At 43.8% G+C, this 72,089-nt stretch overlaps 3 protein-coding genes across 3 annotated transcripts; all 3 read right to left on the bottom strand.

Annotated features, from left to right (window-relative positions):
• Positions 1-19,542: 19,542 nt before the first annotated feature.
• Positions 19,543-25,013, bottom strand: LOC124676783 (serine carboxypeptidase-like 19). Its single transcript, XM_047212813.1, has 13 exons — positions 24,856-25,013; positions 24,612-24,757; positions 24,314-24,519; positions 24,075-24,177; positions 23,923-23,960; positions 23,719-23,820; positions 23,516-23,599; positions 23,163-23,315; positions 20,535-20,606; positions 20,317-20,438; positions 19,999-20,112; positions 19,837-19,882; positions 19,543-19,626 (listed from the first exon to the last, which is right to left on the bottom strand). Exons 1-13 carry the CDS (start codon positions 25,011-25,013, stop codon positions 19,543-19,545), a joined length of 1,428 nt encoding a protein of 475 aa, XP_047068769.1.
• A 3,963-nt stretch (positions 25,014-28,976) lies between these two features.
• Positions 28,977-33,095, bottom strand: LOC124674341 (serine carboxypeptidase-like 19). The gene is made up of 13 exons (XM_047210378.1): positions 32,919-33,095; positions 32,685-32,830; positions 32,372-32,577; positions 32,125-32,227; positions 31,983-32,020; positions 31,791-31,892; positions 31,561-31,644; positions 31,207-31,359; positions 30,105-30,176; positions 29,887-30,008; positions 29,568-29,681; positions 29,406-29,451; positions 28,977-29,195 (listed from the first exon to the last, which is right to left on the bottom strand). Exons 1-13 carry the CDS (start codon positions 33,056-33,058, stop codon positions 29,112-29,114), a joined length of 1,410 nt encoding a protein of 469 aa, XP_047066334.1. The 5' UTR covers positions 33,059-33,095; the 3' UTR covers positions 28,977-29,111.
• A 23,061-nt stretch (positions 33,096-56,156) lies between these two features.
• On the bottom strand, positions 56,157-56,593 carry LOC124671771 (serine carboxypeptidase-like 3). The gene is made up of 2 exons (XM_047208102.1): positions 56,417-56,593; positions 56,157-56,328 (listed from the first exon to the last, which is right to left on the bottom strand). The coding sequence occupies exons 1-2, from the start codon at positions 56,554-56,556 to the stop codon at positions 56,157-56,159; spliced, it is 312 nt and encodes a 103-aa protein (XP_047064058.1). The 5' UTR covers positions 56,557-56,593.
• Between the last annotated feature and the right edge of the window lie 15,496 nt (positions 56,594-72,089).

Genomic DNA, 72,089 nt, shown 5'->3' on the forward strand with positions numbered 1-72,089 from the left:
GCTAATGGGAATGTTATTACTATGAATGCTTTGGACACCATTGTTGCTAATGCTATGGAAAATTCTAAGCTTGGGGAAGCTGGTTTTGATGAGCATGATATTTTTAATCCCCCAAGCATTGAGGAGAAAATTTACTTTGATGATACTTTGCCTCCCATTTATGATGATTATAATGATAGTAGTCTTTTGTTACCACCTGTTATGGAGGATAAATTTGATTATGATTACAATATACCTCCTGTATTTGATAGCTACTTTGTTGAATTTGCTCCCACTACAATTAATAAAATTGACTATGCTTATGTTGGAAGTAGTAATTATTTTATGCATGAGACTCATGATAAGAATGCTTTATGTGATAGTTATATTGTTGAGTTTGCTCATGATGCTACTGAAAGTTATTATGAGAGAGGAAAATATGGTTGTAAAAATTTTCATGTTACTAAAACACCTCTCTATGTGCTGAAATTTTTGAAGCTACACTTGTTTTATCTTCCTATGCTTGTTACTTTGCTCTTCATGAACTTGTTTATTTACAAGATTCCTATGCATAGGAAGCATGTTAGGCTTAAATGTGTTTTGAATTTGCCTCTTGATGCTCTCTTTTGCTTCAACTTCTATTTCTTGCGAGCGCATCATTAAAACTGCTGAGCCCATCTTAATGGCTATAAAGAAAGAACTTCTTGGGAGATAACCCATGTGTTTATTTTACTACAGCAATTTTTGTTTTGTTGAGTCTTGGAAGTTGTTTACTACTGTAGCAACCTCTCCTTATCTTAGTTTTGTGTTTTGTTGTGCCAAGTAAAGTTTCTATGTTAAAGTTGATGTTATATTTGGGATCGCTGCGCAGAAACAGCATTGCTGTCTGTCACGAATCTGGGCACAGGCCTCTGTAGAAAATTCGAAAAAATCTGCCAATTTACGAGCATGATCCTCAGATATGTACGCAACTTTCATTAGTTTTGAGTTTTTCCATTTGAGCAAGTCTGGTGCCATCCTAAAATTCGTCTTTACGGACTGTTCTGTTTTTGACAGATTCTGCCTTTTATTTCGCATTGCCTCTTTTGCTATGTTGGATTTATTTCTTTGATCCATTAATGTCCAGTAGCATTATGCAATGTCCAGAAGTGAAAATAATGATTGTGTCACCTCTGAACATGTGAATTTTTGATTATGCACTAACCCTCTAATGAGTTTGCTTGAAGTTTGGTGTGAAGGAAGTTTTCAAGGGTCAAGAGAGGAGAATGATATACTATGATCAAGAGGAGTGAAAGCTCTAAGCTTGGGGATGCCCCCGTGGTTCACCCCTGCATATTCTAAGAAGACTCAAGCGTTTAAGCTTGGGGATGCCCAAGGCATCCCCTTCTTCATCGACAACTTATCAGGTTCCTCCCCTGAAACTATATTTTTATTCAGTCACATCTTGTGTTCTTTACTTGGAGCGTCGGTTTGTTTTTGTTTTTGTTTTGTTTGAATAAAATGGATCCTAGCATTCACTTTGTGGGAGAGAGACACGCTCCGCTGGTTCGTATGAACACATGTGTTCTTAGCTCATAATATTCATGGCGAAGTTTCTTCTTCGTTAAATTGTTATATGGTTGGAATTGAAAAATGCTACATGTAGTAATTGGTAAAATCTCTTGGATAATGTGATACTTGGCAATTGTTGTGCTCATGTTTAAGCTCTTGCATCATATACTTTGCACTTATTAGTGAAGAAATACATAGAGCATGCTAAAATTTGGTTTGCATAATTGGTCTCTCTAAGGTCTAGATAATTTCTAGTATTGAGTTTGAACAACAAGGAAGACGGTGTAGAGTCTTATAATGTTTACAATATGTCTTTTATGTGAGTTTTGCTGCACCGGTTCATCCTTGTGTTTGTTTCAAATAAACCTTGCTAGCCTAAACCTTGTATCGAGAGGGAATACTTCTCATGCATCCAAAATCCTTGAGCCAACTACTATGCCATCAGTGTCCACCATACCTACCTACTACATGGTATTTCTCCGCCATTCCAAAGTAAATTGCTTGAGTGCTATCTTTAAACAATTCAAAAGTTATTACCTCTTATTTGTGTCGATGTTTTATAGCTCATGAGGAAGTATGTGGTGTTTTATCTTTCAATCTTGTCATTTACTTCTGACAGACTTTCACAATGGACTAGTGGCTTCATCCGCTTATCCAATAATTTTGCAAAAAGAGCTGGCAATGAGGTTCCCAGCCTCAATTAATTAACTTGCATTAATAATTCTCTTCACATGTTTTGCTCCGATTCATCAGTAAGCAACTTAATTTTGCAAATAGACACTCCTCCATGGTATGTGAATGATGGAAGGCACCCGAGGATTCGGTTAGCCATGGCTTGTGTAAGCAAAAGGTTGGGAGGAGTGTCATCCATAAATAAAGAAAAACTAAAACTAAAGTACATGTGTAAACAAAAGAGAAGAGGGATGATCTACCTTACTGGTAGAGATAACGTCCTTCATGGGAGCCGCTCTTGAAAGTCTGGTTGATGAGGTGGTTAGAGTACCCGCTACCATTCGTTGACAACAACAAACACCTCTCAAAACTTTACTTTTATGCTCTCTTTATGTTTTCAAAATAAAAGCTCTAGCACAAATATAGCAATCGATGCTTTCCTCTTTGAAGGACCTTTCTTTTACTTTTATTGTTGAGTCAGTTTACCTATCTCCCTCCACCTCGAGAAGCAAACACTTGTGTGAACTGTGCATTGATTCCTACATACTTGCTTATTGCATTTGTTATATTACTCTATGTTGACAATTATCCATGAGATATACATGTTACAAGTTGAAAGCAACCGCTGAAACTTAATCTCCCATTGTGTTGCTTCAATACCTCTACTTTGAATTATTGCTTTATGAGTTAACTTTTATGCAAGACTTATTGATGCTTGTCTTGAAGTACTATTCATGAAAAGTCTTTGCTTTATGATTCGAGTTGTTTACTCATGTCATTACCATTGTTTTGATCGCTGCATTCATTACATATGTTTACAAATAGTATGATCAAGTTTATGATGGCATGTCACTTAAGAAATTATCTTTGTTATCGTTTTACCTGCTCGGGACGAGCGAGAACTAAGCTTGGGGATGCTGATACGTCTCCGACGTATCGATAATTTCTTATGTTCCATGCTACTTTATTGATGATATCTACATGTTTTATGCACATTATATGTCATTATTATGCATTTTACCGGAACTAACCTACTAACAAGATGCCGAAGTGCCGGTTCTCGTTTTACTGCTGTTTTTGGTTTCAGAAATCCTAGTAACGAAATATTCTCGGAATTGGACGAAATCAACGCCCGGGTTCCTATTTTGCCCGGAAGCATCCGGAACACCCGAGAGCCGCCGGAGGGGGCCCTGTGGGCCCCAGATGACATGGTGGCGCGGCCAGGGCTGGGCCCGCGCCACCCTATGGTGTGGTCGCCCCTTCGACCCTCCTGCGCCGCCTCTTCGCCTATTTAAAGCCCCTGCATCGAAAACCCTTACGGAGAAAGCCACGATACGCAAAACCTTCCAGAGCCGCCGCCATCGCGAAGCCAAGATCTGGGGGACATGAGTCTCTGTTCCGGCACCCTGCCGGAGCGGGGAAGTGCCCCCGGAAGGCTTCTCCATCAACACCGCTGCCATCTCCTCCGCCATCTTCATCACCGCTGCTGCTCCCATGAGGAGGGAGTAGTTCTCCATCGAGGCTCGGGGCTGTACCGGTAGCTATGTGGTTCATCTCTCTCCTATGTAGTTCAATACAATAATCTCATGAGCTGCCTTACATGATTGAGATTCATATGATGATGCTTGTAATCTAGATGTCATTATGCTAGTCAAGTGGGTTTTACTTATGTGATCTCCGGAGACTCCTTGTCCCACGTGTGTAAAGGTGACGAGTGTGTGCACCGTGTGGGTCTCTTAGGCTATATTTCACGAAGTACTTATTCACTGTTGAAGAGCGTAGTGAAGTGCTTATTTATATCTCTTGATGATTGCAATGTGTTTGTATCACAATTTATCTATGTGCTACTCTAGTGATGTGTTATTAAAGTAGTTTTATTCCTCCTGCATGTGTGCAAAGGTGACGGTGCGTGCACCGTGTTAGTACTTGGTTTATGCTATGATCATGATCTCTTGTAGATTGCGAAGTTAACTATTGCTATGATAATATTGATGTGATCTATTCCTCCTACATATGCATGAAGGTGACGAGTGTGCATGCTATGCTAGTACTTGGTTTAGTCGTTTTGATCTATCTTACACTTAAGGTTACTTAAACATGAGCATTATTGTGGAGCTTGTTAACTCCGGCATTGAGGGTTCGTGTAATCCTACGCAATGTGTTCATCATCCAACAAAAGTGTAGAGTATGCATTTATCTATTCTGTTATGTGATCAATGTTGAGAGTGTCCACTAGTGAAAGTGTAATCCCTAGGCCTTGTTCCTAAATACTACTTGCGTTACTACTTGCTTGTTTACTTGTTTTCTTGTGTTACTACTCGCTGCAATACTACCACCATCAACTACACGCCAGCAAGCTATTTTACGGCACCGTTGCTACTTGCTCATATATATTCATACCACCTGTATTTCACTATCTCTTCGCCGAACTAGTGCACCTATTAGGTGTGTTGGGGACACAAGAGACTTCTTGCTTTGTGGTTGCGGGGTTGCATGAGAGGGATATCTTTGACCTCTTCCTCCCTGAGTTCGATAAACCTTGGGTGATCCACTTAAGGGAAAACTTGCTGCTGTTCTACAAACCTCTGCACTTGGAGGCCCAACACTGTCTACAGGAAAGGAGGGGGAACGTAGACATCAGAAACCAAGGTTATCGAACCAGTAGCAGGAGCCAAGAAGCACGTGAAGATTGTTGGTGGAGGAATGTAGTGCGGCGCAACACCAGTGAAACCGGCGCCAATGTGGAACCTGCACAACACAATCAAAGTACTTCGCCCCAACATAACAGTGAGGTTGTCAATCTCACCGGCTTGCTGAAAACAAAGGATTAAACGTATCGAGTGGAAGATGGTGTTTGTTTGCAAAGAATGGTAAAAATAGTAGAATATATTCAGATGTAAAAGAATGGACCGGGGTCCACAGTTCACTAGAGGTGTCTCTCCAATAAGATAACTAGCATGCTGGGTGAACAAATTACAGGCGAGCAATTGACAAATAAAGATTCAATATATATCAACGATGATTACTATGTGATTTAATCAGGGCATTACGACAAAGTACATAGACAGCTATCCAACATGCATCTATGCCTAAATAATCCACCTTCAGGTTATCATCCGAACCCCTTACGGTATTAAGTTGTAAACAACAGATAATTGCATTAAGTATGGTGCGTAATGTAATCAACACAAATATCCTTAGAAAAAGCATCAATGTTTTATCCCTAGTAGCAACAGCACATCCACAACCTTAGAACTTTCTGTCACTCTCCCAGATTAAATGGAGGCATGAACCCACTATCGAGCATAATTACTCCCTCTTGGAGTTACAAGTATCAACTTGGCCAGAGCCTCTACTAGCAACGGAGAACATGCAAGAACATAAACAACACATATATGATAGATTGATAATCAACTTAACATACTATTCTATATTCATCGGATCTCGCCAAACACAACATGTAGCATTACAAATAGATGATCTTGATCATGTTAGGCAGCTCACAAGATCTATAACAATGAAAGCACAAGCGGAGAAGACAACCATCTAGCTACTGCTATGGACCCATAGTCCAAGGATGAACTACTCACGCATCAATCCGGAGGCGGGCATGATGATGTAGAGCCCCTCCGGTGATGATTCCCCTCTACGGCAGGGTGCCGGAGGCGATCTCCTGAATCCCCCGAGATGGGATTCGCGACGGCGGCGTCTCTGGAAGGTTTTCCGTATCGTGGCTCTCGGTACAGGGGGTTTCGCGACGGAAGCTTTAAGTAGGCGGAAGGGTAGGTCGGGGGCGACGCGAGGGGCCCGGACAACGGGGCCGCGCGGCCGGGGCCCGGGCCGCGCCGCCCTGGTGTCCGGCCACCTCGTGGCCCCACTTCGTCTCCCTTTCGGTCTTCCGGAAGCTTCGTGTAAAAATAGGCCCACGGGCGTTGATTTCGTCCAATTCCGAGAATATTTCCTTACTAGGATTTCTGAAACCAAAAACAGCGAAAACAAGACAGCGGCACTTCGGCATCTTGTTAATAGGTTAGTGCCGGAAAATGTATAATAATGCTGTAAAGTATGTATAAAACATTTAAGTATTGTAATAAAAGTAGCATGGAACATAAGAAATTATAGATACGTTTGCGACGTATCAAGCATCCCCAAGCTTAGTTCCTACTCGTCCTCGAGTAGGTAAACGATAACACAAATAATTTCTGAAGTGACATGCTACCAACATAATCTTGATCAACATTATTGTAAAGCATATGAGATAAATGGAGTGATCTGAACAAAAGATTGCTAACAAAGATAATGATTAAACAAATGAATCATATAGCAAAACTTTTCATGAATAGTACTTTCAAGACAAGTATCAATAAGAGTTGCATAAGAGCTAACTCATAAGCAATAAATTCTAAGTAGAATGCATTGAAGCAACACAAAGGATGATTAAGTTTCAGCAAATGCTTTCAACTTGTAACATGTATATCTCATGGATATTTGTCAACATAGAGTAATATAACAAGTGCAATAAGTAAACATGTAAGAATCAATGCACACAGTTAACACAAGTGTTTGCTTCTAAGATACAAAGAAGTGGGTAAACTGACTCAATAATAAAGTAAAAGAATGACCCTTCGCAGAGGGAAGCATGGATTACTATTTTTGTGCTAGAGCTTTTTATTTTGAAAACATAGAAACAATTTTGTCAACGGTAGTAATAATTCATATGTGCTATGCATAATACTTCCTACAAGTTGCATGTCTCATGCATAGAGTACTAATAGTGCTTGCACCTTGTCCTACTTAGCTCGGAAACACGGATTCTCATCGCATAACATATGTTTCAACCAAGTGTCACAAAGGGGTACCTCTATGCCGCTCGTACAAGTGTCTAAGGAGAAAGCACGCATTGGATTTCTCGCTTTTGATTATTCTCAACTTAGACATCCATATCGGGACAACATAGACAATAGATAATGGACTCCTCTTTTTAATGCTTAAGCATTCAACAACAGTTAATATTCTCATAAGAGATTGAGGTTGTATGTCCAAACTGAAACTTCCACCATGATACATGGCTTTAGTTAGCGGCCCAATGTTCTTCTCTAACATATGCATACTCAAACCATTTGATCATGAAGTCCACTTACTTCAGACAAGAGGAACATGCATAGCATCTCACGTGATATCCAACAAAGGTAAAGTTGATGGCGTCCCCAGAAAACATGGTTACCGCTCAACAAGCAACTTATAAGAATTAAGACACATAACTACATATTCATCACCACAATAGTTTTTAAGCTATTTGTCCCATGAGCTATATATTGTAGAGGTAAAGGAATGAAATTTTAAAGGTAGCACTCAAGTAATTTACTTTGGAATGGCAGAAAAATACCACATAGTAGGTAGATATGGTGGACACAAATGGCATGGAGTTTGGCTCAAGGTGTTTGGATGTACGAGAAGCATTTCCTCTCAGTACAAGGTTTGGGCTAGCAAGGTTGTTTGAAGAAAACACAAGTATGAACAGGTACAGCAAAACTCACACAAGAACATATCACAAGCATTATAAGGCTCTACACTGTCTTCCTTGTTGTTCAAACACTTTACCCGAAAATATCTAGACTTAGAGAGAACAATCATGCAAACCAAATTAAACAAGCTCTACGGTAATTCTTGATTAATAGATCAAACTACATGATGCAAGAGCTTAAACATGATCTATGAGAGCTCAAACAATTGCCAAGTTACCAAACCATATGCAGCATTTTCCAATTCCTACCAAATAGCAATTTAACGAAGCAATAAGCTTTCGCCATGAGCATTAAAGCACAATTAAGAACACAAGTGTTCCATATAAAAAAGCGGAGCGTAATATCTCCAATATAAGAATGGCGGGATCCAACTTTATTCAAACAAAAACAAAAATAAAAACAAACCGATGCTCCAAGTAAAGAACATAAGAATGTGACGGAATAAAAATATAGTTTCACTAGAAGTGACCTGATAATGTTGTCGATGAAGAAGGGGATGCCTTGGGCATCCCCAAGCTTAGATGCTTGAGTCTTCTTAAAATATGCAGGGATGAACCACCGGGGCATCCCCAAGCTTAGACCTTTCACTCTTCTTGATCATAGTATATCATCCTCTTCTCTTGACCCTTGAAAACTTCCTTCACACAAACTCCAAGCAAACTCATTAGAGGGTTAGTGCATAACCAAAAATTCACATATTCAGAGGTGACACAATCATTCTTAACACTTCTGGACATTGCACAAAGCTTCTGAAAGTTAATGGAACAAAGAAACTCATTCAACATAGCAAAAGCGGCAATGCGAAATAAAAGACAGAATCTGTCAAAAACAGAACAGTCCGTAAAGATGCATCTGGCAGGGGCACTTAACTTGCTCAAATGGAAAAACTCAAAACTAATGAAAGTTGCGTACATATATGAGGATCATGCTCGTAAATTTGCAGATTTTTTCGATTTTTTTATAGAGACTTCTGCGAGAATTCGTGACAGACAGCAATGCTGTTTCTGCGCAGCGATCCCAAATATAACATCAACTTTAGCATAAAAACTTTACTTGGCACAAAAACATGATAAGGAGAGGTTGCTACAGTAGTAAACAACTTCCAAGAATCAACATTACAGTAAATAAAATAAAATAAAACTTGGGTTATCTCCCAAGAAGTGCTTTTCTTTAACGCCTTTCAGCTAGGCGCAGAAAGTGCAAATCAAGTATTTTCAAGAGATGGAGCATCAACATTATCTCCAGGGGCGTGGGAAGTTTCTTCCACAATGCATGTTATCTTATCTATGTAAGTTTCAGAGTCCCCCTTTTCATTACTCTTAGGTTTGCTATTCTCATCAAACAAATTTTCAGGAACAAGCCAAGCATAGTTATTTTCCAAAGCTTCATACATCCCTAGGAGCTTACTAGGTATTGGCGCTTTAATTTCTCTACCATCATTAACATTATTAGTATACTTAATTCTATCCATATCCATCTTTTTAAGGGTACTAGCAAAGTTGGTGTAAGAACCAAGCATTTTATATTTAGTAATGACTTTTCTAGCCTCTCTTGCTACACCACCAAATTCTTTTAGAAGAGTTTCTAAGACAAAATCTTTCTTTTCTCCTTCCTCCATATCAGAGAGTGTAAGAAACATATGCTGAATTATAGGATTAAGATTAACAAATTTAATTTCCAACATGTGTACTAGAGAAGCAACAGCAATTTCATAAGTAGGAGGAAGTTCTACCAAGTGTCTATCTTCAAAATCTTCAGCTATACTAACATGAGTGAAAAAATCTTCTATATTATCTCTTCCAATTATAGACCCTCGGCCTACCGGTATGTCTTTTAGAGCGTACTTAGGAGGAAACATGATGAATAAAACAAAAAGTAAACTAAACAAGTAAAGTAAAGACAAGTAACTAATTTTTTGTGTTATTGATATAGAGAACAAGACAGTAAATAAAGTAAAGCTAGCAACTAATTTTTTTGTGTTTTGTTTAAGTGCAGCAAACAAAGTAGTAAATAAAATAAAGCAAGACAAAAACAAAGTAAAGATATTGGAAGTGGAGACTCCCCTTGCAGCGTGTCTTGATCTCCCCGGCAACGGCGCCAGAAAAAATAGCTTGATGCGCGTAGATGTACACGTCCGTTGGGAACCCCAAGAGGAAGGTGTGATGCGCACAGCAGCAAGTTTTCCCTCAGAAAGAAACCAAGGTTATCGAACCAGTAGGAGCCAAGAAGCACGTGAAGGTTGTTGGTGGAGGAATGTAGTGCGGCGCAACACCAGTGAAACCGGCGCCAACGTGGAACCTGCACAACACAATCAAAGTACTTTGCCCCAACGTAACAGTGAGGTTGTCAATCTCACCGGCTTGCTGAAAACAAAGGATTAAACGTATCGAGTGGAAGATGGTGTTTGTTTGCAAAGAACAATAAAAACAGTAGAATGTATTCAGATGTAAAAGAATGGACCGGGGTCCACAGTTCACTAGAGGTGTCTCTCCAATAAGATAACTAGCATGCTGGGTGAACAAATTACAGGCGAGCAATTGACAAATAAAAATTCAATACATATCAACGATGATTACTATGTGATTTAATCAGGGCATTACGACAAAGTACATAGACCGCTATCCAGCATGCATCTATGCCTAAATAATCCACCTTCAGGTTATCATCCGAACCCCTTCCGGTATTAAGTTGTAAACAACAGATAATTGCATTAAGTATGGTGCATAATGTAATCAACACAAATATCCTTAGACAAAGCATCAATGTTTTATCCCTAGTAGCAACAGCACATCCACAACCTTAGAACTTTCTGTCACTGTCCCAGATTAAATGGAGGATGAACCCACTATCGAGCATAATTACTCCCTCTTGGAGTTACAAGTATCAACTTGGCCGAGCCTCTACTAGCAACGGAGAGCATGCAAGAACATAAACAACACATATATGATAGATTGATAATCAACTTAACATAGTATTCTATATTCATCGGATCTCGCCAAACACAACATGTAGCATTACAAATAGATGATCTTGATCATGTTAGGCAGCTCACAAGATCTATAACAATGAAAGCACAAGCGGAGAAGACAACCATCTAGCTACTGCTATGGACCCATAGTCCAAGGATGAACTACTCACGCATCAATCCGAAGGCGGGCATGATGATGTAGAGCCCCTCCGGTGATGATTCCCCTCTCCCGGCGAGGTGCCGGAGGCGATCTCCCTGAATCCCCCGAGATGGGATTCGCGACGGCGGCGTCTCTGGAAGGTTTTCCGTATCGTGGCTCTCAGTACAGGGGGTTTCGCGACGGAGGCTTTAAGTAGGCGGAAGGGTAGGTCAGGGGGCGACGCGAGGGGCCCAGACAACAGGGCCGCGCGGCCAGGGCCTGGGCCGCGCCGCCCTGGTGTCTGGTCACCTTGTGGCCCCACTTCGTCTCCCTTTCGGTCTTCTGGAAGCTTCGTGTAAAAATAGGCCCCTGGGCGGTTGATTTCGTCCAATTCCGAGAATATTTCCTTACTAGGATTTCTGAAACCAAAAACAGCAGAAAACAGCAACTGGCACTTCGGCATCTTGTTAATAGGTTAGTGCCGGAAAATGTATAATAATGTTGTAAAGTATGTATAAAACATTCAAGTATTGTAATAAAAGTAGCATGGAACATAAGAAATTATAGATACGTTTGCGATGTATCACTCTCTCATAATAATTTTCAATAGCATTATGAATAAACTCAACAATATAACTATCACATAAAGCATGCTTTTCATGATCTTCAAACATATAATTTTTATCAAGCTCAAAAATAGTAGGATTAATACAATCAAACCCACTTTTAGCAATTTTATAACAAGATGATTTATCATTCTCAAGAGGTATGGGACTACTAGTTGCAATCCTATTTTCAGTAGCATTATAATTTATAGCATCAAGTAACATAGGACCATCATCTAGAGTTTGATCATAAACACTCTCCAAGCAAAATTCTTTAGTTCCATGCATTTCGAAATTAGGCACAAATAAAGGATTATCATGAGATTTATCAAAATAGCATGGATTATTATAAGTAATAGTAGCATAATAATTCTCACAAGTTTTACTCACAAGGAATATTTCAAGAGAATCCTCATAAACATAACATTCGTCCTCCTTTGGTGAGTGACGTCTACGCACGCTTCTATTCCTGTAGACAGTGTAGGGCCTCCAAGAGCAGAGGTTTGTAGAACAGCAGCAAGTTTCCCTTAAGTGAATCACCCAAGGTTTATCGAACTCAGGGAGGTAGAGGTCAAAGATATCCCTCTCAAGCAACCCTGCAATTAAGATACAAGAAGTCTCTTGTGTCCCCAACACACCTAATACACTTGTCAGATGTATAGGTGCACAAGTTCGGCGAAGAGATAGTGAAATACAAGTAATATGGATGATTATAAGTAGCAATTGCAATCTGAAATAAAAATGGCAGCAAGCGAACATGTAGCATAACTTGTTGTAAACGGTGTTTCAATGCTTAGAAACAAGGCCTAGGGATCATACTTTCACTAGTGGACACCCTCAACAATGATCACATAATTGAATAAATAAATGCTACTCTCAAACACTCTCTTGTTGGATAACAAACACCATTCATTGTGTAGGGCTGCAAAAGCACACCTCAAGCCGGAATAAACAAGCTCCACAACGTCATAAAGGAATCACACACGATGCGCACTACTCGTCACCATCACACCGTGGAGAGTGACTTCGGAGTTCATATTAAAGTAACCTCTAGAGTGCATAATAGACAAGAGTAACATCTACATATTCAACTAGATTACAAAGCTCATGATCACCTAAAGATCACACCATGGGAGAGAGAGATGAACCACATAGCTACCGGTAGAGCCCTCAGCCTCGGGGGAGAACTACTCCCTCCTCATCATGGGAGACAACAACGGCGATGAAGATGGCGGTGGTGTCGATGGAGATGGATTCCGGGGGCACTTCCCCGTCCTAGCGGCGTGCCGGAACAGAGACTTCTGTCCGCCGAACTTGGCTTCGCGATGGCGGCGGCTACGTAACTTTTCGTGGAGGAAGACCGATATCTTTACGGTTTTCGCGACGGAAGGAATATATAGGCGAAAGGGCGGCGTCGGGGGAGCCAGGGGGCTCCCTCCCCATAGGTCGGCGCGGCCAGGGGGCACCCGCGCCGCCATATGGTGTGGGCCCCCTGCTGCCCTTCCTCCACTCCTCTTCGGTGTTCTGGAAGACTCCGTGGAAAATAGGGCCGTGGGCTTTTGTTTCGTCCAATTTCGAGAATATTTGTTAACTAACTTTTCTGAAATCAAAAACAGCAGAAAACAGGAACTGACACTGTGGCATCTTGTTAATAGGTTAGTCCCAGAAAATGCATAAAACATTGTAAAGTATGACTAAAACATGTAGGTATTGTCATAAAACTAGCATGGAACATAAGAAATTATAGATACGTTGGAGACGTATCAAGCATCCCCAAGCTTAGTTCCTGCTCGCCCTCGAGTAGGTAAACGATAAAAAAGAATAATTTCGGAAGTGACATTCTACCAACATAATCTTGATCATACTATTGCAAAGCATATGAGATGAATGAAGTGACTCAAAGCAATGATCTATAGTTTGCTAACAAAAAGATAATGACTAAACAACTGAATCATATAGCAAAAACTTTTCATTAATAGTACTTTCAAGACAAGCATCAAAAAGTCTTACATAAGAGTTAACTCATAAGGCAATAGATTCTTAATAAGAGGTTTTGAAGCAACACAAAGGAAGATTTAAGTTTCAGCAATTGCTTTCAACTTTCAACATGCATATCTCATGGATAATTGTCAACACAAAGTAGTATAATAAGTGCAATAAGTAAGCATGTAAGAATCAATGCACACAGTTGACACAAGTGTTTGCTTCTAAGACAGAAAGAAGTAGGTAAACTGACTCAACATAAAGTAAAAGAAAATCCCTTCGCAGAGGGAAGCAGGGATTACTCATGTTCTAGAGCTTTTTATTTTGAAAACATGGAAAGAATTGTGTCAACGGTAGTAATAATTCATATGTGTTATGTATAAAACTTCCTATAAGTTGCAAGCCTCATGCATCGAATACTAATAGTGCCCGCACCTTGTCCTAATTAGCTCGGATTTTCATGGATTTTCATTGCATTACATATGTTTCAACCAAGTGTCATAAAGGGGTACCTCTATGCCACCTGTACAAAGGTTCAAGGAGATAAATCGCATTTGATTTCTCGATTTTGATAGATCTCAACTTAAGGACATTCATACCGGGACAACATAGAAAACAGATAATGGACTCCTCTTTTATGCTTTAAGCATTCAACAACAGATAATATTCTCATAAGAGATTCGAGGATTAATGTCCAAACTGAAACTTCCACCATGATACATGGCTTTGGTTGGCGGCCCAATGTTCTTCTCTAACAACATGCATACTCAAACCATTTCGACTCATGGCAAATCTCCCTTACCTCAGACAAGACGAACATGCATAACAACTCTAATGATATTCAGCAAAAGTGTGACAGGTTGATGGCGTCCCCAGATAACATGGTTACCGCTTAACAAACAACTTATAAGAACTAAGATACATAAGCGCCATATTCCTTACCACAATAGTTTTTTAGACTACTTTCCCATGAGCTATATATTGCAAAAACAAGGAATGATTTTTTTTTAAAGGTAGCACGCAAGCAATTTATTTTGGAATGGCAGAAAAATACCACATAGTAGGTAATTATGGTGGACACAAATGGCATAGGTTTTGGCTCAAGGTTTTGGATGCACGAGAAGCATTCCCTCTCAGTACAAGGCTTTGGCTAGCAAGGTTGTTTGAAGCAAACACAAGTATAAACCGGTACAGAAAAACTTACATAAGAACATATTGCAAGCATTATAAGACTCTACACTATCTTCCTTGTTGCTCAAACACTTTTACCAGAAAATATCTAGACCTTAGGGAGACCAATCATGCAATCCAAATTTCAACAAGCTCTACGGTAGTTCTCCACTAATAGGTTTAAACTACATGATGCAAGAGCTTAAACATGATCTACTTGAGAGCTCAAAACAATTAGCAAGTATCAAATTATTCAAGATAATATACCAACTACCACATGAAGCATTTTCTGTTTCCAACCAAATAACAATCAATGCTGAGGCTTTTAGCTTTCGCCATGAATATTAAAATAAAACGAAGAACACAAGTGTTCAAATGAAAAAGCGGAGCGTGTATCTCTCCCACACAAGCATGCTAGGATCCGAATTTATTCAAACACAAACAAAAATAAAAGCACATGGATCCGAAGAAGATAAATCCACTGAGCTGAAGAAAATAACTGCGCCGGAGAAGATATATCCAGAGCCGAAGAAGATAAATCCACTAAGCCGAAGAAAATAAATTCACCGAGTAATCGAAAGTATTTGCGGTAACGATGTAATGGCGCATCCCCGAGCGTCGGCCGTGGTGGAAGTAAATAAATAATCAACTCTTGGAAGAAGAACACTTAGTTTTATTATTGGATGTAGCGGAGTCAACATGGAAGTAAGTCATCCGGCAAATAAAGTCAACGAAGCGGACGCAGCTGATGCAACGGAGCCGTGCGGGGTTTTAGCCGAAAATGTTCGACACGGTGGAAGTAGTCGACATGGAGGAGAAAATCGTCCAATTCACGGCACAACAAAGTAGTCAAATTTGTTCTGATCCGCAGTGGTATTACAACGCGAAAATTCTGCGAGCAACTAACAACACAAGCCGAACGAATATTTGGCCCAATAAATTTTGGAATATTAATTAACTAGAAATATAGCACCTGATTGTTGTGTCAGAGGCGAACGGAAGATCCTCCCGACGTAGCGAGTTTGTTGATGGCGTCTAACCAGGAGTAGTCTATGTGAGAATGCACTCGGACAATTCATTGCGTGACTGTGATCGCCGGCCGCCGCCAACATGCGAGACAAGCTGTTCCGATATTTCCAATTGTGCTCCCAGATTAATCCTCCAAATACCATGTACAAGCAACATGTACGCACAAGTTAGATTGCAACAAAATAACCTGAATCGAAGTCTCCAGCGGACACACTACACAACAGCTAACCGTGCGTCCAGCTGTCAAATAGGCTAGCTGATATCATGTGTCGTTTTTTAAAAAACTGTAAACTTTTAAATCGTGTGGCGAAATTACAGTCCGTTTTTTACTTCTAGAATCCTCACGACGAGAGTTTCGAAACTAGACCATATTTTCATATGTTTCGACGGAACTTTTTAACAAGCAATTTTGATGTGTGACAAAGCAACTTTATTGTACATCAAAACAACTTTGGTGTGCGGTAAATCAACTTTGGTGTGCAACGAAAACACTTGATCACAATGATGGTAGGCTTCGCAATGGCTGCAACAACAACTCCTAATTTACCAGAAAAAAGTGATACGAGCAACTCTAAGTCGTTGGCCGCACCCATGATGTACTTCACAAGGTTTGGCCCTAGTCGGTCCCAACAACAATGTTGCCGAGCAAGCCATACTAGCCCTCGCCACTAACGAGCATATTTGTAAGTATCATCGCCCCACATTTGGTGGCTATGGCATAGCTAGCGTTTCTTTCCGAAACACCCCCACGTCGGACAAGTCAGTCGTTCCCCCGCTTATGCCGACCGAGTCATCCTAGCAACTTTGTTGCAATAGTTACTTTTCGTCGTTGCTAAGTTGTCTATAATGCTTCGGACTGCTTTGAAGTTTCCTACCGTTGGTGTGAAGTTGCCTAACCCTATGCAAAGTCGCCTACCGTTGTACCAAAGTTGCCTACCGCTGCAAATGTTGACTACTATGGTTGCTTTGTCATGTACCGAAGTTGCTTTTTGTCATGTATTTTGGTCTCCGGCAACATAACTTTGGTGCCCAACGATACAACTTTGGTTCCTGAAGGCGTAACTTTTGGTGCTCAACGGAGCAAATTTGGTCCCTACAAACCAACTTCGGTGCCCGGTGGCAAAATATTGATGCCTGATAGAGCAATTTTGGTGCCCGATAACGCAATTTTGATGCTCCACAGAACAACTTTGGTGTGTTACAAAGCAATTTTGATGCCCCGCAGAGCAACTTTGGAGCCCGGCGGTGCAATTATGGTGCACAACTTTGTATCCAACTTCCCAACAACTGTAGACAACTTTGCATCATCAGTAGATAATTTTCGGCCCGATGGTAGAAAACTTCGCAACAATAGTAGGTCATGGTACTCTGGACGTGTGTCTCGTTGGTGACAAGAAATGGGTTGCCATTCCCTGCAAAAAAAAGGGTTGCCATGGTCGGTAACGCCTTTGCTGCATCCGGTTAAAACTAAGTTGATTTTTAGTTGTGATGACCTTCCTATTGCTCTTACAAGTTGCCCAATATCGATGTGAATCTACCTTTTTTTTTCATGCACCAAAGTTGCTTTGTTGCGAACGAAAGTTGCTCTGTCACATATCAAAGTTGCTTCTCAACAAATTTCATCGGAACATATGGAAATGGGAACTAGTTTTGAAGATCTCGTCGTCAGGATCCCGAAAGTGAAAGCAGATCATAATTTCGAGATTCGACACAAAAGTTATAGCTTTTTAAATTTATTTTGGAAAGTAATCATTATGCATCCACGTGAGATCATGTGGGCATGGAGGTTCTCGTGAGCTGACCACGTGCATGCGTTTGAATTTTCCTCTTTTGACTTTAGTGAAATCCAATCATGCAAAATATTACATAAGAGCAAGTATAATAAGTCCTAGTTAGCTGGCTATAATGATTAAAATAACATATTTGTGTAAGAGAGAAGAGGAGAAAGAATATAAGTGGGCTCTTATGCAAGAGCTAGCTCTAACACGTGCTCCTAGGCAAGTTGTGTGAATGAAAGGTGGGTCATCCATTGAGAAAGTAGTCCATTCTTATAGCCAACTGTTGTACTTGTTGGGTACATGTTGACTATAGATGACATGACATCTTGCTTATAGCCAACAACTGGCTATACTATTGGAATTGCTCTAAATAGGTGTCTCCGAGATTGACCAATGGGCATGCGACCGCCCGCTAGACGCGTCCATAAAATAATTGATTGAGAGATATATGAAGATGTCAAATTAAAGGCACGCTGTGCTGCTTGGCGTGAAGGGCTTGTCGGGAATCTATTTGCAGCAATCAATTTGCAACTTGACCACGCCCGATTATCCTCGTGAGCGCGCGGCTCGGTGATTGGATCCCGCCCGGATAACGAAATCCAGTCGTCGTATTCCCCACGGTCGGCGCCAATTGATGAGGGATCACCTCACCAATGCCTACAGATTGTAGATTTGGGTTTTGGAAAGAGCTACGATGGAGATTCCGGGAGTGGGCACACGATATACCTAGCTTCGGATCCCCTCGATGGAGGATCCCTATGTGCTGCTAGCAATCTACTATATGATCACAAGTATGTTTACATGGAGACGCCGTTGGCGGAGCTATGTTGTCTCTCTGTTGTCCCCCTCTGCCGGGTGCTCTGGCTGGCTTTAATATGTAACCTGCCTAGGGTTTTACAAGAGTTCTAATCGACTACTTCATCGGGTTGCTTTCTTGGGACTTCTCCATATTGGGCCGAGCCAGGTATACTAATAATGGGTACCCGAAGGATATGCCCATGACAGGAGGGAAAAGGCGAATATAACTCAGAAAGTGAGAAAGAAAAAGAGGCCGCCGGCGCTGGTTTTTCATATATGCATAGGTTTCCACCGGCGTACTAGATATGGTGGTGCACCGGGGGTAATTTTTCATTTTTTTAACCAAAATATAAAACCTGAAAAGACTCTGTTTTCCTTTTGAAATCTGAGGAATCTAAAAATTCTCTAAATTCCCCGGAGCGTGGAAATCGGATGTAAAAATTTGCGTAGATACATTTTGATCTGAATTTTTTTTTCATCGGAAGTCGTATGGAACCAGAAATCCCGGTTTACCAAAACATGACGCCATTTTGCATAATATATCGAAATTCACGTTTTAAAATTTTCGTTAAAACTAGATGACATAAAACATGGACATCTCGAAGGATTTTATTTTTTGAAACTTCGATCATTTTCTTTTATTTTTATAAAAATCAGAGTCTAGTTTACCGCCGGCGCGCCACCATGTTGGTGCGTTGGCGGTAAGGGGGACTCTGATTTTTGGGTTGGCCCGGACCTGGCCGACCTCTATCCTGGCGCATAGTTTCTTCGTTGCGCCGGCGCTATTTTGGCACCACCAGCGCCTGTAAAAATAGGTGCGCCGGCGGCAAATACTACCGACGTGCACCTTTTTTGGTGCGCTGGTGGTAACCCAGTGCCCTTCTCGTCAAGTAAATTTGCAAATGTAACAGTACATTTGAATTGCTCAATGATGGAGCTAATAGAGAGGAGATTGACCGGAAAAGGCCTATAGCTTGTATCCTTGTAGTATCGATTAGGTTTCGCCACTAGTATGTGGGTGCACCTTGGCCACCCATGTCCCTACGATATCTGTGTCGCACAGAGTTAACTGGTACATCACGGGTAAGTCCATACTAGCGTCCCAGCCGTCTTTGGTGTGCCACGGGTAACAGCAGTAGCACACCAAAGGCATGCCACAGGCATACCTGCCAGCTATAGTTGTATTCCTAGTAGTATAATAGCATGGAAAATAAGCATAAAAAATAGTCAATACAAATCAAGTAGAGAAAACACTAAAAGAAGTTCACCATGAAATAGAACCCGCATCCTTACATTATATTTCTTTCCATCCAAACATTATGTATGTCAAGATCACACACATCAATCAAAGGGGTTCACCATAAATCCAACGGCTGAACATAGAGAAGCATCTCTCTGGTTGGTACTCCGGCGCAGTATGTCCACCACCCTATATTTCAATTTAGAAATATATGTTAGGATTAATATAGAATCTACTTAGAATTATGAAGTCCATTAGATATACAACTCTCATGTTTTCAATTGTTTAATGTGAAGTGCCGAATTGAATGGTCCACTGCTTCTGAATGTAATCACGATAGATTTTTTGTATTGCAAATCTCAGCGGTGTCATAGAGGGCGGAGATAGATATCATATTACCTTTATGGTAGCAAACGTCAGGTTATTTGTGTATGTTACCGTGAATCTGCAAATAGATTATATTTCAAAAGATAAGAGAAATTGTACAACGCAACTTATAAGTAATATAGAAACCAGTAATGACGCTAGTTAATCAACATGTTTTGTGAATTTTTTTATTACCCCGCGGACTGTCCATCAAGATGCCAGGCTCGCCATTCATCCACGATGGGGAAGTTGAGTGATCTCACCCAAGACTGTGTACCCAGAAATGGTATAACAGCATCATGGTCTCCACTACGTACAAGGAATATAGTTGAGAGGTTGGCAAAATAAAAATATGACAACTTTATATTTGAATATGGACATTGAAGCAGCCTCTATTGTATTGTTGCATGTAGGATAACCAATTGAATAATTGTTTCTTGAACAGTTGACCTAGCATCCTTCCAACCGTAAATTTAAAATTAGTCATATTGTTTTAATATTACTAGTATTTACCTATATACCAAGGCACGATAACCTCTTGTCGTCAAATTACGGTGGTACTTTATGCTGCTCATGATGTCTGAAGAATACGGTAGATCTCCATCGTGGCACCTCACCCATTCATCCTTGCTCCCCTAAGTGATTGGAGTATAGACAGATATAAGGGTTAACATAGGTTATATACTTAGGATGATAATTTTTCTCCTTTGTGCAGAAAACTACCATTGTACCTTCCTTATCCCGAGAGTTTCCCTAGTGATGTTGTTGTTTGCCCAGAAATACGACAGGTAGTTACCATAGTTCTGTAGATAAAGAAAAGTTTGAACATGATTCAAAAACACTTTTAAAAGTGAAGAAACGTATTAATGAGATTCCTTTTGTATTTGGATTTCTCAAAGCAAAAATAATTAGATATTTTGAATAACAATAAACTTGGTATAAGAAAGATAAATGTTAGCATAGCACACTGTCTTTGTGTTAGTGAACAACAACTGATAGACCTTCAAAACTAAACCTAAACATAATGAACAATTAAATATCATGTTTTGGTCACTGATTGTCTGTCCTAAGTTCACATCTTATAATCTATTTTGCGTAAAATATCTATTGTTCATCTCAATCTTGACAAGGATTTACGTAGCGTACTCATCAATCTATAGTGAGGAGAGGGAATTTTTGGGAAGTCAAAAGTGCTCGTCTCTAGAAGCTTTCCTAATATATGCTCCTTAAATTTTATTTGTGGTCTACAACTATATATACACAATATAAAATTACTTCATGCCACTGAATAATCGTAATATTTCGGTTCCAACCACGACCAGGATAGCAATATCAATGAATGCATATTGTAGGCATATTTCCTTCTGAAGAGCATTTTCTTTACCTTTATCATCTTCAACATCTATGCGTGGGCCTTTATATTGTGTTCATGGAGCACACTAGAAACATTTTTTTCACTATTCATTATACTCATAGTCCTATCGTGTAGCTCAGAATTCAAAGTACTTCAAATTTAGAATCTACAACTTCTAGCATACATATCTAGATATTCATTTTAAAAAACATGGGAACATCATTTTGACTTATTAAAAATAAATGTATCACTGCAACCCAGGAGCGAGAAATCCCTACTCCTTTTTTCTCTTTGTTTTGCTTGACCGGTTTCATTATCATAAGATGATATTAGGGCATCTTCAACGGGGCGACGCATTTCAGACGTCTAAATTGTCCGCGCGTGTCCCTTTATGTCGGCCCGCAGACGCAAAAATGTATGTTTTTGTCCGCGCGTCCGTTTGCATCTAGGGGTGCCTCCAGCTGCCCGACGCATTTTTTCTAGTTGTTTTTTCCTCTTCTCCATTTATAAACATAGTTCCAAACATTACACAAACTAATGCATATTGGGAACATGGTTTTACACAAACTAATACATAATTGGGAACATGGTTTTACACAAACTAATACATAATTTGGAACATGGTTTACACAAACTAATACAAAGTTTGAAACATGGTTTACACAAACTAGAACGTTGGAAAATAAGGAAAATTAACTAGTGTTGGTTTCGTATGTTCACTGTCAAGAAAGAACAGTCTCGGCTACACTCAATCACCCAAACTGGAAAATTCAGCTGGTAATGATAACCCTGTTGTTCCCACTAAGGGAGGACGTACGAAAACCGCCACTAGTGGCTTCAATTGGCTCCTGGCCATATTGGCTGCAAAGAAAGAACACTATAACAGTTCTAACTGTCGGTGTCCGAGTCGGACTCGCCGGTGTGGTAGTACATGCGGCAGGATATGTCGTCGAACACCTTGACGATCATCTCGTCGTCCCCCTTGTAGAGGAAGGTGAGCTGGCAGCCGGGCTCGAGCACGAGGTCGCAGGCGAACTTGTCCCACCCCATGTGCAAGTACATCTTGCTCTGCCCGTCGAACAAGACCTCGACAGGCCACCGGCAGAAGTTGCAGCTAGCCTCCCGTAGCTGCAACTTGGCCGGCTCGATGCCATCGACGAACTCGGCGAACTTGTCCGGGAGCCGCTTGATGCCGAGGGGGTCATAGTCGATGCGGAGGAGGAACTTGAAGTAGCGCTGCTTCTGCGAATACGAGGACAGCGCAGGCGACAGCGACCGTGGGGCCGTAGCTGCTCCACATCGGCGGCCCCGGCCCCGGGGGCGCCTAGGGCGGCGGCCTCGACCGCCTCGCCGGCCACCTGGACCCGCCATGGACCTCCTCGCAGGGCTGGTTGCGTCGCAGGAAGAGCTAGGCGGCGCTACGGTGGAGCTTGTGGCGGCTATGGTTTGTGTGGAGGAGTGGATGAGGAAGAATAGTGTGCGCCGTCTTTATATAGGCCGGAGGAAGAATAGTGCGCGCCCTCTTTATATTGGCTGGAGGCAGGCGACGGGCGCGGGACGCATGGCATCGCCATTACTGCGTTGACGGAGGTGGGCGGCAGCCGCTCGGCCGGCGAGACATCGTCATTAACGTGGCGCAGACTGACGAAGCGACACAGCGGAGCCAGTCGCTGGCGCGCCTGAGAAGACGCATCGAGCCAGGGTGGTTGTTAGGCGGGCCCGACAAAACGTCAGCACGCGAGCGAACACTTTGCACATCCACGCAGCGTCCGGGACGCATCGGAGGCGCATATTTGGGTCAGGTTTGTGTCACCGTGGATGGCCGTTCACTTTGCGTCGCCCCAGGGCCCCGACGCATTTTTCGACCCCGCGGACGCAACACCCCGTTGGAGATGCCCTTAGGTTTTCAATAAAGACAGTTTTTATTAGCTCAATAGTACGCATCAAGGATACAACGAAACAAAGATGCACAGAGCTCAATGGAGTAAATCAAAGGTGAACTTACTTGGCAATCCATTGGAGGACGAGGTGGTGGACTTTCTAGTACTCGGGCTTCCTCTGTCAGGATCTTTCTTTCTATGGTAGCACTGTTTGGGCGGGGAGAAACATAAAAGCACTTCTTATACAAAACGTGTGGATGAGAGATTTCATCATACAACTGCAGGGAAACATCAATTAGTTTTATCAAGAATAGCTAGAAGAGAAATTAAGGTGTGATACAGAATCACATAATAAGTTTATCATGCAAGTGAAAAACTTGTGAATCTAATGGTCGAGATAGGAAACAAGTATCCTTCATTTTTCACTGAATTTATACACAAATGGAGAGAGGGGAAGTCAAAGAAGTTTTATCCTTACTATGTCGAATTTTTCCATAGCTTGAGCGCAAAGCATGTTCTTGGGGGTGAGATATTTTCCTGCTTGGCAGTGCTCCTCTATCGCCTTAGGATTGATCATATGCAAGCACATGGACATGGAATTAAGAAACCTTGTGGTGGGGAATCTTTAGTACAATAGGTGATTCAGCAAGATGAGTTGGAAACGTGTGTATAATTAAATACCTCATACAGCTGGTCTGAAATGATTCCCATTCCATGAAGAAACGGCACTCTCGATTCACCATCAATGCTTTCTCCTGTAGCGGGGTTGCCTACCAGATAGCCCTGACCATGTCACAAAGTTTTGTGAGATGTAGATCATGGCAGCTGAAGTTGCTGCCTATCAGTATATATAACTGAATGGACGTTGTGTGGATGTTAAATTACCTTAAGATTAATTAGCGGGCTCGTTCCAGCTTCAATATCTGAAACAAAGCAGCAGTGTTGAAGTGTGAATAGAGATTATCCGCCCCTTGAAAGCACCTAACAGTAGGCTTCTAAATATGCTTAGTATATTTCGGCGCGGAGGTAATAAGTACCCTCTGAGATCTTCTGTGCGAGGAAGGGAACAAGCTTTCCACCGAGTGAGTCTCCTCCGACATAGAAAGGATTGGCGAGGAAATCCGGATGCTCAGTGAACCACTGATCGAAAATATGAACAAAAAATGGTAACTAGCTAACAGATGAAAACTATTTGCGCAGTAACGGCAAGCTTGCTGGACTTCCATGAAAAGCTCTTAGCTATTTGCTGGTAACTAGCTAACAGATGAAAACATACCTTGGTGAGAAACGTTTTGAGCTGCAGCGAAGAAGAGACATCTCCAACGTCATAGCCTTTGGGGTCCCGGGAGAAGGAAAACCCGGCGCCGACGGGCGAGTCAACGAAGAGGATGCTGGCGACCTTGGTCCACGAGTAGGGGTGGTATTGCAGGCGTGGCACGGTCCCATTCTGATCGTAGGGCTCTATGATGAATTTCAACGGGCCTGCAACAGCAATTACGGATAGTGAGCCCCCAACAGAAGGAAACTGATCGTAGGGCTCTATGCTGTGATCGGACGTGGAGTTGCTGACCCACCTATCTCGAAGAAGAGCCCGCTGAGCACGGAGCAGCGGTCGCCGCCGGTGAGCCAGAGGACGACGGGGTCGCGCCGCGGGTCGCCGTCGGACTCGATGAAGTAGTAGAAGAGCTCGGCGCCATTCTCCTCGTCCACGGTCACGTACCTGCCAAAAGAGGAGGGTATAGCAAGGAGCTAGCTGATAAGCGAATACAGTTGCGATCGATGTATGCAAGGTTAGAACGTGTGTGTGGGATACCATACCCGGTCTCAAGGCGGAACGGGAGGGCGCCGTCGAAGCCTGGAAGGGTGGTGACCAGCGTCGGAGCCGCCTCGGCGGGGAAGAAAGATATTAGAGCGGGGAAGAAGAAGAGTAGGAGGAAGACGAGCCGCAGTGTCGCCCCGGGCACTTGCGCCTCCATGCTTAGTTTCCCGATGAGAATAGCCTCGCCTCTCCCCTGTTGGGACTTAACTTGCTCAGCTCCGCTACATCACATCACGCAGATAAACAAGTGAGGCGCTGTCAGTTGGAGCTTGGGCTCTCGTGCAGCATGTGGCGTTCATCTCGGACAAACTAAAAATAGCTAGCCTCGATCGCCAGCGCAAAGTCAGCGCCTGCGCGCGAACCGCAAATGGGTCTTTTTCCAGTGTTTGCCGTTCCCGCGTGGGGCACGCGCGCTAACGTGTGAACTTGTATGACTCCAAATAAGGACAGACCACAAACTTGTCCTGACAAAACAAATGCGGAGCAACACCACGCAGTCACGCACCTTCTTCTACCTCCAAGGCTCCAACACGCCCGGCTTGTTCCACCGGCTCAACATGCAACAGCGCACCACTGCGTGTGTGTATCTGTGCTGAAATTTGGCCATGTCCGTTGATTCAAGCTGAATATCGGACGACATATTTCCGGCAAAAGAAAATGTACTAGTACTATAAAAAAGTGTTATTCTGTTTGATGACAGGAGGGATAAGAGTAGAAGCGCAAGCATAACAAAGCAAGATAAATTGCAACACCCAATTACCCAATACTGATGCAATGAAGAAACAAAGTTATGCCCAAGTGTACGGTTAAGAATATATATGCAAAGCAACGGTGAAAAATCATACCACGACACTATGTACTTTCCATGAGAGCAAATATTAAAAACTAAATACAGCACAAATGTTGAGACTAGGGTTTCATAGAACCACAACTGAACCGTTCCATTTATCAGAAAAAATAACTATTGGGGGGCAGACTGTGTTTTGGCTCATGGGAATAGCTGCTCTGATTACGGAGAATGTATTTTAGAATGGCTAAATATTTTCATTCTTTGATAATTGTACATGTTTGTATCTTTTGCATTTTGTACATTTTATAAAGAAACATATGTAATTTCGACGCAAAATAATTTCCGACGAAAAGTCCTCTAGGAAACCGAAAACTTTATCTGCGCACAGAATATGTAAAGTGTGTTTTCTCACAATTGGAACAAAGTGGATTTTTGTTACCAGGATAATTCAGTTGTTTCATAAATCTCAAACCTCACGATTGAGACATTTTGACTGAATACTTGACAGCTAGGCCCAACTAGGAAGGTGCCACATGGCATAGTGGCTGGTCCACCCTACAACCGGCTTGACTTAAACCCAAGCTTATAAGTTTTGATATTATAATTCACTTTCGGTTAAGAAAATAATTTTTTAAGTATCAGAAAAAAGTTACAAAAGCCTTAAATCATTCTTGTATGTCAAATTACATGTACGGGGTATACTATGAAATACTGAGCTCATTTTTCTTAGACATTTTAAGTTTTCATATTTTTGAAGCTTATATGCAAAATTTGTTGAAATTCAAACTTTAGTAGAAGAAATTTAAAAAAATTAGTAACTCAATATATATTCATGAATAAATGGGACATTTTGAGCTCGATTTTCTTAGCCTTTTTAAGTTTTCATGATTTTGTAACTTTTGGTGAAAATTTAAGTTTTCAGAAATGGAAAATTTAAAACAACTCAATACAAGTTCATGGCCAGAGGGAATAGCTGGATTATTTTTAAATTTTCTGAAAATCTTTAAATTTGAACAATTATTGGCCAAATTTGCAGAATCTTAAAGAAGAGAAAATGACGGGCTAAAAGAATTATTAATTTACATATTTACTCGCTCCATGTCATTTTAATTACATATTTTACTGAATTTATATATAATGTTGGGTGAAAGTTATTTTTTTGAAAACTTCCAAATTATTTGGTTCAAGTATGGTTTGCAAGAAAAATATTAATGGTGAAGTAGCCACTCTGCCAGGCGGTAACTCACTAGTAGTTTCAACAGCCAGAAATTTCCACCCAAGTTTAGTTTGAAAAATCGCTATGTTTATAAAACAACCACATAGAATTTTGATAAGGCCACAAAAGGAATTTATAGGGTTTATTAATTCTATATTTTCTTTTGGACAAATAGGCATGTCATACATATAAATCAATTTGAACAAAATGTAAGCATGCTTCAAATATAATATTTCCTACACAAGTCTGTTATGTTAAATAAGTTTGGAAAATATTTAGATGCCACTCAAACTCAATTTGTTTAAGTTAAATCTAACAAAACGGTTGGATTTGACCAAAATTTCCGAACCAAGATTTATGGTTTGTGATATTCATTTTAATCCACTCTTGTTTAATGTCTTAAATCAAGGTTGAGAAAAGTTTAAGTAAGTCTTATTTTTTGTTTTTAAGGAATTTCACAATGTCAAAGCAATTCAATAATATTATTTAACTAGTTTACATTTCCAAGACCGCCAAGCCAATTACTAATCTTCCCAAGAACGATAATAAGTTTGCCAAGCCAATAACTGATCTTCTAAAGAAAGATAAGGCTGGAGAAAGCTTCTAGGTTTCGAAAGCCAAGTTGATTACTCATGTACTTGTTATTCCAGACACAACCAAGGACTTTGTTATCTTCTATGATGCTTTTCTCCAAGGGCTGAGATATGTGTTGATGCAAGATGGCCATTTGGTGGCTTATGCCTCTCGACAATTGAAACCACATGAGCTCAATTATCCTACTCATGATCTTGAGCTGGCGGTTGTAGTACATGCTCTTAAGAAATGGCGGCCTGACCTTTTTGATAATCTTTCCGAGTTGTACTCGGATCATCAAAGTCTAAAGTATCTCTTTACCTAGTCAGATATGAATCTCAGACAGAGACGATGGTTCGAACTCATCAAAGATTATGACCTGGGTCTAAACTATCAAACCGAAAAAGCAAATGTCGTTGTTGACGTGCTAGGTCGGAAGTCCTATTGCAATAATATGATGATTGAGAAAGATCAACCTTTTCTCCAGGAATTTGCACGACTTAATCTTGAAATTGTTCCTCGTTGTTTCCTAGCTAATTTAAAGGTAAATACGTCTCTTGAAGACCAGATCAATGTAGCTTAGAACCAAGATCAAGCAGAAAATTGCTAGATGAGTTGCAAAATATTTCTCTATTGATGATGTAGGTAATATTTATTTAGGTAAGAGTCTCATTATGCCGTAGAAACTGGATCTGAAAGAGATAATCCTTAAAGAAGCTCATTAATCGCCTCTTTCCATCCATCCTAGTAGTACCAAAATGTATCTGGATCTTCATCAAAGATTTTGGTAAGTTCATTGCTGAATGCGACATTTTTCATTGCTAAAAGCTTAACATCAAATACATGTTGGTACTCTCAACCGCCATCTATTCCTCAGTGGAAGTGGGATGAAAATTGTGGATTTCATTGCCGGTCTTCTTAAGACATAAAATGGAAAAGATGCTATATGGGTAGTCGTTGATCATCTATCCAAGGTTGCTCATTTCCTGATCGTTCGGGAGAATATTCGTGCTAACTAATTGGCATATCTATACATATCTCTAGTAAAAACTCACCATGGTATTTCCTAAGAAGATTATCTTTGATTTTGGAAGTTCTTTTACAGCCGGATTTTGGGAGAGCCTTCATCGAGCTATGGGAACTCTTTTTTCTTTTAACACATCCTATCATCCTTAAACCGGTGGCCAAAGTGAAAGAGTGAATCAAATTCTGTTATATCCTACAGTAAAGATTGGGAAAAGTGTCTTCCATTTGCCAGGTTCACTTGTAACAATAGCTTCCAACCTAGCTTGGGTGTGGCACCTTTTGAAGCTTTGCATGTCAGAAAGTGTGGAATTCCATCGAATTGGTCCTAAACCTGTGAAAGAAAGTTCTTTGGAGCGGATATAATCAATGAAGCAAAAGATCAAGTTCATACCCAAGCTTGTCACTAACACTATTTTTGACATGCCAACAGCATGCTACTCCACAGTAGTGACAACACCCTTTATAAGAAAAGGTTCAAAAGCTAGTAGTAATAGCAAGTGAAATATACATAAAAATTAGTAAATACAAATCTAGTATGCAAAATATGAAAAGAAGTTCTCCATGAAATAGAACCCATATCCTCACATAATTTTTTTTTGAATCAAAACATTATGTATTTGTAGATCATACACATTAATCAAAAACTTTAATCAAAGGGGTCCACCATAAATCCAACGGCTGAACATAGAGAAGCATCTCTCTGGTTCGAACTCCGGTGCAGTGTGTCCACCACCCTATATTTCAGAAATATGTGATAGGATTAATACATAATCTACTCAAAATTATGAAGTCCACTAGATATACAACTCTTATGTTTTCGACTGTTCAATGTCAATTGCCAAATTGAATGGTCTGATGATAGTGAATGTAATAAGAAGACAATTTTTGTATTTCAAATCTCAGTGGGGTGCCTGAAAAGAGGCTCGATATAGATAGCATATTACCTTTATGGTAGCGAACATCAGGTTATTTGTGTATGTTATCGTGAATCTGCAAATATATTATATTTAAAAACATAAGGGACGTTGTACAAAGCGGCTTATGAGTAGTATAGAAGAGACTAATGACAATAGTTAATGAACATGTTTTGTGGTTGTTTTTATTACCCAGCGGACTGTCCATCAAGATGCCAGGCTCTCCATTCATCCACGATGGGGAAATTGAGTGATCTCACCCAAGACTGTGTACCCAGAAATGGTACAACAGCATCATGGTCTCCACTGTAAAAGGAAGTGAGTCGGGAGGTTGGAAAAATGAAAATATGACAACGAAATATTTGAATATGTACATTGAAGCATCTCCTATTGTATGGTTGTATGTAGGATAATCAACTTTCAGTAATTGTCTCTTGAACAATTAATATAGCATCCTTCCAACCATAAAATTAAAAATTAGACATATTGTTTTAATATTACTAGCATTTACCTGTAAACCAAGGCACGATAACCTTTTGTCGTCATATTACGGTGGTACTTTATGCTGCTCTTGATGTCCGATGAATACGGTAGATCTCCATCATGGCACCTCACCCATTCGTCCATGCTCCCCTAAGTGATTGGTGTAGAGACAGCTATAAGGGTTAATTTAGGGTATATCTATAGTAGGATTAATTTTCCCCTTTGGGCAGAAATCTACAATTTTACCTTCCTAATCCCAAGAGTTTCCCTAATGATGTTGTTGTTGGCCCAGAAATACGACAGGTAGTTACCATAATTCTGTAGATAAAGAAAAGTTGTAACATGATTCAAAAACAGGTATAAAAGTGAGGAAACGTATTAATGGGCTTCCTTTTGTATTCGGGATTTCTCAAAGAAAAAATATTTAGATATTTTCGATAACAATGGACAAGGTAGAAGAAAGAGAAATCTAGGAATTCTCCGAAAGCATAACACACCAAGCTTAGGTGGGTTGTCTTTGTGTTAGGGAACAACAACTGATAGACCTTCAAAACTAAACCTAAATATAATGAACAATTAAATATTGTGTTTTGGTCACCGATTATTTGACGTAAGATCATATCTTGTAATCTATTTTGTGTAAAATATCTATTGTTCATCTCAATCTTAAGAAAGACTTGCATATCATACTGACAGATCTAAAGCGAGGAGAGGGAATTAACTAGATGTCAAAAGTGCTCGTCTCTAGAAGCTTTCCTAATACATGCTCCCAAAACTTTATTTGTGGTCTACAACTATAGAATAGAAATTTAGTTCATGCCTCTAAATAATTCTAACATTTCGATTCCAACCACGACTAGGATAAGAACATCACTGAATGCATATTGTAGGCATATTTCCTTCTCAGGAGCATTTTGTTTATCTTTATCATCTTCAGCATCTATGCATGGGCATTTATGTTGTGTTCATGGAGCATACTATATACTTTTTTCACTATTCATTATACTCATATTCATACTTTTTATCATTATCGTGTAGCTTAGAATACAATGTACTCCGAATTTAGACTCTTCAAGTTTGTAGCATACATCTCTAATTATATATTTTTAGACTTGTGAACATGATTTTGACTTATTAAAAATGAAGGGACCAATCGAGCTCAGGAGCCAGAAATCCCTACTCCTTTCTTCTTGGTTTTGCTTGATAGATGACTTTAGTTTTTTCGATAAAGATAGTTTTTTATTAACTCAATAGTATGCATCTAGGCGATACGACCAAACGAGTTATACCCAGCCTCTGCACAATAAAGATACACACAACCCAATGGAGTAAATCACGGTGAGCTTACTTGGCAATCCATTGGAGGACGAGGTGGTGGGTTTTTTAGTACTCTGTCTTCCTCCTTCAGGATCTTTCTTGCTATGGTAGGATCGTTGGGGCGGGGAGACACATAAAAGCACTTCTTATACAAAACGTGTGAATGGGAGATTTCATCATACAACTGCAGGGGAAACATCAATTAGTTTTTGCAAGAATAGCTAGATGAAAAATTAAGGTGCGAAACAGAAACACATAATAAGTTTATTATGCAAGTGAAAAACTGGTGAATGTCATGGTCGAGATAGGAAACAAGTATCCCTCATTTTTCTCTGAATTTATAAACAAACCGAGACGGGGGATGTCAAAGAAGTTTTATCCTTACTGTGTTGAATCTGTCCATAGCTTGAGCGCAAAGCACATTCTTGGGGGTGAGATAATGTCCTGGTTGGCAGTGCTCCTTTATCGTCTGAAGATCGATCATACGCAAGCAATGTGAGAACATGGACATGGAATTAAGCAACCTCATAGTGAGGAATATTTAGTACAGTAGTTAGCTGCAGGTCAATAGGTGATTGAGCAAGATCAGTTGGAAGTTTGTGTATAATTGATCACCTCGTACAGCTGGTCTGAAATGATCCCCATTCCGTGAAGAAATGGCACTCTGGATTCACTATCAATGCTTTCGCCTGTAGCCGGGTTGCCTACCAGATATCCCTGACCATAGCACAAATAAGTGTTGTCAGCCAGTCGAAGTTGGTGCCTATAGGTACAGCTGGAATGGATACTGTGTGATTGTTCGAGTACCTTAAGATTAATTACCGGGCTCAATCCAGCTTCAATATCTGAAACAAAACATCATAGTGTTGAAGTATGCAACGAGCAAGTATTTCACTATATATTTACCTTTCCAAAGAAGCATAAACGAGTCACAATAGTAATGTACTACCTTCTGAGATCTTCTGTGCGAGGAATGGAATGAGCAACCCACCGCGCGAGTCTCCTCCGAGGTAGAAAGGATTTTCGAGGTAATCCGGGTGCTCAGTGAACCACTGATCGAAAAGATGTACACAAAAAAGTAGTAACTACTAGCGAACAAATCAAAACTATTTTCTGTTACAGAAGAATTCCAGCAGCGGCAGCATAGCTAGGGAAGCTTGATGGACCTCGATGAGAAACCTTTTTCCTTTACATACCTTGGTGAGAAACGTTTTGAGCTGCAGCGAAGAAGAGACATCTCCAACGTCATAGCCCTTGGAGTTCCGGGAGAAGGAAAAGCCGGCGCCGACCGGCGAGTCAATGAACAAGACACTGGCGACCTTGGTCCACGAGTAGGGATGATACTTCAGGCGGGGGACGGTTCCATTCTGATTGTATGGCTCTATGATGAATTTCAACGGGCCTGCATAAGCAATTGCGTTAGTACTGCATACTGAACCCGAGAGAAGGAAACAGAGGTTTTCATGGGCGTCTGAATGTCTGATCATAGCCAGAGGTGAAGTTGCTGACCTATCTCGAAGAAGAGCGCGCTGAGCACGGAGCAGCGGTCGCCGCCGGTGAGCCAGAGGAGGACCGGGTCGCGCCGCGGGTCGTCCTCGGACTCGATGAAGTAGTAGAAGAGCTCGGCGCCGTTCTCCTCGTCCACGGTCACGTACCTGCAAAAGGGAGCTGGTAAGCAAACGCACCTGCCATCGACGTATCACTCACTGGTTCAGACAGCCTAGCTTGAGGAATAATGGCTACCCGGTCTCGAGGCGGAACGGGAGGGCGCCGTCGAAGCCCGGAAGGCTGGTGACTAGCGTCGGAGCCGCCTCGGCGGAGCAGAAAGGATGGAGAGCGGGGAAGAAGCAGAGCAGGAGGAAGACGACGCGCAGGGGCTCCATGATTTCCCTGTGAAAATTCACACGGTGGCCTGCTGGGTCTTGGCACCTAACTTGATCCTTTCCTCGACCTGGTCCTTAATTAGTCTCGGACAATTTTGCGTGTCTACATCACACACGTCAGATTTGGATGTGATAAGGAAGTGAGGCGCTGTGGTTAGAGTATGGTATCTCGTGGAGCTAAAATAGCATGGAGTCAGCGTCCGCGAACAACAAAAATGGGTCTTTTTGCAGTGTTTTTCGTTCCCGCGTCCGCGTGCCTCAGCGGTGACCTTGTATGGTATAATACGGACAAAAGCTTTCCTGTCAAAACAAAAGCCTTCTTCTACCGTCGACCCTCGGCGGTGCCCGGCTTGTTCCACCGGCTCGGCAGCAGGTTTATTCTAGCTGAATAACGGACGACGTATTTCCCGCAAAAAGGTAATTTCCTCCGTTCCAAATTAGTTGTAACAGATTTGGTCTAAAATCTTCTGCCTTTCAGTGTGTAGTTGTTGGATGTAGATGGGTTGTTGTCCTATAGCCTATAATTTTATAAATGTAAGCATGCCCGCTATCCTACATCGGGAGGCAGACGATAAGATTTTTGGAAAGTGTCTCGCCGTGACTACCTAGCTCGAGTTCTTCATCGCCGGCTTACTTCGACCTAGCCGGCTTGCTGCTTCCTCGCTAACCTCCATGTATTCGGTGACCCCGACAAAATTATGGGCGACATCGACAATGATGATGGTGTGGCAACCTTACGGATCGGCATGTGCATGCTCTTCCCCTCTTACTTTGCACTAGTTCTAGTTCATATGCAGCTCTGCTGCATGCAATCGGTCTCATGCATGTGGTTAAGTCGGCTAGTGCTTGTGTGATGATGCTTTTGAAAATTAAACTCACACAGAAATTTGCTAACAATCTAATAATCCAAAAACCATATACATTTAGGAAACTTTCACTGTATGGTTTTGCTGGTGCGCTTAAATCGAGCCCATTTACGGGTTCTCATTTCAAACAATGGCCGACAAGAACCTACTTGTGCCTCACTGCTATAGGTGTGCACCGGATTGTGGATGCCACCGTTCTCTTTGTGGGTGCCATCTTGAGTGCTTGGAGACAATTTGGTGGATGCTTATTTGCACGTCCGAGATGGGAAGGAACCGTGGAATGCGTTGACTCTAAGTTCGGTGTTGCCGATGCTGGAGGTGAACTATATGCTACTAAGCACTTTTGTGACTACAGAATGATTGAGAACCGATACGTACTTGAATAAGCTCGTGAGATGTAGAACATGTCAAATGAATTCGAGCTCTTCAGGTATATGCTACAATAAAGTTTGTCGCAGGATGCATTGACACTAAGCTTCCCCTTCGTGGAGGACCTTTGCCACTTCCCTAAATCATCACAGGCATGAGTTCTCCATCGGGAGCATCATAGGGCTCTACATGTTCAAGAGAATGCAAGGGACAAAGAAAAACACATTAGTGGAGTCGAGGGATGTTCTGCTGCCAACATGTACATAAAAAACACCCACAAGTCCAAAGGAAAACAACAAAATATCCCATACTACCAACTTTAAGAAGAAGAGGAAACAAAGAAGGAAGAATCTTGTTGGGTTAACGACGAGAAGGGTGATTGGGCTCATTGTCCTCAACGCAAGGGGAAGAAGGGTCGAGCAGGGCATAATTTCAATTATGTCAACATGATCATTGGCAACACAGATGAAAGAACTTTAGGGTATGGTGCCTATTGGTCTTTGGGTGTTTCAGCCCAAAGAATGGCGGGTTGATATAGGTGTGTTGACGTCAGAAACCCACTGGCGGGCAGTGACTGGTCAACACCGTAGAGCCGGGAACAACTAGGGCTGCGGCTGGCCCCAGTCCCTCAGAGCGACGGCCCGCAAAGCCTCCCCGGTCGCGCGCCGATGCAAATTGCAAGGGCGTGCCACCCGACCTATACCTGGTCGGAAGGTGTGGATGATGCCTCGCTTAGTTTCCTGCAGGGCACACACGTACACATTAAGTACGAGCCTCGATCGGCTCTCAGGTTGTCCTGTGAATCGGCTCATAGAGCCGATTCACCCACGATTCGTTCAAGGTGGCCGAATATGTGGTGGTCCTGCTTGATCAAGGTAAAGCGTATGAGATCTACGACGATCTGGGGTTTTCACCGCATAATCGGATCATCCTACTCACGATTGGGCCTCGCCCTCACACACGGTGATCGTAAGCCAGCCCTAGACAAGGCCTAAAAACCAACACTAGGTTGATCCTCGGAACGTCCTGTCTAGGGGCAGCAAATTACACCCTGCATGCCGCTGGATCCTCCAACCCTTTGTAAGGCCTAACTATTGCGGATATTGAACTAATCCTTGATGAATCAAGGAGCGATCGTAACGGATCAGATCTACTAAACGATGATCAAGCGGGGTGCCTTCCCTGCACCCATGATGAGGTACAAGGACGGCTAGATGCGCTAGGGTTGCACTACGAAAGCATATGATACTAAGAACAATGCTAACCCTAACACATCTATGATAACTACGTTGCTCGCCATCAAAAAGGCTTCAAGCACGAGCAACGCATGAACAACTAGGCAGGCTCGTGCTGCCTAGATCGCGAGATGCGATCTAGGCAGCATGGTGCTTACCGGAGGAACCCTCGAGACGAAGGAGTTGGCGATGCGCCGAGATTGGTTTGTGTTGAACGTTGGTTGTTGTTTATTCCATAAACCCTAGATACATATTTATAGTCCAGGGACTTTCTAATGTGGGCGTGCACCAAACCGTGCACGGGTAAAACTCTAACTTCTAAACTAAGACGCGATCTAATATGTTACAGATACATGGGCAGTTTAGCCCAACTTGGTAAACAAGGCCGATTCACGTATTTTCTTCCATGTATAATCTTCACGTCCATCTTGATCGCGGCCCTCCTCTGGCGTGGTCAAATTCTGGTGATAACACATGCCCCCCTGGTTTTGGAAATGACATTTCCAAAATCATTACGCCTTTCCTTCGTCGGGTCATGTCGTGGCAGAGCAGAACCGTCGCAGAGTCCTTCATCATGATAACTTGCCTTCTCAACTCCTCTGTACGATTAGACAGTCCTGGTACTACCTCCTCGGAAACTGCTGTGGCATTGAATTTTTACTATGCTCCCTTTTATTTAACCGCAGCAAACAGTCTTCTTCCTTATCCCCTTCGCACTAGCCTTCAAAAAACCCTCCTCTGCCACCATGCCTTCGTCCTCCTCTTCTTCCTCCTCATCGGGTCTTTCCTACGTGTCCTCTCCCATCAGAGAGTCGACGCCCTCGTGGGGCACGCAGGCGGCGTACGACATCCTCGCCCCCACGAAGTGGGACAAAGAGGACCATGACTCCCTCGTCTGGTCCGAGGATGACAAATCCTTGACCGACGGGGAGAGCGACCTCCGCCTCCTCGCCGTTGGGGAAGCGGAGGAGGAGAGTGACGACGCCAGCTTCTCCTGTGACTTCACCTCTTCCGGGGAGGAAGGGGAGCAGGGAGAAGAGGAGGAGGACGACGACGAGAGCTCCTCCGACGCGCCGCCGGCCAAGCGGTTCTGCCCTTGGCCGGGCAACCTCAGCGACTTCGACAGCGACGAGGACGACGTTGACGAAGATGAAGACGACGAGGGCCCAGTCGGCGGCCATTGGAGCGACGACGAGCCCGCCGGAAGCAGCGCCGATAGTGACGACGGTGGCGACGACGAGGGCAATGATGGTCCATAGATAGGACCTTTAGAATAGGGCCAGTAGTAGTAGACGGGGCAATGGACCCCCTGGTACTCCCTTTTGAGAGCAATTAGCTCCTTATGTAAGAAATCCTATCGAATCAAATGGAGAACTTTTCCCCAATTCCAATTTTGCCGATTCCTTTGAGTTTAGTTGAGCCGATTCCCTCTTCTACTGACTTTGCCGATTCGTCCCCTTTGCCAATGCGCAATGAGCCGATAGTACCGCATCGGTCCTTCGAAATTCGCCCTTCCCTTCTTCAACCGATGATCTTCCAAATTTAGCTGAATTAGCCTGGGCTTGATCATGCAGAGCCAACCGATTTGCACATAAATCGGCTTTCTAAAGCAGAGAGCTTTCAAGGCGAGCTGCCCCCCGAGTCTCAGTCCGCTCTCAGCGCCCTGCTGATCAGATCGGTTCCTCTTGAGTCGATGGCTGCGCATCGGCTGTAAAATTTTAAAATTTTAGGCCGATTTGTGTATCGGCCCCCATGCTTAGTATTATCTCATATCCTCATATCCTCATGTTTTATCCATCTAGGTGCCCCCCCCGAGCCGATTCTGTCAAGAGAATTGATGGTATCGGCTCTTCAGGTAGTCCCTGTTGGGTCGAATGTTGATCCCTAGGCAGAATGGATGGTGAGGATAATTTTGGCCGATCGCAAGGATCGGCCTCCACATTGCTTGCTCGGTGAAGGCTTAGTAATACCCCTTCAACAGTTTCGGAGGGCCGATCGCAAGGATCAGCCTCGCCACGTTGCTTATTGACGTAGTCCTGCTACTCGCCCTGGCCGGTAGGCAAGACCAGCCCAATCTCTGACTTTAGCACGTTGGTGCGCTTGCTGTCGTCCACCTCGAGTGCGCCGTGTAATCGTGGAGCTCTACACTTCGCCGGACGAACGAGTACCATGTTTGTGCCAGCCGATGTTTCATCATCGGCTTTCCTTTGTTTGGGGCGCCACTCTTTTCTTGGCGGCAGTCCTTCTTCATCCAGGGTCCGCTGGACTTTCGCAGCCAAATCAGGTCGTGCCTTCCTCAGCGTATGCAAATATAACCTTTCGGCCTCCTCCGCACCGCGCAATCGCCGAACCCCGCGTTTCGTGAATGGCTGAGACCATCGTGGCACCATCTTGGACGGTGACACCTATCTTCCTCGTCCTCGTCTTCGAATCCTCGAGATCTTCCAACCGAGGGGACTCAGCGCGTTTGCTTCGTGGTGGGAGAGGCCCTGAGCGCTCGAATACGGACACGTTGGCTGCCTCCTTCTTCTTCCGGTTGCATTCGGGCGCTTGCCGATTGTTGGCAATCGGCTCATTCCTGAATCCCAGCAGTGTCTGAAGAAGGGGCAGTCCCAGTGCCTGGCATTGTCATCTTGCTCCCTTGGCTTTTCCGTGGCACGGCGCTCGTGCTCCTCCTCATTGTGATCGTGCCGACGATATCTTCTGGCTCCTCTAGCCAGACGGTCTCTCTCATCGTCGTCGCCGTGTTGCCGGCGTTGGTCGTATCGACTCACATACTTGTTGAGGAGGTGATCGGAGAGGGGTCGTTGATATCTTATGTTCTTCACTTCCCCTCCGTGACGTAGCGCTTGCCATCTTGGCGGAGCCGATCGCATGGAGCGGCCCCTCTCGTGTCCTTGCTCCGAGAGCAGCTGCTCTCATCCCCGTCCTTCCCGCAGCGGTGTCCAAGCTCTACCATGCTGATGTTGGCCGAGAAATCAGGCCGGCACCCTCCGAGGTGGGCGAACTCCACCATGTTGACGGCGGGGAAGGGGTGTGTGTCGACCTTCATGGCATACCGGTTAAAAATTAGTCGCCCATTTTCTATCGCCCTCCGGATCCGCCGACGCCACACCCCGCAGTCGTTGGTGGTATGGGAGTACGTGTTATGCCATTTGCAGCATGGCTTTCCGTTCAGCCTCCTGCACCGTAGGAATTTTGTGGCCTTCGGGTACCTTTATGTGCTTCTCCGTGAGTAATAGATCGAAAATCTGCTCCGTTTTAGTCACGTCGAAGTCGAACCCTCTTGGAGGCCCCGGTGGCTTCACCCATTTGCAGGTTACCGGGCCCGCCGCTCGAGTCCACTCAGCCACCGCAACCTCTTGTTCTCCCGTAGCGCCTTCATCTTCGCCTGCGTCAACCATGGTAACCACGCGTTTGAATTTGTCCCGGTAGACATCCGGGTGGCGCTGTTCATACGCCGACAGCCTTCTGCACCATGTGTGCTAATGAAGGGTAGTCTCGCTTGGGAGGCCACGTCCTTGATCGATGATGATAGACCCACCACCGCCAACTCGATCGCTTCTTTTCGCTTACGTGAACCGAATAGCATCGGTTCCTAACGGTCCCGAAGCGCTGGATGTATTCTCGACACCGTTTCCCGCGCTTCGTCGTACTTGTGCTAGATCGGCAATGCCAGCCTCGGAAGCCTCCGAGTGATATTGCTCATGGAACCGTTCTTCCAGCCGCTTCCAAGTCCGGACCGAGTTCGGTGGCAGCGAGGTGTACCAACCGAAAGCCGATCCCGTGAGGGACCGTGAGAAGTACCTCACGCGCAGCTCGTCCGATGCTGAGATCATGCCCAGCCTGCGCCAAATATCGGCTCACATGCTCGATGGAGCTGGAACCATCCGATCCGCCGAACTTTGTGAAGTCCGGGAGCCGATATTTGGGTGGTAGCGGGATCAATTCGTACTCATTGGGGTACGGCTTGGTATAGCCGATCGCCTTTCTTTTCGGCATCATGCCGAACCGATCTTTCAGATCGTACAAATCTGATCCGCGGTGATGGCTGCAGTGCCGAACCCCGAAGGTTCGTCGGAGTGGCGTACTTAACCAGCCATGCTTGTTTTTCTCGGTTCTCGAGCCAACCGCAGGAGCTGGGCTCTGGAGTTTTGTCGGAGTGGCGTATTTAGCTAGCCACGCTTGCTTCTCGTGGTCTGCCTCCGACGTTCCTCCCGTTGCCCCGTGAGTCCCTCGCTACAGCAACCTGGTTCGAGGGTGCCCAGTGTGCCGCAGCCCGGCACGTATGCGCATGCGTACCCGTGCGGGATCTCCTTGGGCGCGTCCTCGTAGAAATTGGTAGTCACCGGGGTCACCACCAATCTTGTAGACGACATAGGCCGATGAGTTCGGCGCTTCGGGCGCTGCCAACGCGAACGGCAGCGGTGGACGGGACCGGAGTAGCAACTCCCCTTGGTGAGTCCCTAGGGCTGGTCCCGACGGAGAGTACCGATGGCTCATGATCTCCCGGATCACGCGCAGCCGCGACGCGCTCCAACGTATTCACCAGTGCTCTCGTAATGGCGGTGCAGCGAATGAGCCACCATGAAGTTTATCTCCCGACGCAGCGACCTGGTGCGTTCCTCCGACGGGGTGGACAGGTCCACTCCATCAAGCGCGCCTTCGGTGTGAACCCCTTCCATCCGATGCCATGGGAGCGGGTCTCGTGGAAAGAGCCGATTAGGTCGGCTTCGAGGACAGCTTTGACCTCGTCATACTTCTTCTTGAGCTCGCCAGTGAGGTCCTCGTAAGTGACCGGAGTCTCTTCCGCCATCTTGGATGTAGATGGCGATGTGGTGGATGTCGTGGATGTTGAAGATTGTCCCACCGGCGTGCCGTGAATGTGTTGACGTCGAAACCCACCGGCGGGCAGTGGATCGGTCAACACCGTAGAGCCGGGAACAACTAGGGCTGCGGCTGGCCCCGGCCCTCGCAGCGACGGCCCGCAAAGCCTCCCCGGTCGCGCGCCGATGCAAATTGCAAGGGCGTGCCACCCGACCTATACCTGGTCGTGAAGGTGTGGATGATGCCTCGCTTAGTTTCCCCGCAGGGCACACACGTACACATTAAGTACGAGCCTCGATCGGCTCTCGAGTTGTCCCGTGAATCGGCTCATAGAGCCGATCCACCCATGATTCGTCCAAGGTGGCCGAATATATGGTGGTCCCGCTTGATCAAGGTAAAGCGTATGAGATCTACGACGATCCGGGGTTTTCACCGCATAATCGGATCATCCTACTCACGATTGGGCCTCGCGCTCACACACGGTGATCGTAAGCCAGCCCTAGACAAGGCCTAAAAACCAACACTAGGTTGATCCTCGAACGTCCCGTCTAGGGGCAGCAAATTACACCCCGCATGCCGCCGGATCCTCCAACCCTTTGTAAGGCCTAACTATTGCGGATATTGAACTAATCCTTGATGAATCAAGGAGCGATCGTAACGGATCAGATCTACTAAACGATGATCAAGCGGGGTGCCGTCCCTGCACCCATGATGAGGTACAAGGACGGCTAGATGCGCTAGGGTTGCACTACGAAAGCATATGATACTAAGAACAATGCTAACCCTAACACATCTATGATAACTACGTTGCTCGCCATCAAAAAGGCTTCAGAGACGAGCAACGCATGAACAACTAGGCAAGCTCGTGCCGCCTAGATCGCGAGATGCGATCTAGGCAGCATGGTGCTTACCGGAGGAACCCTCGAGACGAAGGAGTTGGCGATGCGCCGAGATTGGTTTGTGTTGAACGTTGGTTGTTGTTTATTCCATAAACCCTAGATACATATTTATAGTCCAGGGACTTTCTAATGTGGGCGTGCACCAAACCGTGCACGGGTAAAACTCTAACTTCTAAACTAAGACGCGATCTAATATGTTACAGATACATGGGCAGTTTAGCCCAACTTGGTAAACAAGGCCGATTCACGTATTTTCTTCCATGTATAATCTTCACGTCCATCTTGATCGCGGCCCTCCTCTGGCGTGGTCAAATTCTGGTGATAACAAGGTGCTAATGTTCATGTGTGTGCTGACATCTCCATGTTTATCTCTTAACAAGCCAGAGGTTCAATTGTCATGATGTGTAACGAGTTGCATTCTATTGTTCTTGGTGTTGACACGACAGACATGAAGTTCACTTAGGAAATATCATGTAGTTGAAGAACATTAAGCATGCCTCTTCTATCAAGAATAACCTAGTTAGCGGTTCCCCCCTTATCAAAGACGGGTTTAAGTTGGTGTTTGAGTCCAATGAAGTTATACTTTCTAAGTATGGAACCTTTGATGGAAGACTATGAATGTTGAGTCATGTTTCGTTTCTTTTGCATAATTTGATAATATTGTTAACCATGTATACACTAGTGTTTTGATGAGAGTAATGTTTGGCATGCACGACCTTGTCACGACAGATGGCCTTCCTTGTTGCCGTTCACACATCACAGATTAGATGCACACTCATCTTACACATGGCCAGGTTGCCCACATTTGTAATATATTATTCAGGCCGCCTCTTGAGCAATGGCTTCTGTCATCCCCTCTGTAGCCACCACCGGCGTCGAGGAGGACGGGGCCACCCTTGGAGGCTTTGGCATGTGTGGCCCTACACCCTGACCAAATTTGCGCCCTCACGTGTTCCGTGCGGGTGAGGAGGGGCAGGAGCTCGATGTCCGGCCTAGTGTTCTTCAGCCTCCACTTCGAGGAGTTGGCCTTGTCCCACTATTGTCGTTGTGCTCTTACTGCTCATGGCCGATGTGTTGACACAGATACTGCTTGTGGTGCCACCTATCACCACCCGAGACCTCCTCATAGGGTCGCTTCCCTCAGTTGGCCTCATGCTAGTCTCGCTCCATGTTCACCAGACGTGCATAGAGAGCACTGTATCTTCTGGTCGCTCTCCCCGTATCGCTCACTTCGCCTTTGATCCGTGCTTGTTGCCTTCTCGCGAAAGATCTAGTGTTCCCGGAGGCAGCCACACCCACTTCTTAAGTACCGTCGGCGGCTGCCCACCGCGAGACACTCGAGAGTACGACAATCACACCTCAGCACGGAAGACTAAGAAGTGATCTCGTCCACAGAAAAATGCCCCTAGACACGTGGACAACATCTGGCTCAACGAATGGATAGGTACGCGAACTGGGCCCTCCAGACACTAGCCCACGGGCTCCAACCGGCCCGCAAACCACTAGACCCACACCAGCCACAGAAGGGATATTCCCTTACCCTAGCTGCCTCACCCCACTCCTAGCCGCGGCGGAGGAAGTAAGATCAGCATAACTACGACCAAGATCACGGATATCGAGGCCTCCCAGCCTATTGACAATAGGGGTACGAGCCGCCGCACCCGCATCCGCTGACGGCCGAGAGGGAAGTGGAGGGAACTCTACTTCGCACAAGCCAGAGCCGGACGAACCGGCGTCACAGCAGAGGGAAGGCAAGGCGAGGCAACCAACGACGGCCCCCACCGGCCACCACCGCATGGCTCATCGGCGCGACAGTCCCAGATCGAAACGCCTACACCATGAAGCATCCTAGCTTCACCGCCTTTGGACCCGGAGACATCACCACTTCCATCTTCGAGCACGATTCCTCCTGGTCACACCTATCCAGGTCAAGAACCTCAAACATCTTCCTCCGGCAGGCGCGATGCGTGCGATGATGCTCAGGCCCTGACGACGCGCGACGACGGAGATGGACGACGGCAACCCTAGCACCACGTCCTTCTCCCCCCATGGAGTGGGAGCGCCACTCGACGAGTGGTTTGAGACACATCTCCCTTCCTCCGATTACGCCTCTCGTCGCTTTTTCGTTAGTTCTGGCAAACGGGTTAAAAAATAGTTGTAATCATGATTCTAGGAAATCCATAAATAATCATGATTCCAGGAAATCCATAAATACTGTACATTGATACGTCTCCAACGTATCTATAATTTCTTATGTTCCATGCTAGTTTTATGACAATACCTACATGTTTTATTCACACTTTATGATGTTTTGATGCATTTTCCGGCACTAACCTATTAACAAGATGCCGAAGCGCCAGTTCCTGTTTTCTGCTGTTTTTGGTTTGAGAAATCCTACAAAGGAAATATTCTCGGAATTGGACGAAATCAATGTGGCACCGCCGGGATCAGGGTTAGACAAATACCAGATCTTCGTCTGACATAAGCCTAACCTAGAGCTCGAGAGACTACAGTGAGAGAATCGGTAACACAACAGTGACTCTACGACTCAAGAAGTAATACAAGCTCATAACTGAGCGAAGAACCAAAGTATTACAAGCAGAGGTCACTGACCTGGCATACATCAATCAACGGAAGCGAAGTTATGCTATTAGACATAGCAAGATAGCAAAAGGCCTAAGAGGCCAGGAGCATAACGGCGACGTCCCAGCCCATAGATTCCAGGCTGCCACCTGGGAACCCCAAGCTACTCGTCGATGTCGACTTAGAAACCACCATCGCGTTGGAGCGACTTCGTCCGAAACAAAAGCATGCAAAGCCGAGTACAGTGGACTCAGCGAAGACTTAGTACAACCTTTTAGCAAAGCGGTTATGCGGGCTTTCTGTAGAGCTTCTTTTGCGTAAAGCCGCTTTTCCTTTGTCAAACAAGAGGGAGAAGAAGCTCGACTACTCAGAACCTTTAAAAGGGATAAGAGAGTGATATCTCTATCACTATTGATCATCATATTGTATCCACCAATCTTCATCATCTCGAACCACTATCCTCGGATCACCCCCTCAACAACCCGGAGAAGGTGTCCGTGAACACACATTGGTTGCCAAGTTTTACGATCAGGTTCAAGTTCTCTATGGTCTCCACGTCCGTTCCCAAGTCGTCCATAACCGTGGACACGGCTTTTCGAAAAGATTTAACCCTGCAGGGGTGCACAATTTTATCCACACGTACCAACCGACTCTTAATGCCAGATCATAAGCTCTCTTCCTTGGAAAGCCGGCAGAGGGTGGTTGACCACGACCTTTACCTTGCTGTCGCCGAGACCATGAGTCACGCGCTAAGGATTGTTCCGCCGTAACGGGTCAAGTCCCGAAGTCGGTCCTTAACGATGTGAGGCGAGGTGGGTTTCACCAGGGACTCTAACCCAAGCCACCTCGGCCACGCTTACCTACCTGTATGCTATGCACCTTTTCACAAACGTTTTTCATGCATATGTCCAAATAACACGCAAACTATGTGACTCATGGAATCTACTAGGCAAGTTAGTGAGTCGAGAGGGTACCATAATAGGGCCTCGTGTGGTTGTACGCTCGGCCTTGGTTCAAGAGGCGAGAACTCGCATCCTAGGGTCGGCAGAAACGAAACAACCCACCACATCCCAATGTGGCCTTTCGTCTGAGCCTTTAATCATGTTTAACAATCATCTCTATACTTACCACGTCAACCTGTCATGCTAGTTTCATTTGATTGTAAGGCTCAAGTCCGAAGACCGGAGTAGTAGCGTAACAAACTAAGCATGGCTAAGCATAAAGAGATAAAGGCTCTAGCGATGCACACATGCCAAACCTAGGTATGCTAGGAGTAGTAGATCAGGTATTTGAGGCTACAAGGGTGGAACATGCAAATAGATAGGATAACTCTACCTATCGATAAAAGACAGTTGAATCGTGTGCAATATGTAGGAACCAGAGTAAAAGCATTTCAAAAACGTATATGAACCAGGCTAGGGCTTGCCTTTGTCCCTGACAAAGAATATGGATCTTCATAGATCTTGTGATTCACTTGTTCGTCGGAGGATGAGTATTAATCTTCAGTGTTGTTGATCTTCCTCATCTCAGAATCGTGCTCTATCGATCGCGAAGAAGCAAATACTATAAAGAGAGAAATAACAATCAACACATGGCATCGATGCAATGCGCATACAAGTATGAATGGTATGTCATATTAATGGAATTGAGTAAACCCTAGGTGAATCATCGGGTTAAAGGGGTTCCGGCATCGGATCCCGACATATGAGAGGGGTTAAATTAGGGTTTCACTACTTATGCAGTTTTAATTGTTGCAAAGATGCATGAATTACATCTAAACTTGTAGAGAATGTTTTTCTGAACATTTTGATATATTATACACATTTTTCTGAATTAAAATGAAATAGTTATGAATTAAACAGTTTTATTCAAAATCTGCAATTTCTGGAAAATGTTAAATATCTGACAGGAGGGGTCCACTGTCAGGGTTTTATTAATTTCTAAAACATTTACGAAAATATTAAATATCTGACGGACGGGGCCCACCTGTCATGAAATTTCTATTTACAGAAAAAAATAGAGAAATAAAAGGAAAATACCGGCGGGCCCCACCGTGGTCAACCGCCGGGGTCAACCGACGGTGGCCGGCGCCGGTGAGCGGCGGAGGCGGCGCTCCCGTGGCCCCCTGGACACGCGGAAGGGCGCGTTGGAGAGAGGACGCATAGGCGAGCCAGGAGGTGGAGGCGCCGCTAGCTATCGGTCGCCGGAGCGACGCCGGCGACGAGGCCGAGCGGCGGAGCTCACTGGCGCATGGCGCGGCGGCGATACAGGGCAGGAGGGAGGCAGGCGAGTGGCCCTGGAGGACCCTTAGCTCACCAGGGAGCTCGTGGAGTCGACGACGAGGACCGGAGATGGCCGGGAGGCGCCGCAGCGGCCGCGCGGAGACCGGCGGCCGGCCGCGGGGAAGAAGGGTGCGGCGAGGGTGATTGGGGCCTCCCTCGTCGATTCCTTCGACGAGGAGGTGCAGCAGGAGGAGGCGGAGCCGATGGTGGTCGCGGCTGGGCGCGGGGGTGGCCGGAGTGATGGGGAAGAACGGCGGCCGGCGGCTAGGGTTCGGTCGCGCGCGCGCAGAGAGAAAGAGAGGAAGGATGCGCGCGAGGGAGAGAGGAAGAGGATAGGGGAGGGAGAGACGTGCGGGCTCGGGGTTTCTCCTCGTTCAACGGCGGCCAGCAGGAGGTGGCGTCGGAGCACGCAGGGCAGGGCACGCAGGTGCCTGCCTGTCCAAGGTAGAAGACAAAGGGCGATTTTACAAGGAGCCCCCTGGCCTTTGGGGGTTTTCCTGGAAACTTTAAAACAGCACCAAATCTAAACCTTTTAATAGTTTTACAACCTTTTGAAGCTCAAAAGTAACTCTAGACTTTATGTAAAATATTTAGTGGCCCTTCTAATTATATTTGAGGGTCCAACTATTTGGTTTGAAACATTTTGAGAGGAATTTAAATAGAGGGGAGTTTGCACCCATTAGGGTTTCCACTTTATTTTAAAATGCAAATTTTTCTTAATGCATTTATATGATGCTCATGAATGCACAAACAATTCCTAATTAGGGTTTAGCAAAACAGGGATGTTACAACTCTACCCCCCTTACAAGAATCTCGTCCCCGAGATTCCTAAGGTAGGAAAAGAGAAGATAACAAGGACTACACGGGTCTTCAACGAGCTTGTCGATACCACGATGATCTTCTTTATTGAAGAAGTTGATCCACGACACCATGAAGAACTCTTCATTTGCTTTCTTCACCCTAAAGAAAAGAGGGAATAACTCTGGGCGGTGGATCTTTAATAGATCGAGTATCTCATGGTCAACTCATGGAAGGAGTTTCTAAAAATAACTCTTGAGCTGACAAGCATGAAACACGTCAAGATAACAGAGGGGACGGAAGAAGTTTCAAATTTTGGTAGTCAATTTCCCATGCTTGACAAGAGTACGACTGAATAAGGTAGTGAAGAGCTAAACTGCCTTTGCTACCATAACGAGGCACTCTTAGAGAGGGTGACTCGTAGAAGTACAAAAGATGACCAACTAGAGAAACTTTGGATTTAAGAATCATAGTCACTCTTCTGGTATAGGTACATGAAATGATTGTTGTCCACTCAAAAGGCTACGGCCCTAGATGGCTGACGAATTCACACAACGTGTGAATTGATTAGAACTTCAGGTACAAACCAAAGGAAGGTGAGGAGCACCAGCTAGTGGAGTGACAAGGATCAGCGGGGAGTGAAATTTCTCCGAACGAAGTTGTTGTCACCGGAGAAATGATTTCGAGGAATTGACCGAGAGACATTCATCAACTCTGCTTATAAGGTTCTCCTTGATGTTCTAGACACCAATATTAGGCTATTGACTAGCCTTCAATAGGTCATCAAGTGAAGGTCGAACTTCGGAATTGAAAAGACATCATAAAGGCAACTCCTAGAATAAGTCGCACAAAATCTTTATGGAGAGTGGTTATTCTTGCTACTTCAAGAATCTTGGCATTAGGTCTTCCAACTAATTGTGTTAACCACGACATCAATCTTGTCGGAGTTGCAAAGAGACCTATGTCAAAAATCCTTGAGAAAAACTAACCATCATTGCCGCTTGAGATTCAGACTTTAGGTTAGGTGTAAAGATACTTTCGGACTCAGAATGTTTGAATGTAAGATTTGCAACAGTTACCACCAAAGTAAAGTTGCTAGATTCTCAAGACATGGACCACAATGTCAAGCTCCAAAAGATTGAGCTAGATTGCGTAATACATGTGGCTGCGACTGCAAAGGAAATTGTGTGCACATGAACTTTGCAATTAACACAAGTGAGTCCTAATGGGGACATCAAAGAAGAATTTGAAGTTCTTAAGCTTCTTCTCTTTCTTGAACAAACCAGTGAGTGGCTTAGTGTGCATAGAGGAACGTTTCAAAGAATGGAGGTAACAACCTTCCATCTTAAGAATACTTCGCACATGCATGACTGACTTGCGATGGTTCTTGAGGAAAACAAAGGGAACTCGACTCAGATCCACGGCGACATCTTTCAGCAAATGCAGGTGAACCAGAGAATGTCACTTCCAACATCCAGAATACATACTTCATGATGACACAAAGATGGTTCTCAAAATTTTCCAATATTGGTACCACTTGTCCTATATGAACCTCTTTAAATATGGAGAAAATAAGGATGTCATCGATGGGCTCAACAACAAACTTATCAAGATACTCCAATGAGGGACTCATATTCTATATGGACTCAGCAGAAATATTGGTCAGACCAAAGGACATGAAGGTATACTCAGACGAGACACCATGAGTATAAACATCATCAAGATAGTCCTTGGAACTGAGTTTGATTTGACGATAGCCCAAGCTCAAATCAAATATGGGAAAGATACTTCTGACTTCAACGCAGACAACACTAGACATCCCTTTATGAAGGAACAAAGTTGGATAGACCTTTTGTCTTTCAACTCTCCAAGTTGTTCATTAAGCTCAACCAACTAGTCCAGGGTTATCCAGTACGGTTCTTGGAGAAGGAGTAGTTCAACGAACCAACGTACTCATTAACTCGACAACACGGTCATGTAACAACATGGTGATACTTCTAGAAAGACAACTAGAATATCACGAATCACCGGTATATCACTGAGTTCGAGAAGGGATCTTGCTTTACAAAGCAACCGATGTGGTCTTAAGAGCTTTGGCATAACCTAACTCTTTGACCAAAGATGTGACAGAATAAACGGACTTGGCAACACCATCAAACTTCGCTTAATAATTGGCGAACCAATCAGGCTAAGAATGACACAAATGTCCTTGGATCTCCAAGCAATAACAATTGCTAAGAATCTCAGATGGCCACATCAATACGCAAACCCCAACATTCCCAAGCATAGACAACTAGGAGAAAGGGTGAGTAAAGATATGAAAGAGCATCACTTCATCAGTAAGACCATGATACAAAGCACGACCTTATAATATAAAAGAGGGTGATACTCTAAGGTAGAACAGAACAGAAGCTAACGAGGCCTCTTAATCTGCGGATTACAATACTTTGACCAAGTCTTAGAAATGGACGAGGTACTGGAGTTTGTTTCTCCTGACATACCGAAGTGGCATGTCTTAAAGAACCACTAGAATAACATGCACTAGAGAAACCAATGCACATTTACCACTTGGTTGCTAACTAGCAAACAAGGTTGGAAAGCAACTAAAGAGGAAGAACACGATCAGGATCAGAATTTCCTGAGATGTAGATGCACAAGATAAAACTTTAATGAAACTCGTGCTGAAAAAGGAGGTGTGGCAGAGTTACAGACATAGATGAGGGACTCAAAGAGCACTCTTGTCGTGATCCATTTGGTTTCGTGAAAGAACATATGTGATAGCTAGTGGAAGTGAAAGATATTTATTGTCGTAGTTCAACACGACAATAACCAGAAGCTTGAAGGCTAGCTTGATTTGGACTTAGCCATCCCGATGTAATGTTTGAACATTAACACCAGTGTTCAATGGCATGGATCTTGGGTTAAAGGCCAGCTTCATGTACTAAGATTCATTAGAATCCAGCACAATCGGGGACCTTCGGTTCAAGTCCAAGGGTTAAAACCCGAGAAAGGAGTAACTACTAGACGAGTGACACGGAGGACACTGCGATTTAGTAATCACGATGTAGCATCTAGAAGCCATAACTAGCTTTCGAAGTACCCAAGAAAATAAAATGGAGGCATACAAAGCGAAAGGAAACCTCGAAGCCTAGAACAGAATTTTGTGGAACCCACAAACTAGAAAGATCATGATGGAAGGAGATCTCTCTGTTGAAACAAAACAAAACAAAGAGGAAGCACATAATACACACGACTCTAGAGAACTCTGCACTAGGTCAACTGGTTTGCAAACGACCTGCCCTTGAGGCACCTAAGTTTGAAAGTCTAGAAGAGATATAAAAACTTTCAAATCAACACAAGGTAAGACACCTTTGAATTAGAGCGATACCAGATAAGGAGTAAAAAGAAGCCTAATCAGATTTTCGCAAATACCTTTTAGCTTTCAAATAGTTTTCACAAACACTAGACTCAACATCGACCGATAGAAAGGGTTTCTTACGAGCAGTCCCGCTCCGATACCAAAACCTCGTGGCACCCTCGGGATCGTGGTTAGACAAATACCGGATCTTCGTCCGACATAAGCCTAACCTAGAGCTCGAGAGACTACAAGTGAGAGAATCGGTAACACAACAAGTGACTCTACGACTCAAGAAGTAATACAAGCTCATAACTGAGCGAAGAACCAAAGTATTACAAGCAGAGGTCACTGACCTGGCATACATCAATCAACGGAAGCGAAGTTATGCTATTAGACATAGCAAGATAGCAAAAGGCCTAAGAGGCCAGGAGCATAACGGCGACGTCCCAGCCCATAGATTCCAGGCTGCCACCTGGGAACCCCAAGCTACTCGTCGATGTCGACTTAGAAACCACCATCGGTTGGAGCGACTTCGTCTGAAACAAAAGCATGCAAAGCTGAGTACAGGGACTCAGCAAGACTTAGTACAACCTTTTAGCAAAGCGGTTATGCGGGCTTTCTGTGGAGCTTCTTTTGCGTAAAGCCAGTTTTCCTTTGTCAAACAAGAGGGAGAAGAAACTCGACTACTCAGAACCTTTAAAAGGGGATAAGAGAGCGATATCTCTATCTCTATTGATCAGCATATTGTATCCACCAATCTTCATCATCTCGAACCACTATCCTCGGATCACCCCCTCAACAACCCGGAGAAGGTGTCCGTAAACACACATTGGTTGCCAAGTTTTACGATCAGGTTAAAGTTCTCTATGATCTCCACGTCTGTTCCCAAGTCGTCCATAACCGTGGACACGGCTTTTCGAAAAGATTTAACCCTGCAGGGGTGCACAATTTTATCCACACGTACCAACCGACTCTTAATGCCAGATCATAAGCTCTCTTCCTTGGAAAGCCGGCAGAGGGTGGTTGACCACGACCTTTACCTTTGCCGTCGCCGAGACCATGAGTCACGCGCTAAGGATTGTTCCGCCGTAACGGGTCAAGTCCCGAAGTCGGTCCTTAACGATGTGAGGCGAGGTGGGTTTCACCAGGGACTCTAACCCAAGCCACCTCGGCCACGCTTACCTACCTGTATGCTATGCACCTTTTCACAAACGTTTTTCATGCATATGTCCAAATAACACGCAAACTATGTGACTCATGGAATCTACTAGGCAAGTTAGTGAGTCGAGAGGGTACCATAATAGGGCCTCGTGTGGTTGTACGCCGCTCTTGGTTCAAGAGGCGAGAACTCGCATCCTAGGGTCGGCAGAAACGAAACAACCCACCACATCCCAATGTGGCCTTTCGTCCGAGCCTTTAATCATGTTTAACAATCATCTCTATACTTACCACGTCAACTCCGTCATGCTAGTTTCATTTGATTGTAAGGCTCCAAGTCCGAAGACCGGAGTAGTAGCGTAACAAACTAAGCATGGCTAAGCATAAAGAGATAAAGGCTCTAGCGATGCACACATGCCAAACCTAGGTATGCTAGGAGTAGTAGATCAGGTATTTGAGGCTACAAGGGTGGAACATGCAAATAGATAGGATAACTCTACCTATCGATAAAAGACAGTTGAATCGTGTGCAATATGTAGGAACCAGAGTAAAAGCATTTCAAAAACGTATATGAACCAGGCTAGGGCTTGCCTTTGTCCCTGACAAAGAATATGGATCTTCATAGATCTTGTGATTCACTTGTTCGTCTGAGGATGAGTATTAATCTTCGTTGTTGTTGATCTTCCTCATCTCGTAATCGTGCTCTATCGATCGCGAAGAAGCAAATACTATAAAGAGAGAAATAACAATCAACACATGGCATCGATGCAATGCGCATACAAGTATGAATGGTATGTCATATTAATGGAATTGAGTAAACCCTAGGTGAATCATCAGGTTAAAGGGGTTCCGGCATCGGATCCCGACATATGAGAGGGGTTAAATTAGGGTTTCACTACTTATGCAGTTTTAATTGTTGCAAAGATGCATGAATTACATCTAAACTTGTAGAGAATGTTTTTCTGAACATTTTGATATATTATACACATTTTTCTGAATTAAAATGAAATAGTTATGAATTAAACAAGTTTTATTCAAAATCCGCAATTCTCGGAAAATGTTAAATATCTGACAGAGGGGTCCACTGTCAGGGTTTTATTAATTTCTAAAACATTTACGAAAATATTAAATATCTGACGGACGGGGCCCACCTGTCATGAAATTTCTATTTACAGAAAAAAATAGAGAAATAAAAGGAAAATACCGGCGGGCCCCACCGTGGTCAACCGCCGGGGTCAACCGACGGTGGCCGGCGCCGGTGAGCGGCGGAGGCGGCGCTCCCGTGGCCCCCGGACACGCGGAAGGGCGCGTTGGAGAGAGGACGCATAGGCGAGCCAGGAGGTGGAGGCGCCGCTAGCTATCGGTCGCCGGAGCGACGCCGGCGACGAGGCCGAGCGGCGGAGCTCACTGGCGCATGGCGCGGCGGCGATACAGGGCAGGAGGGAGGCAGGCGAGTGGCCCTGGAGGACCCTTAGCTCACCAGGGAGCTCGTGGAGTCGACGACAGGACCGGAGATGGCCGGGAGGCGCCGCAGCGTTCGCCGGAGACGGCAGTCGGCCGCGGGGAAGAAGGGTGCGGCGAGGGTGATTGGGGCCTCCCCTCGTCGATTCCTTCGACGGGGAGGTGCAGCAGGAGGAGGCGGAGCCGATGGTGGTCGCGGCTGGGCGCGGGGGTGGCCGGAGTGATGGGGAAGAACGGCGGCCGGCGGCTAGGGTTCGGTCGCGCGCGCGCAGAGAGAAAGAGAGGAAGGATGCGCGCGAGGGAGAGAGGAAGAGGATAGGGGAGGGAGAGACGTGCGGGCTCGGGGTTTCTCCTCGTTCAACGGCGGCCAGCAGGAGGTGGCGTCGGAGCACGCAGGGCAGGGCACGCAGGTGCCTGCCTGTCCAAGGTAGAAGACAAAGGGTGATTTTACAAGGAGCCCCCTGGCCTTTGGGGGTTTTCCTGGAAACTTTAAAACAGCACCAAATCTAAACCTTTTAATAGTTTTACAACCTTTTGAAGCTCAAAAGTAACTCTAGACTTTATGTAAAATATTTAGTGGCCCTTCTAATTATATTTGAGGGTCCAACTATTTGGTTTGAAACATTTTGAGAGGAATTTAAATAGAGGGGAGTTTGCACCCATTAGGGTTTCCACTTTATTTTAAAATGCAAATTTTTCTTAATGCATTTATATGATGCTCATGAATGCACAAACAATTCCTAATTAGGGTTTAGCAAAACAGGGATGTTACAATCAACGCCCAGGGTCTTATATTTCGCGGAAGCTTCCAGAAAGCCGGACAGGCACCAGAGGGGAGCCTGGGGGCCCCACCCCACAGGGCGGCGCGGCCTGGCCCCTGGGCGCGCCCCCCTAGGGTGTGGGACCACCAGGTCCCCTCCGAGGCTGTCCTTCCGCCTATAAAGTCTCTCCGACTCGAAAACCCTAAAAACATAAGCCACGGGACGAGAAAAGTTACGCAGCCGCCGCCATCGCGAAGACAAGTTTCGGGGGACGAAGTCTCTGTTCCGGCACGCCGCCGGGACGGGGAATTGCCCCCGGAATCCATCTCCATCAACACCACCGCCATCTTCATCGCCGTTGTTGTCTCCCATGATGAGGAGGGAGTAGTTCTCCCTCGAGGCTAAGGGCTCTATCGGTAGCTATGTGGTTAATCTCTCTCTCATGTACCTCAATACAATGATCTCATGAATTGCCTTGCATGATTGAGATCCATATGATGAGCTTTGTATCACTATTAGTCTATGTGTTACTCTAGTGATGTTATTAAAGTAGTCTATTCCTCCTCCATGATGTAATGGTGACAGTGTGTGCATCATGTAGTACTTGGCATAGGTTATGATTGTAATCTCTTGTAGATTATGGAGTTAACTATTACTACGATAGTATTGATGTGATATATTCCCCCTTTCATAGTGTAATGGTGACGGTGTGTATGCTATGTTAGTACTCGGTCTAAATTGCAAAGATCTATTATGCTCTAAATGTTACTTAAATATGAATGCCGAATGTTGTGGAGCTTGTTAACTCCGGCTTGAGGGAGCTCTTGTAGCCCTACACAATGAATGGTGTTTGTTATCCAACAAGAGAGTGTATGTAGCACAAGTGAGGAGAAGTTATTTATTTATTATGTGATCAATGTTGAGAGTGTCCACTAGTGAAAGTATGATCCCTAGGCCTTGTTTCCAAATACCGCAAACATCGCTTGTTTCATCGTTTTATCGCATCTTTACTTCCTGCAATATTACCACCATCTATACCATATGTGTTTTACTATCTCTTCGCCGAACTAGTGCACCTATACATCTGACAAGTGTATTAGGTGTGTTGGGGACAAAAGAGACTTCTTGTATCTTAATTGCAGGGTTGCTTGAGAGGACTATCTTTGACCTCTACCTCCCTGAGTTCGATAAACCTTGGGTGATTCACTTAAGGGAAACTTGTTGCTGTTCTACAAACCTCTGCTCTTGGAGGCCCAACACTGTCTACAACAATAGAAGCACACGTAGACATCAAGCTATTTTCTGGCGCCGTTGCCGGGGAGGTAAGGTAAAAGGTATTCACATCCTCCGACTACTAAGCTATTTCCTAGCACTGTTGCCGGTGTGTGAGTGCTCGAAGCTATCTCCTTTAGATTCTGCAATTTTATTTTTTTGTCTCTTGTTTTTTTATTTTCACTAGTTAGGCATAATGGAAAACAACAAAAAATTTAGTGAGCTTTTTAATCTTTTTCCTGAGTTAGAATTGTTTGATGCGAAAATTAAAAAACCTATGGAACCTTATTTGCATGCTAGTACCAATGTTATTAGTACGAATGCAATTACTGCTAATGCTATGGAAAAGTCTAAGCTTGGGGAAGCTAGTTTTTATGATCTTGGTAGCTTCCCAGTTTTAGGGGAGAAAATTTTCTCTGATAATACTTTATCTGCCATATGCGATAACTCTAATTATGCTTGTGATATTTTAAATCCACCTACTGAAAATATTCCTTTCAAGATACCTATGAAAATTATTGAACGTGTTATAGATAACCGCTATGAAGGGGATGGAATCGTCCGTCCTGAAGATCATTTACTGTTTTTACATGAATTATGCGGGTTATTCAAGTGTGCAGGTATTTCTATGGATGAAGTTAGGAAGAAATTATTCTCTATGTCGCTGTCTGGTAAAGCGGCGCATTGGTATAAACTGCTGAAGGATGGGCATTCTCTTGATTGGAAGGATATTGTGCCTCTATTTTATTCTAAATTCTATCCTCCAAGTGAAATTCACAAAGACCGAAACCGTATATATAATTTCTGGCCTCATGATGGAGAGAGTATTGCCCAAGCATGGGAGAGATTGAAGACTTTAATGCTCAAATGCCCCATTCATGAGCTTCCTGGTAATGTTATCATTGATAATTTCTATGCAAGACTTTCTTTTCCAGATAAAACCTTGCTGGATACTGCTTGTTCTGGATCATTCACGCACAACAAAGAAGAGTTTAAATGGGACCTTCTTGATCGGATTTAGGAGAATACTGAAGGATGGGAGACAATGAACAAGACACTGGCGACCTTGGTCCACGAGTAGGGATGATACTTCAGGCGGGGGACGGTTCCATTCTGATTGTATGGCTCTATGATGAATTTCAACGGGCCTGCATAAGCAATTGCGTTAGTACTGCATACTGAACCCGAGAGAAGGAAACAGAGGTTTTCATGGGCGTCTGAATGTCTGATCATAGCCAGAGGTGAAGTTGCTGACCTATCTCGAAGAAGAGCGGGCTGAGCACGGAGCAGCGGTCGCCGCCGGTGAGCCAGAGGAGGACCGGGTCGCGCCGCGGGTCGTCCTCGGACTCGATGAAGTAGTAGAAGAGCTCGGCGCCGTTCTCCTCGTCCACGGTCACGTACCTGCAAAAGGGAGCTGGTAAGCAAACGCACCTGCCATCGACGTATCACTCACTGGTTCAGACAGCCTAGCTTGAGGAATAATGGCTACCCGGTCTCGAGGCGGAACGGGAGGGCGCCGTCGAAGCCCGGAAGGCTGGTGACTAGCGTCGGAGCCGCCTCAGCGGAGCAGAAAGGATGGAGAGCGGGGAAGAAGCAGAGCAGGAGGAAGACGACGCGCAGGGGCTCCATGATTTCCCTGTGAAAATTCACACGGTGGCCTGCTGGGTCTTGGCACCTAACTTGATCCTTTCCTCGACCTGGTCCTTAATTAGTCTCGGACAATTTTGCGTGTCTACATCACACACGTCAGATTTGGATGTGATAAGGAAGTGAGGCGCTGTGGTTAGAGTATGGTATCTCGTGGAGCTAAAATAGCATGGAGTCAGCGTCCGCGAACAACAAAAATGGGTCTTTTTGCAGTGTTTTTCGTTCCCGCGTCCGCGTGCCTCAGCGGTGACCTTGTATGGTATAATACGGACAAAAGCTTTCCTGTCAAAACAAAAGCCTTCTTCTACCGTCGACCCTCGGCGGTGCCCGGCTTGTTCCACCGGCTCGGCAGCAGGTTTATTCTAGCTGAATAACGGACGACGTATTTCCCGCAAAAAGGTAATTTCCTCCGTTCCAAATTAGTTGTAACAGATTTGGTCTAAAATCTTCTGCCTTTCAGTGTGTAGTTGTTGGATGTAGATGGGTTGTTGTCCTATAGCCTATAATTTTATAAATGTAAGCATGCCCGCTATCCTACATCGGGAGGCAGACGATAAGATTTTTAGAAAGTGTCTCGCCGTGACTACCTAGCTCGAAGTTCTTCATCGCCGGCTTACTTCGACCTAGCCGGCTTGCTGCTTCCTCGCTAACCTCCATGTATTCGGTGACCCCGACAAAATTATGGGCGACATCGACAATGATGATGGTGTGGCAACCTTACGGATCGGCATGTGCATGCTCTTCCCTCTTACTTTGCACTAGTTCTAGTTCATATGCAGCTCTGCTGCATGCAATCGGTCTCATGCATGTGGTTAAGTCGGCTAGTGCTTGTGTGATGATGCTTTTGAAAATTAAACTCACACAGAAATTTGCTAACAATCTAATAATCCAAAAACCATATACATTTAGGAAACTTTCACTGTATGGTTTTGCTGGTGCGCTTAAATCGAGCCCATTTACGGGTTCTCATTTCAAACAATGGCCGACAAGAACCTACTTGTGCCTCACTGCTATAGGTGTGCACCGGATTGTGGATGCCACCGTTCTCTTTGTGGGTGCCATCTTGAGTGCTTGGAGACAATTTGGTGGATGCTTATTTGCACGTCCGAGATGGGAAGGAACCGTGGAATGCGTTGACTCTAAGTTCGGTGTTGCCGATGCTGGAGGTGAACTATATGCTACTAAGCACTTTTGTGACTACAGAATGATTGAGAACCGATACGTACTTGAATAAGCTCGTGAGATGTAGAACATGTCAAATGAATTCGAGCTCTTCAGGTATATGCTACAATAAAGTTTGTCGCAGGATGCATTGACACTAAGCTTCCCCTTCGTGGAGGACCTTTGCCACTTCCCTAAATCATCACAGGCATGAGTTCTCCATCGGGAGCATCATAGGGCTCTACATGTTCAAGAGAATGCAAGGGACAAAGAAAAACACATTAGTGGAGTCGAGGGATGTTCTGCTGCCAACATGTACATAAAAAACACCCACAAGTCCAAAGGAAAACAACAAAATATCCCATACTACCAACTTTAAGAAGAAGAGGAAACAAATAAGGAAGAATCTTGTTGGGTTAACGACGAGAAGGGTGATTGGGCTCATTGTCCTCAACGCAAGGGGAAGAAGGGTCGAGCAGGGCATAATTTCAATTATGTCAACATGATCATTGGCAACACAGATGAAAGAACTTTAGGGTATGGTGCCTATTGGTCTTTGGGTGTTTCAGCCCAAAGAATGGCGGGTTGATATAGGTGCTAATGTTCATGTGTGTGCTGACATCTCCATGTTTATCTCTTAACAAGCCAGAGGTTCAATTGTCATGATGTGTAACGAGTTGCATTCTATTGTTCTTGGTGTTGACATGACAGACATGAAGTTCACTTAGGAAATATCATGTAGTTGAAGAACATTAAGCATGCCCCTTCTATCAAGAATAACCTAGTTAGCGGTTCCCCCCTTATCAAAGACGGGTTTAAGTTGGTGTTTGAGTCCAATGAAGTTATACTTTCTAAGTATGGAACCTTTGATGGAAGACTATGAATGTTGAGTCATGTTTCGTTTCTTTTTGCATAATTTGATAATATTGTTAACCATGTATACACTAGTGTTTTGATGAGAGTAATGTTTGGCATGCACGACCTTGTCACGACAGATGGCCTTCCTTGTTGCCGTTCACACATCACAAATTAGATGCACACTCATCTTACACATGGCCAGGTTGCCCACATTTGTAATATATTATTCAGGCCGCCTCTTGAGCAATGGCTTCTGTCATCCCCTCTGTAGCCACCACCGGCGTCGAGGAGGACGGGGCCACCCTTGGAGGCTTTGGCATGTGTGGCCCTACACCCTGACCAAATTTGCGCCCTCACGTGTTCTGGTGCGGGTGAGGAGGGGCAGGAGCTCGATGTCCGGCCTAGTGTTCTTCAGCCTCCACTTCGAGGAGTTGGCCTTGTCCCACTATTGTCGTTGTGCTCTTACTGCTCATGGCCGATGCGTTGACACAGATACTGCTTGTGGTGCCACCTATCACCACCCGAGACCTCCTCATAGGGTCGCTTCCCTCAGTTGGCCTCATGCTAGTCTCGCTCCATGTTCACCAGACGTGCATAGAGAGCACTGTATCTTCGGTCGCTCTCCTGTATCAGTCACTTCGCCTTTGATCTGTGCTTGTTGCCTTCTCGCGAAAGATCTAGTGTTCCTGGAGGCAGCCACACCCACTTCTTAAGTACCGTCGGCGGCTGCCCACCGCGAGACACTCTGAGAGTACGACAATCACACCTCAGCACGGAAGACTAAGAAGTGATCTCGTCCACAGAAAAATGCCCCTAGACACGTGGACAACATCTGGCTCAACGAATGGATAGGTACGCGAACTGGGCCCTCCAGACACTAGCCCACGGGCTCCAACCGGCCCGCAAACCACTAGACCCACACCAGCCACAGAAGGGATATTCCCTTACCCTAGCTGCCTCACCCCACTCCTAGCCAGCGGCGGAGGAAGTAAGATCAGCATAACTACGACCAAGATCACGGATATCGAGGCCTCCCAGCTATTGACAATAGGGGTACGAGCCGCCGCACCCGCATCCGCTGACGGCCGAGAGGGAAGTGGAGGGAACTCTACTTCGCACAAGCCAGAGCCGGACGAACCGGCGTCACAGCAGAGGGAAGGCAAGGCGAGGCAACCAACGACGGCCCCCACCGGCCACCACCGCATGGCTCATCGGCGCGACAGTCCCGCATCGAAACGCCTACACCATGAAGCATCCTAGCTTCACCGCCTTTGGACCCGGAGACATCACCACTTCCATCTTCGAGCACGATTCCTCCCGGTCACACCTATCCAGGTCAAGAACCTCAAACATCTTCCTCCGGCAGCGCGCGATGCGTGCGATGATGCTCAGTGCCCCGACGACGCGCGACGACGGAGATGGACCACGGCAACCCTAGCACCACGTCCTTCTCCCCCATGGAGTGGGAGCGCCACTCGACGAGTGGTTTGAGACACATCTCCCTTCCTCCGATTACGCCCTCGTCGCTTTTCGTTAGTTCGGCAAACGGGTTAAAAAATAGTTGTAATCATGATTCTAGGAAATCCATAAATAATCATGATTCCAGGAAATCCATAACATCGTACATTGATACGTCTCCAACGTATCTATAATTTCTTATGTTCCATGCTAGTTTTATGACAATACCTACATGTTTTATTCACACTTTATGATGTTTTGATGCATTTTCCGGCACTAACCTATTAACAAGATGCCGAAGCGCCAGTTCCTGTTTTCTGCTGTTTTTGGTTTGAGAAATCCTACAAAGGAAATATTCTCGGAATTGGACGAAATCAACGCCCAGGGTCTTATATTTCGCGGAAGCTTCCAGAAAGCCAGACAGGCACCAGAGGGGAGCCTGGGGGCCCCACCCCACAGGGCGGCGCGGCCTGGCCCCTGGGCGCGCCCCGCTAGGGTGTGGGACCACCAGGTCCCCTCCGAGGCTGTCCTTCCGCCTATAAAGTCTCTCCGACTCGAAAACCCTAAAAACATAAGCCACGGGACGAGAAAAGTTACGCAGCCGCCGCCATCGCGAAGACAAGTTTCGGGGGACAGAAGTCTCTGTTCCGGCACGCCGCCGGGACGGGGAATTGCCCCCGGAATCCATCTCCATCAACACCACCGCCATCTTCATCGCCGTTGTTGTCTCCCATGATGAGGAGGGAGTAGTTCTCCCTCGAGGCTAAGGGCTCTATCGGTAGCTATGTGGTTAATCTCTCTCTCATGTACCTCAATACAATGATCTCATGAATTGCCTTGCATGATTGAGATCCATATGATGAGCTTTGTATCACTATTAGTCTATGTGTTACTCTAGTGATGTTATTAAAGTAGTCTATTCCTCCTCCATGATGTAATGGTGACGAGTGTGTGCATCATGTAGTACTTGGCATAGGTTATGATTGTAATCTCTTGTAGATTATGGAGTTAACTATTACTACGATAGTATTGATGTGATATATTCCCCCTTTCATAGTGTAATGGTGACGGTGTGTATGCTATGTTAGTACTCGGTCTAAATTGCAAAGATCTATTATGCTCTAAATGTTACTTAAATATGAATGCCGAATGTTGTGGAGCTTGTTAACTCCGGCTTGAGGGAGCTCTTGTAGCCCTACACAATGAATGGTGTTTGTTATCCAACAAGAGAATGTATGTAGCACAAGTGAGGAGAAGTTATTTATTTATTATGTGATCAATGTTGAGAGTGTCCACTAGTGAAAGTATGATCCCTAGGCCTTGTTTCCAAATACTGCAAACATCGCTTGTTTACTGTTTTACTGCATCTTTACTTCCTGCAATATTACCACCATCTATACCACATGTGTTTTACTATCTCTTCGTCGAACTAGTGCACCTATACATCTGACAAGTGTATTAGGTGTGTTGGGGACACAAGAGACTTCTTGTATCTTAATTGCAGGGTTGCTTGAGAGGACTATCTTTGACCTCTACCTCCCCGAGTTCGATAAACCTTGGGTGATTCACTTAAGGGAAACTTGTTGCTGTTCTACAAACCTCTCGCTCTTGGAGGCCCAACACTCGTCTACAACAATAGAAGCACACGTAGACATCAAGCTATTTTCCGGCGCCGTTGCCGGGGAGGTAAGGTAAAAGGTATTCACATCCTCCGACTACTAAGCTATTTCCTAGCACTGTTGCCGGTGTGTGAGTGCTCGAAGCTATCTCCTTTAGATTCTGCAATTTTATTTTTTTGTCTCTTGTTTATTTATTTTCACTAGTTAGGCATAATGGAAAACAACAAAAAATTTAGTGAGCTTTTTAATCTTTTTCCTGAGTTAGAATTGTTTGATGCGAAAATTAAAAAACCTATGGAACCTTATTTGCATGCTAGTACCAATGTTATTAGTACGAATGCAATTACCGCTAATGCTATGGAAAAGTCTAAGCTTGGGGAAGCTAGTTTTTATGATCTTGGTAGCTTCCCAGTTTTAGGGGAGAAAATTTTCTCCGATAATACTTTATCTCGCCATATGCGATAACTCTAATTATGCTTGTGATATTTTAAATCCACCTACTGAAAATATTCCTTTCAAGATACCTATGAAAATTATTGAACGTGTTATAGATAACCGCTATGAAGGGGATGGAATCGTCCGTCCCGAAGATCATTTATTGTTTTTACATGAATTATGCGGGTTATTCAAGTGTGCAGGTATTTCTATGGATGAAGTTAGGAAGAAATTATTCTCTATGTCGCTGTCCGGTAAAGCGGCGCATTGGTATAAACTGCTGAAGGATGGGCATTCTCTTGATCGGAAGGATATTGTGCCTCTATTTTATTCTAAATTCTATCCTCCAAGTGAAATTCACAAAGACCGAAACCGTATATATAATTTCTGGCCTCATGATGGAGAGAGTATTGCCCAAGCATGGGAGAGATTGAAGACTTTAATGCTCAAATGCCCCATTCATGAGCTTCCTGGTAATGTTATCATTGATAATTTCTATGCAAGACTTTCTTTTCCAGATAAAACCTTGCTAGATACTGCTTGTTCTGGATCATTCACGCACAACAAAGAAGAGTTTAAATGGGACCTTCTTGATCGGATTCAGGAGAATACTGAAGGATGGGAGAATGACAAAGGTAGAGAATCAGGTATAAATTATGATTATGAATGCATTGAAACTTTTATGGATACTGATAAATTTCGAAATATGAGTGCTACTTATGGTCTTGACTCTCAAGTTGTTGCAAATTTTTATAAAGCTTTTGCCTCTCATTTTGAATTGCCTAGAAAGAATTTTGATAAGTATCATGAACCTTTTAAAGACACCTGCATGAAGGATGAAACTGTTATTAATGATTGCAATGAACATGTTCAAACTTCTGAAAATGCTATTTCCTATAAGCATGTTAATTTTTGTGGAGTTCATAGACCTTGTGAGAAGAATAAAACTGAAGAAGAATATTGTATCCATCACAGGAATGAAAAAACTAGAAAGTGGTCTAGGGCTCTGGATGATCTTGGTAAAAAATTTGTGCCCTCTATCCTTTTATTTGTGAACTTTGCCATAGAGTGGGTCATTTTAATTTTCAATGCTCCTCCAATGATAATTCGAACCTTATGAGTGCTGCAAATTTGTATTGTGATGATGAAATCACTCCTAATCAGCATGATGAACTTGCTTTATTTTTGGGGTGTGAAGAGTTATTGAGAAAAACTTCTTTGGTGGATATGAGTTCTCTTGATATTAATGGTGTCCTGCATGGATGTCTTTCTTATTGCATTGATAATTGCCACACAAATACTTACATACAAAATATTTTAGAAGATGAAACTTTGCCAAAATATGATAGGACCGTTGTGTGTTTCAAACTTATTAATGAAAAGGAGGAATCCTCCCAAGTTTCTTCTATTGTTTCTGGAAATAAGTCAGGTTATGTGGAAAAGCCTCCCTTCAAGCCTCTTCCTCCTAAAGAAAGGAACGAGGAGAAGGAAAAGAAGAAGAAGGGAACAAAGAAGAGGAAGAAGAGGGGGAATAAGAAGAAAGAGGTAACGGCATATCCCCGCGTGTATGAGATAACGATAGGTAACCGTAAGTATGTTGCTCCTAATGATTATTATGATAATGAATCTGAGTACAATGATCTACCTATGCCCTTTACCCATATTAGTGATCATGATTTGGAAGTGCACACTACCTTTGATATTGGAAATCTTTTTGGTACCAATAATGAAAGTAATGATGTTAGCACTATTCATGTTCCCTCAAACGTTGATATTGAAAGCTCTAAGCTTGGGGATGTTGTGTTTGAAGATCCTATATTTGAGACCTTTACTTTTAGTGAAAATGATGATATTATATATTCTGGTTTAGATAATCGTTATAGAGATGGATATGCCACAAGTTATAATTATCCTTATGAAACTTGTCATAGTTATGATGGGATTGCCAAAAACCATTTCCTTAGTATGCAACTTGTTTACCATGTTCAAATTCTTGATAATGATACCTTTATGCATATGAACCATGGTAAGAATGTTTTAAGTGATGGTTATATTGTGGATTTCATCAGTGATGCTGCTGAAAGTTATTATGAGAGAGGGAAACACGGTTATATGCATCTTAATAATATTAAGTTTCCCCTCTTTATGTTGAGAATTTTGAAGTTACTCGTGTTTTATCTTCCTATGCTTGTCACTTTGTTCTTCATGAATTTATTTGTGTACAATATTCCTTTTCATAGGAAGTGGGTTAGGCTTAAATGTGTTTTGAATTTGCTTCTTGATGCTCCTTTTGCTTTATTTTCTATTTTCATGAGAGCATCATTAAAATAACTGAGCCCATCTTAATGGCTATAAAGAAAGCACTTCTTGAGAGATAACACATGTGTTTATTTTGCTTCTGTTTTGCTGTATCTTGGAAGTTGTTACTACTGTAGCAACCTCTCCTTATCATGTTTTTTTGTGCCAAGTAAAGTTTCTATAGTAAAGTTGATGCTAGATTTGGATTACTGCGCAGAAAACAGAATTGCTGTCTGTCACGAATTTGCGTAGATCTCTCTGTAGAAAAATAAAAAAAATCTGCCAATTTACGTGCGTGATCCTCAGATATGTACGCAACTTTCATTAGTTTTGAGTTTTTCCATCTGAGCAAGTTAAGTGCCTCAGAAAAATTCGTCTTTATGGACTGTTCTGTTTTGACAGATTCTGCCTTTTATTTCGCATTGCCTCTTTTGATATGTTGAATGGATTTCTTTGTTCCATTAACTTTCAGTAGCTTTGTGCAATGTCCAGAAGTGTTAAGAATGATTATTTCACCTCTGAATATATGAATTTTTTATTATGCACTAACCCTCTAATAAGTTTGCTTAAAGTTTGGTGTGGAGGAAGTTTTCAAGGGTCAAGAGAAGAGGATGATATAATATGATCAAGAAGAGTGAAAAGTCTAAGCTTGGGGATGCCCCCGTGGTTCATCCCTGCATATTTCAAGAAGACTCAAGCATCTAAGCTTGGGGATGCCCAAGGCATCCCCTTCTTCATCGACAACTTATCAGGTCACTTCTAGTGAAACTATATTTTTATTCCATCACATCTTATGTTCTTTACTTGGAGCGTCTGTTTGCTTTTTTTTTTGGTTTGAATAAAGTTGGATCCCGCCATCCTTGTATTGGAGATATTACGCTCCGCTTTTTCATTTGAACACTTGTGTTCTTAGTTATGCTTTAATGTTCATGGCGAAGGCTGAAAATTGCTTTGTTGATTGCTATTTGGTTGGAATCAGAAAATGCTTTATATAGTTTGGAATAACTTGATACTTGGCAATTGTTTTGAGCTCTCATAGATCATGTTTAAGCTCTTGCATCATGTAGTTTAATCTATTAGTGGAGAACTACCATAGAGCTTGTTGAAATTTGGTTTGCATGATTGGTCTCTCTAAGGTCTAGATATTTTCTGGTGAAGTGTTTGAACAACAAGGAAGACAGTGTAGAGTCTTATAATGCTTGCAGTATGTTCTTGTGTAAGTTTTGCTGTACCTGTTCATACTTGTGTTTGCTTCAAACAACCTTGCTAGCCAAAGCCTTGTACTGAGAGGAAATGCTTCTTGTGCATCCAAACACCTTGAGCCAAAACCCATGCCATTTGTCTCCACCATATCTACCTACTATGTGGTATTTTTCTGCCATTCCAAAGTAAATTACTTGAGTGCTACCTTTAAAATTTCATTCCTTTATCTTTGCAATATATAGCTCATGGGAAAATAGCTTAAAAACTATTGTGGTGATGAATATGTAGCTATGTGTCTTAGTTCTTATAAGTTGCTTGTTGAGCGGTAACCATGTTTCTGGGGACGCCATCAACTTTTTATCTTTGTTGGATATCATGTGAGTTGCTATGCATGTTCGTCTTGTCTGAAGTAAGGGTGATTTATCATGATCAAATGTTTTGAGTATGCATATGTTAGAGAAGAACATTGGGCCGCTAACCAAAGCCATGTATCATGGTGGAAGTTTTCAGTTTGGACATTCATCCTCAATCTCTTATGAGAATATTATCTGTTGTTGAATGCTTATGCATTAAAGAGGAGTCCATTATCTGTTTTCTATGTTGTCCTGGTATGGATGTTCTAAGTTGAGATCTATTAAAAACGAGAAATCAAATGCGATTGATCTCCTTGGACCTTTGTACAGGCGGCATAGAGGTACCCCTTTGTGACACTTGGTTGAAACATATGTTATGCAATGATAATCCATGAAAATCCAAGCTAATTAGGACAAGGTGCGGGCACTATTGGTATTCTATTCATGAGGCTTGCAACTTGTAGGAAGTATTATGCATAACACATATGAATTATTACTACAGTTGACAAAATTGTTTCTATGTTTTCAAAATAAAATCTCTAGCACAAAAATAGTAATCCATGCTTCCCTCTGCGAAGGGCCATTCTTTTACTTTATGTTGAGTCAGTTTACCTACTTCTTTCTATCTTAGAAGCAAACACTTGTGTTAACTGTGTGCATTGATTCTTACATGATTACTTATTGCACTTGTTATATTACTCTATGTTGACAAATATCCATGAGATATACATGTTACAAGTTGAAAGCAATTGCTGAAACTTAATCATCCTTTGTGTTGCTTCACTGCCTTCTACTTTGAATCTATTGCTTTATGAGTTAGCTCTTATGCAAGTCTTGTTGATACTTGTCTTGAAAGTACTATTCATGAAAAGTTTTGCTATATGATTCAGTTGTTTAGTCATTATCTCTTTGTTAGCAATCTACTGCTTTGAATCACTCCATTCACTTCATATGCTTTACAATAATGTTGATCAAGATTATGTTGGTAGCATGTCACTTCTGAAATTATTGTTGTTATCGTTTACCTACTCGAGGGCGAGTAGGAACTAAGCTTGGGGATGCTTGATACGTCTCCAACGTATCTATAATTTCTTATGTTCCATGCTAGTTTTATGACAATACCTACATGTCAAGTTCACACTTTATGATGTTTTTATGCATTTTCAAGCACTAACCTATTAACAAGATGCCGAAGCGCCAGTTCCTGTTTTCTGTTGTTTTCGGTTTCAGAAATCCTACAAAGGAAATATTCTCGGAATTGGACGAAATCAACGCCCACGGTCTTATATTTCACGGAAGCTTCCAGAGAGCCAGACAGGCACCAGAGGGGAGCCCTGGGGGCCCCACCCCACAGGGTGGCGCGGCCTGGCCCCTGGGCGCGCCCCCCTTGGGTGTGGGACCACCAGGTCCCCTCCGAGGTTGTCCTTCCGCCTATAAAGTCTCTCCGACTCGAAAACCCTAAAAACATAAGCCACGGGACGAGAAAAGTTACGCAGCCGCCGCCATCGCGAAGACAAGTTTCGGGGGACAGAAGTCTCTGTTCCGGCACGCCGCCGGGATGGGGAATTGCCCCCGGAATACATCTCCATCAACACCACCGCCATCTTCATCGTCGTTGCTGTCTCCCATGATGAGGAGGGAGTAGTTCTCCCTCCAGGCTAAGGGCTCTATCGGTAGCTATGTGGTTAATCTCTCTCTCATGTACCTCAATACAATGATCTCATGAATTGCCTTGCATGATTGAGATCCACATGATGAGCTTTGTATCACTATTAGTCTATGTGTTACTCTAGTGATGTTATTAAAGTAGTCTATTCCTCCTCCATGATGTAATGGTGACAGTGTGTGCATCATGCACTACTAGGATTTTGCTTACCGCCGGCGTCCAGAAGTTGCTACCGCTGGCGCCTGATGACCCACAAGTATAGGGGGTGTATCGTAGTATCTTCGATAAGTAAGAATGTCGATCCCAACGAGGAGCAGAAGGTGTTGGCAGCAGTTTCGATGAAGGATTCACTGTAAATGCTCACAAACAAGTATTCAAGGGGTTTTGATGTAACAGATGAATAAAGTACGAGTAAGTAAAATGCGAGAGAAATAATTGCAGCGAGTGGCCCAATCCTTTTTAGCACAAAGAAAAAGCCGGTTTATTTACTTATAATGACCCAACGTTCCTGAGGACACACGGGGATTTTAGTCTAGTACTTTCGCTTCATGTGGTTTAATAATCTTCATTGTTTTGATAAGTGTTGTGTGGGTGAACCTATGCTAATGCACCGCCCTTCCTAGGACTAATACATACTTGTGATTATACCCCTTGCAAGCATCCGCAACTACAAGAAAGTAATTAAGATAAATCTAACCACAGCCTTAAACTGCGAGATCCTGCGATCCCTCCTGCATCGATATACTAACGGGGGCTTAGGTTTACGTCACTCCGGCAACCCCGCAATTAGCAATCGAATACAAGATGCACTCCCCTAGGCCCATAAATGGTGAAGTGTCGTGTAGTCGACGTTCACACGACACCACTAGAAGAATTACACCACAACTTAAATATCATAACATTGAATATTACTCAACCATAATTCACTACTAGCATTTAGACTTCACCCATGTCCTCAAGAACTAAACTAACTACTCACGAGACATCATATGGAATACAATCAGAGGTGATATGATGATGAATAACAATCTGAACATAAACCTTGGTTCAATGGTTTCACTCAATAGCATCTACAACAAGTATAGAATAACACCGGGAGAGTTTCCCCTATCAAACAATCAAGATCAAACCCGAATTGTTACAACGGTGACGAGGTGCAGCGGTGGTGATGGCGGTGTAGGTGGTGGAGATGATGATGATGATGGAGATGATGTCCCGCTCGATGACGATGGCGATGGCGTCGATTTCCCCCTCCGGGAGGGAATTTCCCCGGCGGATTCCTGCCCGCCGGAGAGCTCTTTTCTCTCTGGTCTTCTCCGCCCCGCGAGGCGGCTGTAACCCTCGTGAGGTCCTCTCTGTGGCTTAGGTTTTCGGGACGAAGGAGTACGCGAAGAAAAGGAGGCGAAAGGGGCTGTGGGGCCCCCGGACCACGGGGTGGCGCGGCCGGGCCATGGGCCGCGCCGCCCTAGGGTCCGGGCCCACGGTGGCTCCTCTCTGCTCCCCCTTTCGGCTCCCTCCGTCATCCGGAAAAATAGGAATTTACGTGAAATTCCCTTCCACGAGTTGATCTTCCGAAATATTGCGTTACGACGGTGCTTTTTCCAGCGAGAATCCTGGCTCAGGTGCTTGATCCTCCAATAATGATGAAACATGCAAAATAGATGAAATAACATAAGTATTGTGTCCCAATATGAAATATATCAATGAATAACGAGCAAATTATGATACAAAATAGTGATGCAAATTGGACGTATCAACTCCCCCCAAGCTTAGACCTCGCTTGTCCCCAAGCGAAACTGAGCTCGATAAACAAGACCACATGTTTATGGAGTGAAGAGTCGATAAATAAAATACGGACAAGAAGGATCATATTCATTCACACAAGACATTCTAGTAAACAACTTCCTCATATAACTCATCTCGAAATAAGTAAAGAGAAATCACAAGTAAAGGTGCATAAGAAATCATAGTTGGTGATGGCAAACTTTGTTCTTGGTCAGAGAACTACTAACGGATTGTACTTCTACGCAAAGCTTTCATATTAGATTTTATAGCTGAGCCTTCATATTTAAGCATAACAATCTCCTCATAATCATTAATAACTTCAAAGTCATATTCATTCAGATAAAATTGGTACTAAACAAGAAAGTATAAAAGACATGATTAACTGAATCATAGCATAAATGATTGGTTCACAACAACTCAATTGCTTGCTTGAGATAGAGGGAAATAGGTTTACTTGACTCAACATAAAAGTAAAAGACAGGCCCTTCGCGAGAGGAAGCGGGGATTAAATCATGTGCTAGAGCTTTTCAAGTTTTGAAATCATATAAAGAGCATAAAAGTAAGATTTTGAGCGGTGTTTGTTGTTGTCAACGAATGGTAGCGGGCACTCTAACCCCCTTGCCAAACGAACCTTCAAAGAGCGGCTCCCATGAGGGACGGCATCTCTACCAGCAAGGTAGATCATCCCCTTCTCTTTTGTTTACACATGTATTTTAGTTTTATTAAGGATGACACTCCCCCCAACCTTGGCTTTCTCAATCCATGGCTAACCGAATCCTCGGGTGCCTTCCAACATTCACATACCATGGAGGAGTGTCTATTGCAAAATTAAGTTGCTTACTGATAACTCAGAGCAAAACATGTGAAGAGAATTATTAATGAAAGTTATTAATTGGGGCTGGGAACCCCGTTGCCAGCTCTTATTGCAAAGTTATTGGATAAGCGGATGTGCCGCTAGTCCATTGGTGAAAGTCCGCCCAACAAGATTGAAAGATAAAACACCACATACTTCCTCATGAGCTATAAAACATTGACACAAATAAGGAGTAGTAGTTTGAATAATTTAAAGGTAGCACATGAAGTATTTACTTGGAATGGCAGAAAATACCATGTAGTAGGTAGGTATGGTGGACACAAATGGCATAGGTTTGGTCTAAGGTTATGGATGTATGAGAAGCATTCCCTCTCGATACAGGTCTTTGGCTAGCAAGGTTTGATAGCAAGCATAAAGGTTGAAGGAAACAAACAAATATACATATGATAGAAACAATCATGCATCTTTCTCATAAGCACAAGCAATTTTAACTTCAGAATACTAAGCATAGAGATAATAGAGTAATGTATCTAAGTGTATTTCTCTCTTCTATTAAACATCAAGATGTTGTTGCTATTGACCAATGCTAAGTTTGCCAAAACCAAATAGATTTACTTGATGCTCCCAAAGTGATATCAATACTCATGTCAAGAGTAATCATATAATGGAGATTGCAAACTAAAATAAGGTGTGCAAAAAGTAAATGATAAGACTTCTCATTAATATTCCATAACGATAACTCACACCAACGGATACATAGATAACTAACTAAGAGAGATACTTCCACATTGCATACTATTCCATATGATAACTTCCCTACTCATGATATGACACTACTTGATAGTAAAAGATAAAGGTAGTGATGATGTGATACCGCGGCACTCCCCCAAGCTTGGAACAAACCAAGGGGATGCCAATACCGATGATGAATTAATCCTTCGGTGATGATGGTGATGGATTCCTCTCGCGCTTCATAAGGATCTCCTTCAGCTTCAGCTTCTCAATCTTGTAATTCTGCACCAAAACCTGAAGAGACTCATTGTTACCCGAGTGTGGCGGTGACGGCCTTGTCTTTGAGGTTTGAGTAATATTCCGGCGATTCGCGAAGTCGCTGGTTCTCCTCTTGAAGTATCTCCACTTCCCTTTTGAGAGCACGATATTGATCACAAAACTCATCGGCAACCCGTATTGCTTCCTCCACACAAGGGAAAGAGTCGAGGTCCAGAGCAGGCGGAAGAGCTCCCTGCAAGTTATGAGAAAAAGAACGCCCAGTGTTAACCGATCCCACCAAGATTGGCTTACTCCTCGTAGTTTCCCATTCTCCTTTTGATGATGCTATCTTCTCCTTCTCCTTATTGATCCTTTCATCCATCTCTTCCCTCCAAGGCCCCTTGTCTTTGTTGTTGGAGACCATGGTGCTTCTAGATCAAAACAAATCTGGCAGAAAACAGCTCGAAACAAAACACGACGAGAAAACGATATTACGGACCTCCAGGGGTCCGGGGGATTATATAACAAATATTTTTACGACAAAAGGAAGGTTCCAGATCGAACCAGAGTCGGAAAGGGGAAACGGGGCGGCCAGACCATAGGTCGGCGCGGGCCCAGGTCAGGCCGCGCCGGCCTATGGTGGCACCCCCTCGTGCGTCCTTTCCACTCCGTTTCGAACTCGTAATTTTTCATATTTCCTAAAAACAGCAAAAGTAATGTTCGGAAAGGTAAACGTGGACTTTTTTATTACCTGTATTGTTACCTATTCAAAGTCGAGTTCTGGCGGGCTGTCAATTTGTCCTTTGATGAAAGCCTCCGGTGTTTCCACTTGAATAATATCAACATCAACATTATAAGAATCACCCGAGATATAA

This window comes from Lolium rigidum, chromosome 7 (assembly GCF_022539505.1).
Source record: "Lolium rigidum isolate FL_2022 chromosome 7, APGP_CSIRO_Lrig_0.1, whole genome shotgun sequence".
NCBI lineage: Eukaryota > Viridiplantae > Streptophyta > Magnoliopsida > Poales > Poaceae > Lolium > Lolium rigidum.

Excerpts from the sequence above, each read along its gene's own strand:
- LOC124676783 (XM_047212813.1), bottom strand. The coding sequence starts at position 25,013 with ATGGAGGCGCAAGTGCCCGGGGCGACACTGCGGCTCGTCTTCCTCCTA. Across the intron at positions 20,607-23,162 it reads GTCCTCCAATGGATTGCCAA|AACTATGGTAACTACCTGTC; the intron begins GTAAGTTCACCT and ends CTTTATCTACAG. Across the intron at positions 20,439-20,534 it reads AAACTCTCGGGATAAGGAAG|GGGAGCAAGGATGAATGGGT; the intron begins GTACAATGGTAG and ends CCAATCACTTAG.
- LOC124674341 (XM_047210378.1), bottom strand. The coding sequence starts at position 33,058 with ATGGAGCCCCTGCGCGTCGTCTTCCTCCTGCTCTGCTTCTTCCCCGCT. Across the intron at positions 32,228-32,371 it reads TCAAAACGTTTCTCACCAAG|TGGTTCACTGAGCACCCGGA; the intron begins GTATGTAAAGGA and ends CTTTTCGATCAG. Across the intron at positions 30,177-31,206 it reads GTCCTCCAATGGATTGCCAA|AATTATGGTAACTACCTGTC; the intron begins GTAAGCTCACCG and ends CTTTATCTACAG.
- LOC124671771 (XM_047208102.1), bottom strand. The coding sequence starts at position 56,556 with ATGGAGCCCCTGCGCGTCGTCTTCCTCCTGCTCTGCTTCTTCCCCGCT. Across the intron at positions 56,329-56,416 it reads CCGTTCCGCCTCGAGACCGG|GTACGTGACCGTGGACGAGG; the intron begins GTAGCCATTATT and ends TCCCTTTTGCAG.